The sequence below is a fragment of the Trifolium pratense genome, linkage group LG2, assembly GCF_020283565.1.
Source record: "Trifolium pratense cultivar HEN17-A07 linkage group LG2, ARS_RC_1.1, whole genome shotgun sequence".
Taxonomy (NCBI): Eukaryota; Viridiplantae; Streptophyta; class Magnoliopsida; order Fabales; family Fabaceae; genus Trifolium; species Trifolium pratense.
In genome coordinates, this window is record NC_060060.1 from 10,220,807 (window position 1) to 10,282,566 (window position 61,760).

The following is a 61,760-nucleotide window of genomic DNA, read 5'->3' on the forward strand; positions in this document are numbered from 1 at the left end:
GGTTGGGACCTTCATTTTATCCTCAACTTCAACCCACCAAAGTATCTTCATTTTTCACTTTTTACATTATATAGGTCCTACACTCCCACCCTTCCACTCATTTGTTATTTTTACAACACAGCCACCATATTCTCAACCCATCAACAATAGGAATCGATATAAATATCTACGTAGCATTGCACATACACCCGCCACAACACTGATAATAATCTAAGAAAGTGGAAGTAAATAGTAATCGAATGTAACCACTTATGTCAGTGTCTGACATTGGCATGTGTCGGACACCAGACATGTTTTCAATCTGAAGTGTCGGTAGCTACATAGTTTATTATTTAATGTAATTGAAAATTTTATGGTTACATTTAAAGGTTTATTCTCTATCTTTGCTCCTATGATAACTCAGTGAATTCACTAGTAGTTCTTTGTTATTGCTAATTGCATATATATGTAAACCTTAGATGTTTTTGGAACTCTTAAAGTATATCGTGTTTTGATGATGATATCTTTAATGCATAATAACTAAATAGAGAATTAGTTGAACAAAACATGGCATGTTTGTCACTTTCCATTGAAGCAAATTGGAATATTGCAGCAATTTAATAGAGAACGAACCCAATCTTTTTGTTGGTTTAAATCTACATTAGTTCTTTGTGACTAAAGCGGTATGTTTTTTAGTGACTTAGATTAAATGCAAACCACCACACTGAATTAGCATTAGATTAATTACTGGTTAAGAAAAGTAATCTAAATCTTCATTGCAATAGAAGAAAATTTTTGGTCAAACTTTACTTACCTTGCGGCCGAACTCTGAATTATCGGGGGGGTCCCCTTCCTCTGAGAACCAGAGGTTTAATACAAAAAAATAAGTTTCATAATAATCTTGTTCATAAGAATCTGATTTTCTTAACTCACTTAGATATCTGTGAAATCAAAATTTATGTTTATTGAAATATACTTTGACAATTTGCGTTGTTAGATAGAATTCACCCTTGAAGGTAGCAGGGGCGGCTTGCACACATGTGCAAGGTGTGCGACGGCATCGGGCCTCAAAATTTTGAGGGCCTCAGCTCAAAATTTTGAGGTCCTATAATATTACTTATATATTATTTATACCTATAAAATATCAGATATTTATTAATAGATTAATTTTTAGGCCCTAAACTAATAGTTATATATTGTTAATGTTCATATAATATCATATGAGTATCAATAGATTAATTATCTATACTCGTAAATATAGTTTTAGTCCATTTTAATCTTTCCATAAAATTTAAACTTAGATTATGAGGTTCATTTTTGACGTTATATACAAAGATAATTATTTTGTATTTCTTATCCCATTTGATTTGATGCAATTGGTTTAATATTGATAATCTATATGTTTACAAGAATAAAAATGATTTTTTTATATTATACGCAATTTAAATCGATAGTTTTTTTTTAAAAAAAAAAATTATATTAAGGTATCACTTTTATACTTTGCACAGGGCCTCCTAAAACCTGGAGACGCCCCTGGAAGGTAGCTTAGTATTGAACTTTATGACTTCATGGTGATATTTCAGATGCTGTCATTGAGAAATGGATTGAGTTTGCATCCCATGTGCTTTCCCGAAGGCTTGCATTCTCTTCCATTTTCTAGGATGAGTACGGAGTTGAGTGAAGGAAACAGGTCTGCCCCTTTAAACATGGCATCTACTCTGCCTCATCCCCAAGACAATCCCTTGCTCTATGCATCCAATCTACCTAACAAAAACACATTGCTGAGTCAGCCATCAATGTCCTCCTATCCTTCATATATTAACAACGCAGAAACTTCTTTCGGTCTAGAATCCCGTATTCCAGCACAGAAAAAACGTCTTCAACGATCTTCAGAGGTAAGTCAATCATGTGAACAAAGTCATATTTAGTTAACTTTTTGAGAGTACAATGTTAGTCTTTGTTACATATTTTCTCTTGATTTGTGAAGGCAATAGATGGTGAAGACATGTTGCAGCACCAGCAATTGAATCCAATCTATTCTGCTACCAATCTAGGTGGTTCTCAAGGTGCGTGCACGTTTCTTGTTTTACAAGTGAATGTAACTATTCCATTCTTATACAACAATCTCATGCTCCTTGTACATAACTTCAGTTGCCAAAGAATTCGAGTCAGGCACAGCGGCTACACCTACTACTAACAATTCTCTGCAAACGTGCATCACCGGAAGAGATCAGGCAGGAGCAATCATGAGAAATACCGAGGCCAACATTATATTTTCATCGCAGTTAAGTAGGTAAATGGTATTAGTAACTAGGAAACGGAAAGGAAAAAATATAAAATCAGATTTTTGAAGTTTTTGATGCTTCCAAAACTTTTTTGATTTTACTTTCCTCATACAAATAGGAATCCCTTAAGCATTTTGTGGTGTTAGTAAGTGAAAAACAAGACTCTTGCCTATCTAACTTTGGAGATTAATTTATGCTCAGCTACTTAAGTTGGTAAATTATCTATAATGTATGTATCCTATTAACTACTAATTGTTGTACCAGGTATATAAGGATTAATGTAAAACCTTCTATGATGATTTCAGTTTAAGATAATGTTTATTGCCCATGAGTTGGTTCATATAAAATTCATTAGTTCATATAAAATTGAAAACTCGCAAAAGAATTCGTTAAGAGTCCCGCATTAGAAGAGATAAGGTTTGAATATGAGTTTATCCGTAGAAACAGTCTTTACTCTTTACCATATATACGCCGGTTTTGTAAAGTTGAACTAAGTTCAACTCAAATTTTAATTCTAAGATGGTATCGGAGTCTATATAAGATTTGTTGGCCCACTATCTAATCATGGGTGTGAGCCTGTGAGGGGAAACTTATTGTTTTTTATTGTATGTGCATCGACCAGGTTCTTGGGTTCATGCATGTAAGAAAACCAGAAATTTGTCACCTTGTTTGAATTTTGAAACACAAGATAGTGTATTTGTTTGTGATAATCATCACACGCCACAACCCACACGCAATGTCTAGATTGTGGTGATTGTTGTGTTTATGTCCATGATGGGTGTGTTTATGACAAAAACTTATTGTTTTTTTTATTGTTTGTGCATCGACCAGCTTCTTGGGTTCATGCATGTAAGAATACCAGAGATTGTCACCTTGTTTGAAACACAAGATAGTGTATCGTTTGTGACAATCATCACACGCCAGTGTCTAAATTGTGGTGATAGTTGGTCTAATATATACAAGTAAATGTTTTTTTTTTTTTTTTCAGGTTTATTGAATATCTGATGAATCTGATTCTGATTCATATGGATTGTAACAGCCCCCGGGCCCCATCATGGCGATCCCGGAGTTTTTGCCTTTCGTGGGAATCGAATCACGTACCCTGGGGTTCAAATACGTGTTCAATCCATTCCCACTACTACTTGAACCCCAGGGTACGTGGTTCGATTCCCACGGAAGGCAAAAACTCCACTAGAGAGGGGTGAAGAAGATCGTGAGGTGACAGTCGGGTTTGCCTACTAAATACGTAGAAAATGGGCCCGGGCTGTTACATGGATGACATTAATCAAATAAAATGAACTAGAAAAAAAAATGAATATTTTGTTTATATGAAGTACACGTTCATGTCATGTGTGAATAAAAGTACACGTTCATGTGTTTTTTTATAAAATAAATAGAGATTAAAAATGAAAACAGAAAATTTATACGACAATTTGAAAAAAATTGTAGAGAGACTAAAATTGAAAGTTGGAATATTTAAAATTTTAGATGCAGTTTTTCTTGTTCCTCTCATAAAAAGATAGTTATTTATATTTTTTAATTAAAAAAGAAAAAGAAAATTGTTTTTAAATAAAAATAACTTCCCCATATATCTAGCACAGTACATTGTTGGAACAAAATTGATTTAAAAATGTTTGCCCCTAAATCTATTAAGGTTTTGATGATAACAAAGTATTAATAAACAATTGGAAGGACTAAAAATTTAATTTAAGTGTGCAGGACTTAGATTCAATTAAGCTCTGATTAAAGATCAGAAGATAAGGACTTCAGAAGTTTGTAAGCGATCAGAAGATTGTGAGACTCAGAAGTTGTACTCTTCAGACGATGAAGTCTTCAGAACTTCTTAAGGTCTTAGCTTCATCAAACTCTGATAATCTTCTTGAAGTTTGTAAAGATTCTCTTTTGCAAGTCAACTCTTCTACCAATGAAGAAAAGGACCTTTCAAGCCTGATCAGAACAGCTAATCTCCTTCTGTCTGTCCTCTTTTGAGAACGTGGGTCATCAGTGGTGTTAGCTGAATAAGGAAAGTCTTCTCTGCAGTAGTCAAAATACCTGAAACTCTTTCTCAGTTTTAGATACAACCAAACTGCATCAAGACAGGCTGCTTGAAGACAAAAGATTATCTACTTCAACGGTCTTCTTTGCAACGACTCTTTTCTAGTCATATATATACTAAAGGAATCAGTTGTATTTTTAATTAAGAATTAAGAATCAAGAATCAAGGATCAAGGATCAAGGATTATTAACACGCTCGAACAAACTCTGAATTCCTCATACAAAGCTCTGAACCTTTGAACTGTGTTGTTGCACTTTTAGTTCAAATATTTAGTATTTGTTCTTCTAGGTTCTGACTAAGAGCTGTTGTATACATTCTATTTTTCATTTCATTTGTACTTGAGAAGTCTCTTGCTTGTGTGCCTGAGCATTGTGGTGAAGTCTCTTGCTTGTGTGCTTGAGCATTGTGGTGAAGTCTCTTGCTTGTGTGCTTGAGCAGTTGTAATCTTGTGTGATTATAGTGAAATCCCTTGGAAGTGCAAGGGGACTGGACTACTCTCGTTTTGTGAGAGGAACCAGTATAAATTGTTTGTGTGATCTCTCTCTCTCTCTTAACTTGTTTTATTGAGTTATTTATCCGCTGCTGTTGAGGTTAAGTTAAGAACTTGAAAAAGTTTTAAACTTGACTAAAACACAATTCAACCCTCCCTTTTTGTGTTTTCACACCTTCAATTGGTATCAGAGCACTGGTCTGTTACTTTCACTTAACAGTGAGACAGTAAAGATCTTGTGAGAACACTATGTCTGGAGGAGACGATAGTAGCACTAGAACAACCGGTGAAGCCGGTGATGCCAGTGGTGCTGGTGGTGGTCCTAGAAATGCTTTTGGTTTTGACTACTTAAGTAATGAATCACATGAACATAGTGGCAATAGGAAAGCCCCTATATTCAATGGTGATGCATCATTATTTGAGTGGTGGAAGGAAAGACTGTATAGCAATATTACTGCTATTGATCATGAGTTGTGGGATTTGGTTGAGCTGGGAGTAACTTTTGAAAACTTAAATGAACATGGAAGATTGTCCATTGAGCATAGAAAGTTACTCACACCAGCTAACTTAAAAACCTACACTAAGCATCATAGAGTAAAGGACATTGTTGTTGGTGCTATTAGACATGAAGATTATGTCAGAATAGAAAACAAGTCTACTGCTAAATCTATCTTTGATTCTATGTGTGCTACCTATGATGGTAATGAAAAGGTTCAAGAGGCTAAGGCTAGTCTCTTGATAAGGCAATATGAACTATTCACTATGCAACAAGATGAAAACATTGAGACTATGTTTACAAGGTTTCAAATCCTTGTATCTGGTCTTAAAGCTCTTAAGAGAAGTTATTCCACCTATGACCATGTTCAGAAGATTTTGAGAAGTCTTCCTATTGCTTGGAGACCTAAGGTCATTGCAATAGAAGAAGCCCAAAATCTCAAGACTCTGAGTCTTGAGGCTTTGATAAGCAATCTCAGAAGCCATGAGATGGTTCTGAATGCTGATTCAGAAGCTAAGAAGAAGTCCAAGTCTGTGGCTTTACAGTCAACTAGGACTCCTTCTAAAGCTCTTAAGACTCAGCTTCTTGACTTTGAAGAGGAATCTTCTGCAGATGGTCAAGAGGAGGAAATGGGTGAAGATGAGTTTGCTTTATTCACCAAGTTTCAGCAATGGAATAGATTTAACAAAAGAAATTTCAGAGGTAACAGCTCCAGAAATTTTGTCAACAAAAAGGATGATCAGAAGAACTGCTTTAACTGTAAGAAGCCAGGACACTTTATTGCTGACTGTCCAGAAATGTCTGCTAAAGACAAAAGCAAAAGATACAGCTCAAAGAAGCAACAATTTAAGAGCAAATTGAAAAAGAGTCTGATGGCTACTTTTGAAGAGCTATCATTTGAGGAAGAAGTTGAGGAAGAAGAAGAGGCAAATCTAGCCCTGATGGCTTCAACTGACTCAGATGCAGACTCAGAGGATGAATCAGAATCAGATTTAGAAGTAACAGATGAGGTATTTTCTGACTGTTCTAAATCTCAACTTATAACTGCACTTAACAAGGTCATTGAGAAACATCTCAGAGTGTTAGGTAAACAAAAAGTTTTACAAGAAAAGCTTAACACTCTGACTGAACAAGCAGAACATTTTCAAGGTCTATATCAAGAAACTCTGAATAGAGTGAATGACTTTGAAAAGGGTTGTGCTGTTTGTCACAAACCTATTGATGAGCAGGAAATAGCTCTTCAACAGTTTGTGCATCTCAACCTTGGGAAGAGCAAAGCTGCTAATAGAATTTATAATGTTTTGAGACATAGAGGAGAAGGACTTGGCTATGAATATGGTAGAACATATTCAAAGCTGAAGACCTTTGCCAAAAAGGTTGGAAAATCTTGGGTTTATTATGTTGTTCCACCTAGTGAAGAAGGAAAGAATCCTGGTACTTTTGAAAATGAGGATGATGATCTGAGTGATTTAAAAGCTGACAGCTCAGAGGAACCAAGTTCCTCAGGATCTGGAAAGAAAAGTTCAGAAGATAGAAGTTGTTCAGAACCTGAGAACATTAGTTCAGAAGTTCTGAAAACTTCAACATCTGAGACTTCAAATTCTGGAACCAAAGGAACTTCAGTACCTGAAGCTAGTCAATCTAAAAGATCAGAAGCTTTTAAAAGAAAAAATTCAAACTCCAAATCTCAGATGAAGTACAGGACTCAGATTATTTATGATTCTAGAGTCAGTAGATATAATCAATCAGAACATGGGATTGGTGATAAATACAAACCCTGGAATCATAAACAATCCAAATCCTGGAATAATAACAGATTTCAAACAAAGAAAAGGTTTCAAAAAGGTTATTATTCCAAACCAAGATCTTTCTCTAACACTAGACAACATAGTAAGCATTTGTGGACTAACAAGCGTGGACCCAGAAGATGGGTACCAAAAGCTGAAATAATGTATCATTCAGATTTACCAACTAGGAAAGGATATGTCCTACCTAGAGTATGGAAACAAGTCCTATGCAAAGGAAGAAGGGCTTATGTCCTAGACAAATGGTTAACAAGTTCTCAAGTTACCAATCAGAACTTGAGAAATGAAGAGGAAGAATACTGGGATGACTTTATCATTAACTGTGATGAAGAGTTCTACCGCAATGATTAAAGTTGTTTCTCATACAGCCTGCCACTCAAAGAAGTATCATGAATCACTCATGGTATCTGGATAGTGGATGTTCAAGGCATATGACTGGTATCAAACAACTATTTTCTAAGCTGACTATGAAAGAAGGAGGATCTGTTGGCTTTGGAGGTAATCAAAAAGGAAAGATAATAGGTACAGGTACAGTAGGTAATTCTTCCCTATCTATTAATGATGTTTGGTTAGTAGATGGACTCAAACATAACTTATTGAGCATAAGTCAATTTTGCGACAATGGTTATGTAGTTGTCTTTAATAAGGAATCATGTACTGTGTCTAAACAATCTGATAACTCCATGGTATTCAAAGGTCTGAGAAAGAACAATGTTTATAAAATTAACCTTTCTGACTTGAATGAACAAAAAGTGTTGTGTCTTTTGACCTTGAGTGAAGAAAAATGGATCTGGCATAAGAGGTTAGGCCATGCTAACTGGAGGTTAATCTCTAAGCTTAGCAAGCTTGACCTTGTCAGAGGTTTACCTAAAATCAAATATCACTCAAACACACTTTGTGGTTCTTGTCAAAAAGGAAAAATTACAAAATCATCTTTTAAACCTAAGAACATTGTTTCTACCTCAAGACCATTGGAACTTCTTCACATTGATCTGTTTGGGCCAGTTAACACTGCCTCTATCAATGGAAAGAAGTATGGATTAGTGATTGTTGATGACTACAGTAGATGGACTTGGGTAAAATTTCTAAGAACCAAAGATGAAGCTTATGATGAGTTTAGCATCTTCTGCAAACAAATTCAAAATGAAAAAGGCTACACTATTTTAAAAGTTAGAAGTGATCATGGTGGAGAATTTGAAAATGAACCTTTTGAAAACTTTTGTGAAAAATATGGCATCTTGCATGAATTCTCCTCTCCTAGAACTCCTCAACAAAATGGGGTTGTAGAAAGGAAGAATAGAACTCTGCAAGAAATGGCCAGAACCATGATGCATGAAACTAATGTAGCAAAATTTTATGGGCAGAAGCTGTAAACACAGCATGTTATGTTCAAAATAGAATCTATATCAGATCTAAATTGAACAAAACTGCTTATGAATTGTTCAAAGGAAGAAAGCCTGACATTTCTTATTTTCATCAGTTTGGATGTACTTGTTACATCTTAAACAACAAAGTCCATCTAAAGAAATTTGATGCTAGAGGTTATAAGGGTATCTTTATAGGATATTCTGAACGCTCAAAAGCATACAGACTGTATATTTCTGAAACACACACTGTGGAAGAAACTATGCATGTCAAATTTGATGACAAAGAGCCTGACCAAGTGTCAGAGCTTGTGGAAGGTTTGTCTAGATTTCAGGTATCAGAGGATCAGTATTCAGATATTCCAGACTACTCAGAACATCCATTCTCTGAAGAACCTCTGAATATGACAGTTCCTACAGACTCTGAACAACAAAGAACTGAAGCAACTGCTGAACCTGCTGTTGATGAGTCTGAAGATGATGAGCCCCCAAGAAACACTTTCAAATACAAATCATCACATCCAGAGGAACTGATCTTAGGCAACAAGGATAGTCCAAGGAAGACAAGATCTCAACTGAGAAATGAGGAATCTTTAGTTGGTCTTATCTCAATGATGGAACCTTCAAAGATTGATGAAGCTCTGAAAGATGATGCTTGGATTGTAGCAATGCAAGAAGAGCTGAATCAATTTCAAAGGGAATGATGTATGGACTCTAGTGCCCAAACCTTCACACAAGAACATTATTGGAACAAAATGGGTATTCAGAAACAAGCTGAATGAACAAGGTGAAGTGGTAAGAAACAAGGCTAGATTGGTCGCACAAGGTTATAGTCAGCAAGAGGGGATTGACTATACTGAAACCTTTGCACCAGTTGCTAGACTTGAAGCAATCAGGTTACTTCTATCTTATGCTGTTAATCATGGAATAACCTTGTATCAGATGGATGTTAAAAGTGCCTTCTTAAATGGTTTTATTTCTGAAGAAGTGTATGTTAAGCAACCTCCTGGTTTTGAAGATATCTCAAACCCAGAACATGTTTTCAAATTGAAGAAATCACTTTATGGTCTGAAACAAGCTCCAAGAGCTTGGTATGATAGACTCAGTAATTTCCTTCTTGAAAAGGGTTTTGAAAAAGGGAAGGTTGACTGCACACTCTTTAGAAAAACAACCAAAGTAGACATTTTAATCATTCAAATTTATGTTGATGATATTATTTTTGGTTCAACTAATGCTTCCTTGTGCAAGAATTTTTCTAAGATAATGCAGGATGAATTTGAAATGAGCATGATGGGAGAATTGAAATTCTTTCTGGGAATTCAAATCAATCAGAAGAAGGAAGGAACTTATGTTCATCAATCAAAATATACCAAGGAACTTCTGAAGAAATTCAACCTAGATGATTGCAAGATAATGAACACTCATATGCATTCAACTACCAACATGAGCAAGTCAGAAGATGAAGGAAAAGTAGATCAAAAGGTCTACAGAGGTATGATTGGTTCCTTACTCTATCTGACAGCCTCTAGACCAGATATTTTATTCAGTGTTTGCTTATGTGCAAGATTCCAGTCAGATCCTAGAGAATCTCCTCTTACTGCTGTAAAGAGAATCTTTAGGTATCTGAAAGGAACAACTAATCTTGGACTTCTCTATAAGAAATCCAATGATTATGTGTTAAATGGATTCTGTGATGCTGACTATGCTGCAGATAAAATTGAAAGAAAATCCACAAGTGGCAATTGTCAATTTGTTGGTGAAAACCTTATCTCCTGGGCTAGTAAGAGACAAACTACTATAGCTTTGTCTACAGCAGAAGCAAAATACATTTCAGCAGCTAAGTGTTGCACACAACTACTCTGGCTAAAATATCAGTTAGAAGATTATCAGGTAAGCAGTCATAATATTCCTTTATATTGTGATAATACTGCAGCCATTCATTTATCAAAAAATCCTATCCTACACTCTAGAGCCAAACATATTGAAATCAAACACCATTTTATCAGAGATTATGTTCAGAGAGGCATTATAGATATTAAGTTTGTTGATACTGAAAATCAATGGGCTGACATATTTACTAAAGCTTTACCTGTTGAAAGATTTGATTTTATAAAGAAACATCTGAACATGTTTTCAATCTCTGAATGAAAATTTTTTTTTGGCAATCAAAGTGTAAGAGGTTATGTATATCAGAACTTATGTTTCAGATCATCTGAAACACAAGCTCTGAAGTACTTAACTCTGATAGAGAATTTTAAAAAATCTCAGAGGCTCTGAACTATTTAAGTGGGAAACGTTTAGCATTCGCTGCTGAACAGTTGTCCATTAAAATAGCAGTTACCGAGTAAATTTCTGCACGTGGTCTACGTGTGTCAGATAGTGGGTGGTTAATGATGACTTTTAGTATTCAACTTTTTGTCAATTAGCGTAACTTCCCAAATTTGCCATTTTTGTGTTAACTGTGCGTATTTAAATAAAACTTACACAATACACTTGCACACTTCTCACTCTCACAACCTACACTTTCTTTTCTCTCTAAACCTTCAACAAAATTTTCTTTCTCTCTCATTAGTTCCTACCCTTACCTAAACTCTATCATGGCTGGTTCTTCGTCTTCTTCAACAACAAAGATTCCTCCGTTTATGTTCAGAAATCTTAAAATCGTTGGAAACGAAATGGAGTTTCCAGAATCTGAACTCATCTTTTTTTCTGAGAAGATGATAGATTTTGATAGCTTGAAGGCAAATGGGTTCGATGTGAAACAGTACTTCTCCACTCAAGGTTGGGATAAGTACTTCAACATGCTTAATGGTCCTATTTACCCAGATCTCTTGAAGAAATTCTGGATGAAAGCTAAGGTTTTTGATAAGGCTGAAGCTAAGCAGGAAGAACTTGCAGCAATCGAAAGAGATCCTAGTCTGAAAGGAAAAACTAGGAAAGAAATGGGTTTATTGGAGTTTAATGGAAAACAGATTAGGTCAAATATCTGTGGTATGAATCTGGCTTTCTCTCCTATTCACTTCAACGCCTTGCTTGGTTTGGATAACTCTGGGATAGAGTTAGATGCTTTTGAGAAGGACACAAGGTACAGAGATGATCTTCTGGCTCTGATGTGTACAGATTTGAAACTGAAGGGTAAAGTCAAGGGTTTGACTGATGTCTGCAGAGTGCTATTCAAGATCATACTAGCTGCTATCAGTCCAAGAGTTGGTGGTACTGATACAATCTCCTGGACTCATCGTCATCTGATCTACTTCCTTCTGAAAGGAATGAAAGTGAATCTGGGAGAATACTTCTTTGAGAGGATCTGTGAGGCAATCTTCTCAAGCAAATCTCAGAGGAAGACAGCCATCGCTTATCCAAAATTACTTTCAGACCTTCTTTATCAAGGTCATGTTGTTCAAAATCTGAAGAAGTTTCATCCAGAACTTGTGGAAAAGAAGTTCACTCCTGAGATTCTGAATGCAAGTTTTCTAACCAAGATGCGTCTCATCTCGTCCAAATTGGTTCAATCTCCACAAGAGTTTACAGCCAGTCTTGAAGATCGACTGTATGTAGATGGATATCCAGTAATTTCTGAAATGGATGCTGAGCACATCATCCAAGATTATCTGGAAGTTCTTAGAAAAGAAGGGTATACTGTTGATAGGAGTATGGTCCCTCCAGCTCCTGTAAACATGTACAATCCTAAGAGGAAACCTAAGAGGAAAGCTGAACAAGAAAAACCAGATCTTCTTGCTCAGAAGAAGGTTAAAGTAGAAGAAGCTATTGCTGAGCAAAGAACAAAAAGGAAACATGAAGCTATTTCTGGAAAAGCTGCTGCAACTTCATCAAAGAAGCCTATTGTTATTGATGAAGAGGAAAGTGAAGAAAGTGACTCCTCTGAAACTCAGTCTGAATCAGAAACTGAGTCTGATGAAGAAACTCTGAGTACTAGGATGCATCAGAAACAAGTTCCTGATCCCAAAGGTAAGTCTACTAAGTACATCTTTAACGAAGCTGAAATTGGAATAGGGTTTACCAAACCTCTTAGAACTATTCTTCCCAACATTTCAACTTCTGATAACCCCCTCTCTGAGCTAGAAAAACATCTTAGCCCTGACCCCCTCAATAATCAGCCTTTCACTCATGAAACCCACAAATCTTCATCACCTTCTAAACCAAAATCACCTCAACCTCAACCCCAACCACAAAAAGAATCACCTGACATTCCACCTTCTGAACCTCAACCAGATATTCCAACTGCTGAACAAATCTCTCCCACCAAACAACTTTCTCCACATAAATCTCCTGAACCAACCTCTGAACATAAATCTCCTAAACCCACAACTGAACACAAATCTCCTGAACCATCATCTGAACACATATATCCTGAATCAACATCTGACATCTCATCCCCTGAATCAACTCCTGAACCCAATCCTAATCCACGCATTCATACTTGTGCCCCTAAACCTTCAGAAGCAGAAGTTGTCATCATTGACAACCCTGCCAATGAATCAACAAAACACTCTACCATTCTCAATATCTCACCCTCATCCTCTGACCCTTTTGGTAACCTCTCCAATCAGCTTTATGATGACTTACTTAGGTTATCCCACATTCAGGACAGGTTTTTGGTGTGTCCCTCTGATGTGGATATGGAGGTGTCACTAATCAAGGCTAAAATCTGCAAAGCTCTGGATGCTATGGGTGATGAGATCAAGACTGTGATTGGACAACGGGATTTGGATATGGTACATCTGCTGAAGGACAGCTTAGCAAGAGCTAGTTTGAAACGACTGACTGGGTTTAATCATGAAGAGCATGAGCGTGCTAAGCTGGCTGCTATTGCTGCTACTGCAAGGCATATGTCTGCTTTTAAAGAATGCTGGGTGGATTCCAAGCTTTTCAAGAGCCTTGAGGATCAAAGAATTGAGAATGAACGTCTAGCTGAAGCTGCTGCAAGACTTGCTGAAGAAATTCCTTAGCTGAACCAAGAGGATGATCAAGATGCTGATATTCTGATGATTGATTATCCAGAGGAAGGTGAACCCTCCTCTGATAAAGGCAAGACACCTTTGGTTGAAGATCAGGCACCTTTGGTTGCAGATCAGCTGCAGATTTTTCAAGAAGCTCTGAGGGAACAACAAGAAGGTTTTGAAAGGCAAAGGACAGCTCACCTCAATTTGGAATCTAAAGTGGATGGTCTAGTTTCCAACGTGGGTTCTCTGAATGACAAATTTGACCAGCTCTTAGCCTTTCTCAAGAAACCTTAGGATTCTTTGCACCTTATGTCTTTCATGTTATTTATCTTCTGAACAATCTTATTTTAAATTTTCACCTATTTATTGGTTTGATTTTTTTTGGTTGCTGTGTGATGTTTACTTTTATTTTCTTTGATAAACAAGAACATAAGAACACAAGATGAATTTAAAAGAAAATTTTTATTGATGATCTAACGATGTTGAGTACATTGGCTAAAAGAAAAAGACGACCTAATCCTAGTCAGAAGGATAATACTCAGAAGAAATCTCAGATTTCTCCTCAGCATCCTCTGATGAAATTTCTATAGGCTCTGGGTTCTGCTCTTCTTCTTCTTCCTGTTCTTCTTCTGGAACATAGCTCGCCAAGAACTCAACGTAGTCAGCATCATCTTCATTTTCTTCAGCTTCAGAATCTGATGAAATGATTATAATCTCAGCATCTTGTGGTTTCTTGTTGTCTTCTTTATCTTTCTCATCTTTTCCGCGTTCTTCTTCTTCTTTCTTTCTCCGAAACTCTGCAATACGTGAACTAAACCTTCTCATTCTTCTTGATTCTTCTTGATATACTTGTTTATTATTGTTTTTGTGTGAAGAATGTATGTTAACTCATTTACCTTTTATAAACCCTTTCGCGCGTTGTTTTTTGTTTTTGAAATAAATTCACCTTTGTAACAACCACTCTTCTTCTTTGACTGTCTTGGTTATCTAAATATTTTTTACTTTTTGATAATGACAAAAGGGGGAGTAGTTACGCATTAATTGATAAGTGATAAGTTTCAAAGCTGAAACCACGCTCACGCTTTTATCCGTTAAGTTAAAAGTTGTTTCTTTTAAGTTGTTTTACGTATTTCAATGTGGAGACTAAGTAAGTTGAAACTGAAATAAATTTCATAAGTAAGGATAAGTTAAGAGTGCAATTTTAACTTAGCCTTATGAGACTTAGGGGGAGAGCTTGCAAACCTCTCACTCTGAAGAAAGATATGAAATTTGTTTTATTCCAAAATTATCTTAATCTTATACTAAATTAAAATATCATGGATAAGACTTAAAGCTTAGGCTTTAAGGAGTATCAATCTTAGGGGGAGCTTGCAAACCTCACAAACCTAAGAGAAACATGATAAGTTAATTTAACAACAATTGTCAATTAATACTTATGTTTGTCATCATCAAAAAGGGGGAGATTGTTGGAACAAAATTGATTTAAAAATGTTTGCCCCTAAATCTATTAAGGTTTTGATGATAACAAAGTATTAATAAACAATTGGAAAGACTAAAAATTTAATTTAAGTGTGCAGGACTTAGATTCAATTAAGCTCTGATTAAAGATCAGAAGATAAGGACTTCAGAAGTTTGTAAGCGATCAGAAGATTGTGAGACTCAGAAGTTGTACTCTTCAGACGATGAAGTCTTCAGAACTTCTTAAGGTCTTAGCTTCATCAAACTCTGATAATCTTCTTGAAGTTTGTAAAGATTCTCTTTTGCAAGTCAACTCTTCTACCAATGAAGAAAAGGACCTTTCAAGCCTGATCAGAACAGCTAATCTCCTTCTGTCTGTCCTCTTTTGAGAACGTGGGTCATCAGTGGTGTTAGCTGAATAAGGAAAGTCTTCTCTGCAGTAGTCAAAGTACCTGAAGCTCTTTCTCAGTTTTAGATACAACCAAACTGCATCAAGACAGGCTGCTTGAAGACAAAAGATTATCTACTTCAACGGTCTTCTTTGCAACGACTCTTTTCTAGTCATATATATATACTAAAGGAATCAGTTGTATTTTTAATTAAGAATTAAGAATCAAGAATCAAGGATCAAGGATCAAGGATTATTAACACGCTCGAACAAACTCTGAATTCCTCATACAAAGCTCTGAACCTTTGAACTGTGTTGTTGCACTTTTAGTTCAAATATTTAGTATTTGTTCTTCTAGGTTCTGACTAAGAGCTGTTGTATACATTCTATTTTTCATTTCATTTGTACTTGAGAAGTCTCTTGCTTGTGTGCTTGAGCATTGTGGTGAAGTCTCTTGCTTGTGTGCTTGAGCAGTTGTAATCTTGTGTGATTATAGTGAAATCCCTTGGAAGTGCAAGGGGACTGGACTACTCTCGTTTTGTGAGAGGAACCAGTATAAATTGTTTGTGTGATCTCTCTCTCTCTCTTAACTTGTTTTATTGAGTTATTTATCCGCTGTTGTTGAGGTTAAGTTAAGAACTTGAAAAAGTTTTAAACTTGACTAAAACACAATTCAATCCCCCCTTCTTGTATTTTCACACCTTCATACATGTCCTCGGACAAAAGAAAAATATTTTTGTTTTTTTTTTTTTTCAAAAGGATTTTATTTGGAAGTTGAAACCCACTAACACTGCATGCCACACAATTCGTTACTATTCCTGTGATATTGGTTCGCACGAATAATCATTTTCCTTAAACCACCATAGAAAATGCATGAATGGAAAACACACGGTATGGTTGATAATTGATGAGTTGATATAATGATATGTAAATATCAATGATCAAATTATCTATTTGCATACGTATTCTTTACTTATATCAAGTATCAAATTCTCTGTTAGTCTGCCTTCATACTACTTTCTCATCAGTGCAATCTGCATTTCTCTTCTTCTCGTGGTCTTGCTACATATCAACACACTCTTATCATCTTCCTCTATTTTTCTCTATACAAGTGTGCAATTCATCAGCATCCATAATTTTTTCTTATAAATCATATTGATATAAATATAATTATTAGCGACTTTGCATGATTGCATCATGCAAGAATTGTTTTATCTTAGTATTTGAATATTAAATAATTTTTTAATATTTTATGGGAATTCAAATTTTTTATGCTACTTATTAATTAGAACTCAAATTGTAGATTCGTCCTTAGGCCACCAAAATCATAGAAATGAGTCTGATTTAAGCTATAGAAAATGTTAAGAATGTCTAATAGGGAGTATCTATTTGTCCCTGTAAGCGTAGTTCAATTGGTATAAATATTTCATTTTATATGCAAAGCCTTCGAACTCAAAATCTATCACTTATTTGAATAAATTTTTAGTCATATTAAATTACTTGTAAAAAAAAATACCACAAAACCAAAATTTAGAAGAGACGACACATTGTGTCAAAAAAAAAAAAAAAAAGAGACGACACATGAGACGTGGACGTGGAGAATTGTCCATGTAATGTAATATAATAAGTCCACAGACAAATCAGAAACAAACACACAAACAAAAGTACCAACCAACCAACCAACAGAACAAATGAGTACTAAATGAATCCCAACCTTTTTTTGTTTTTACAGTACTAAATATCCCAACTAAAAAGAAAGAAACCCTTTTGAGTTTATTTATACTACTTTCACGAAGAATAACTAACAACAATGGATTCCAATGATTCGGGTCGGGTGATATCTGGACCCACGAATCCAATGGTAACACCTCTTCTAACAGATCACTATCAATTCACAATGGCTTACGCTTACTGGAAAGCTTCCAAACATCAAGAACGTGCTGTGTAAGTCTTCTTCATTCATTATCATGTCAGTCAAATTTGATACGTGATGATTTTTATTTTTATTTTTTTTTATTTTTTTTTTTATTTTTTTTTTTTTATACGTGATGATTTATTAGTATAAGATTCGGTTTTTCAATTTCAGGTTTGATTTGTATTTTCGTAAGAATCCATTTGGTGGAGAATATACTATCTTTGCTGGTTTAGAAGAATGTGTGAGGTTCATTTCAAATTACAAGATATCTGAGGATCAGATTCATTTTATTAAGAATAATTTGCCTCCTTCATGTGAGGTAACTAACTAACTAACTAATTATTGATTAATATATTCAATGTATAATTTGACTTTGCTAATTTTATTGATTAAATTTAAATCATAGGATGGTTTCTTTGACTATCTTAGAGGAATTGACTGTTCTGATGTTGAGGTGTATGCGATTCCCGAAGGAACTGTTGTTTTTCCTAAGGTTCCCCTGATGAGAATTGAAGGTCCAGTTGCAGTGAGTACTTGTTATATACTTATTATTACTTTTAGTTTTATTTCTCTCAAGGACTATCAACGTCTTACATTAAATCGTCGTTTCTATTGTTTAGGTTGTTCAATTGCTGGAAACACCTATTGTTAATCTAATTAATTATGCATCATTAGTTTCTACTAATGCAGCAAGGCACCGTTTTGTTGCTGGGAAATCTAAAACTTTACTTGAATTTGGACTACGAAGGGCTCAGGTTACTACCAAGTCTTACTGGAAAAAAAATGAGTTAGTTTAGGAAATCATTACTTAATTAATATTCATCGAAAGAATGTTAATTTGATGCAGGGGCCTGATGGTGGAGTAAGTGCATCAAAGTACTGTTATATTGGAGGGTTTGATGCAACAAGGTATCCTCTATTAAACAACTTCAATTCCAATTCGTTTGGCACGGTATTAGGGAGGACATGTTCATAATATTATGTGTATATATCAAATTATCAGGACATCCTTTAACATTTTGTTTTGCTTTAGGAAATTTTTAATTTCTTCTGTTTGCTTGTGTATAATAACTTTGTTTTTCATGTGGCACACCATTAGCAATGTTGCAGCGGGAAGGTTATTCGGGATCCCCCTCCGTGGCACTCATTCGCATGCCTTCGTTAGCTCATATATGGTGCGTGTGCAACCATTTCATTGAGTTTTTTTGATATATTTAGATAATGTTTATGAAGATAATTCCAATGATTTTATGCTTGTCATTTCATTTGTAATACATTAACATAACCATATATAGGTTAAAGGGAAAGGTTTCTGTTTGATGTATTCATTCCATTCAAAATGCCTAAAGAGACAAAATCTAATTAATATTTTCAAATATAATTACTATGTTTTTCAAAGGAGAGTTCAAGTTTTTTTAATGGAAGAAAATGTTTAGTAAATAGTGATGAGGCATGCTATTTAGTGGGAAAATAGGGTATAATAGTTAATTGATTCAAACAAAGAAACCTTTTTGGTGATTCAAACCCTCTTATCAAATTTCTATTATCATGTTATGCTTTATTATGATATTATAATTTGAACCATATTCTGTTACTCCGTATTTCCTTTGCTTAATTTTGTCTGTCCTGCAGAGCCTTGGTGAGATTACAGAAAAATCGCTGCGTAAAAAAGATGGTTCAAGTACATGTGTAGATTTTGTTAGTTTGGTTCAAAAATGGCTGAACAAAATTAAGGTAACATCCATACTGATTTATTCTTGTGGTTCTTAGCTGAATTATTTTGGGGGGAGTAGGGATTTGGTTTGATGTCATACTGGTATAACCACTTACGAGTGACAGCAATAATGTTCTATCGAGTTGTTAATGGTATACCTATTACGGTGTTTTTAAACAAAATAGGGTCACATTAGGTTTTTCCTTTTTGATAACTTGCAACTCAAATTGTTATCAAGTTATGATTGCTTTGTACTTAGTTTCCTACATTTGTAAAGTTGAATTTTGTCATGGATTAGGCATCACTATATTGTTTACCCCTTTTCAGATCTATTCGATATTGTTTACACTCCAATTTCTTCCACATGTGACCATTCTTATTGCATATATTTATGTTTTGCACGCTTCTATCAAAGATGTATTTGTCAACGTATGATCCATGTTGTGTTTCACTATGCAGTGGTCAGATTCGCTATGTGGCATTTTTTCTGATACCAATAAAAGTGAGCTGACGGCATTCATATCATATGCATTGGCATTTCCTGATAACTTTCTTGCCCTTGTAGACACTTACGATGTAAGTATTTATTATTATATTAGTTATAGTTACTTTATATTTCTTACAATATACATGTATAATTTGGCAGCACTATAATCTGCAATGTCCAATGGTTGTAGAAGGTCACATTTATGTCTCTGTTAACAGGTCATGAGAAGTGGAGTTCCTAACTTCTGTGCAGTTGCATTAGCTCTCAGTGATTTAGGGTATGTCAAGATGTTTTCCGTGTTTACCAATATCACTTGATTTTAGGGTTTACTTAGCTATTTGAACTCTTTTTCTTTCTTATTTTGCTTGTGTGAGTTTCTTTCTTGATTGCTAAAATTGTTTATTTTTTCGCATGTGCCTATTTTTTATGCAAATGTTGCTTGTGTTGAGAAGCTATTACCTGTGCAGATACAAAGCAGTTGGCATTAGACTGGACTCTGGTGACCTTGCATATTTGTCTTGCGAGTCTAGGAAGTTCTTTTGTTCTATTGAGAAGGAATTTGAATTGCCCGGTTTCGGAAAGATGAGTATCACAGCTAGCAATGACCTTAATGAAGAAACACTAGATGCTTTAAATAAACAGGTAAATTTTATTTGGAAACTGAAACTTGTAGCTTTTTTATTTATATCAAAATTCTAGAAAATTATTTGGTGGTTTAGACATTATAATAATTTTAAATGTAACATTGACACTTACATAGTTTCTCTTTCTCATAATATTCTACTTTTTTTTTTTGTATTGGATTGCATTTTGTTCGGTAGGGTCATGAGGTTGATGCCTATGGAATTGGGACATACCTGGTTACATGTTATGCGCAAGCAGCTTTAGGTGTTGTTTTCAAGCTGGTTGAGATAAATAATCAACCTCGTATCAAACTTTCTGAAGATGTCTCAAAGGTTTGAACACAGCTAATGCAAATGGATTCATCTATTCACATTTTATTATAAATCTATAATAATCTTTCTCTCTTTTTGTTCCTTTCTTTGTTTTTCAGGTCTCTATTCCATGTAAGAAGCGAATTTATAGATTGTATGGGAAAGAAACTTATCCCTTGGTTGACTTAATAACCGGAGAAAACGAACCCCCTCCGAAGGTAGCTTTTAACTTAATTTCAAACAACAACAATAGGTTTAATTCGCGTCAGTTTTCCATTATGTTGGCTAACACAGAAGTCACTTCCGAATAAAGTGGTAGTTATTTAACTACAACTTTTTTGTTTGAATTTTGAATTTAACCATTACTTTTTCAATCATTTTATTGTAAATTGGTCTATGTCATAGAGATTCAACTAAGTTTTACGTTGGCTGTTGACTGACTAACACAACATTATGGCGTCATTTGATCTATGTAGTCGACACCACTTTGTGGGATAAGGCTTGGCTGTTGTTTTTATTGTAAATTGGACTTTTCTTAAATCAAATCCTTATAAATGTATGCATATATTTTTTGGACTTTTTTATTACTGTAGGTAGGACAAAGAATTCTGTGTCGTCACCCCTTTCAAGAATCTAAGAGAGCATATGTAGTGCCACAGCATGTTGAGGAGCTTCAAAGATGTTACTGTGCTGGGAGTTCAGGTAAAAAAAAAACTCTTAACATATCGATAAACAGAAGCTTATTGTAACTTTACTTGCATTTATTACCAATTCTGATATAGTAATATATTCAATAAATAAATGTAGCTTATGACAGTAAATTTTTTTTTTAACATGCTATTGATTTATTGAAGATAAAAAGAGAGAAACTTTACCACCTTTAAAAGACATAAGAGAGCGATGCATCAAGCAACTCGAACAGATGCGACCTGATCACATGAGGAGACTTAATCCAACTCCATACAAGGTTTGTTGCTTTAAATTATTCTATATACTTCATTTTATACGATTTTTTTAAATATTTTTTACTTTGGCCAGGTTAGTGTCAGTGCAAAATTATACGACTACATTCATTTCTTGTGGCTCAACGAGGCACCTGTTGGGGAGCTGCAGTAACAAAGGAAATAAAATGGCACGGCTCTTTGTGATTGGGACTCAAAGGATTGAAATAGAAGTACAAGTTTCATACATACAGACAGAGGATATACATGTAGTATTTAAAATGTTCAAATTATATGAGCCTGTATATTATTATGTTGGAGTAATCATTATTCTTTCAAGAGTTCTGGGCAATAAATTTGATTGGCCCTTGTGGGACCTGCCTACTTTGCAATTAGGGTATCTAAGAGAGTTTCATAGACTAATGATACCGTACCTTAACTTTTTTATCATTGGAGTTTCATGACGTGGCACATAGGGTATCAAAATTGATGATACCAATACCTTAAATAAGGTATCGTATCATCAATTAAATGTTATTATTATTTTTGTTTTTGGTATATAAATCTAATTTAATAGCTTCTATATATGTCAAAACATTACTATTTGTTATTAATATATTATACTCAAAAGGTAGTATCACCATTGGAGTAAAATATGTATGAGTTGCATAAATATTACATGACATTATAGGGACCACTTGTTAATAATGTATGATACCCAAAGTGGTATCACCATTAGAGATGCTATTACATACATGTAATATTGATCAGATTTAATTGCATTTTTTACTCTAGTTTATTGACTGGGATTTTTATCTTCCTATTTTTAATTAGCGATTTTGACCCTCAACAGTTTCCTCTTCTTTTTTTTTTCTTTTTTCTTTCTCTATACTGTATATTGTTATCTTTTGGATTGTTTCTCCAGTTATTATTTAAGTGTGGGATAAAGATTTTTGTCAAAAAAGTGTGGGACAAATAAAAGGTTTCATCACAAAGGGCCTTTTTTTCTTACCAATTAAGAACCAACCTATTTAGTAAGTATTTGTTTTCATTACCAAGGAGTGTTTGTTTCCACTAGCAAGGAAATTTATGAATGTTTTTAGGCACACACCCAACATGAAGATTAAGGCATTGCGGGAGGAAGCTAAAACAAAGTGGGTGTGTCAGCTGATTTGGTACTTAACATATATTGCTAGAACTTGTGTTGGAGAACTACTGCAATAACTTCAACAAGATGAAAAAAAATGTGATGATACACTACGCAAACTAAATGCAAATAGAATAACTATTGATCAATGATATTTTACAGAATAAAATTGGCTCAATTACTCTTGTTCGCTAGAGAAACGACCTAAAAATGTTTTAGATAGAAAGTCAAACCATGAAAACATGTGATGCAATGTATCAACCAATATTTATAATTATAGAGATGACATAGAAATGTATTTAATGTCTCTAAAATGTCTTTATTTATAGAGAAAACTTGTCTCTTTTAGTGAAGAAAAATAACTTTTGAAAAGTTTCTATAATAGCCGTTGAGAACCAAGTGATTCAGTGTAGTATCAACTGTCAAACTAATGGTGCTAATCCAATTTAACATTGCAACCTTCCAAAAAAAAATATTTTGGAAATTATCTCCAACACATAATGTTAGTACAAATTCATGTAATGTTATTACGATGTCATAAGTTAACTTCTATTATTAAGCCTATTAACATGCACACTAACTTGTAATCAGTGATACAAACATATATTACATCAATTTGTGTTGAACAGAACCTTACATTGATACAACTGTTTTGACAGGTTTTGCTTCTTAAATTGACCAATTAGTAAAATCACGGTCTGGATAAACATGTTTACAAATATTTGTATTGTTCTATGGATAATTACATAATCAACAAACCATTTCTGCTTTAATCAACCAAGGATGGTGCCTGTAAACTTCACATTCTGAATACTAATCAAGACCATGACAGCATGACTCCACCTCTAAGTTACGACCCCCTTGCTGGTGTGGATTTACATATGAGCATCTGGACTAACAAAATTTGGCATTAAACCTGCTAATTAAATTGTAACAACCAGATCCTGCAGCTTCACCCACCCAAAGGCACAACGGTCCCTGATCTTTTGTATTGTTGATGCAGCAAGATCAACTATTGGCCTAATTTTGATCAACTCCTTCTCTATTGGTATCCTAGACTTTGCCTCCATCTGGAGTAATAAATACATTAACCATAATCAGTTGATTGTTATATGATGAACAGATTCTCTTTAAATTTTAACTGGTTTGCATAAGCTTTTTTTTTAAAAAAAATATATCCATTAAGCCTGTCCTCACATCTAGTGACATACCTTTTCTATACAACAAACAGTATCAAACACATGACAAAAATATGATAGCTGCTTGTACAAGTCGGCTTCAGTGTACTGAAAAATCAAAGAAATATTTTGTTAATTCAAAAAACCAAAGCATTAAAACTTCATTATTACATATATGTTACAGATGTTCATATTCAACAGGTTCATGGAGTAAAACCTTTCTATTAAGATGCCCGTTGCAGCGAGGATAATTTGGACAAACAGTTCCTCGCTCAGAATCACCAACCAAACGAAAGCTGACACTTCGTGTTGTATGCTTGCATGTTTCATCATCACACTGGATGCAGAATCAGATGAGCACAGAGACATCTAATTTTACAGGCTATTAATATGCACAATATTCTTTAGAGTGGTGACTTACCATTAGTAAACCTCTATAATACATTAAAACATACTTCTCTGCTTGCCGTTTGACCTGACATGAAGCAACAAGCATATGCTCAGGAACAATATTCTATGTCAAATCAAAACAATCATGTTATTAAATATCACTGTGATATCCATGATCTGAAATCAACATAAAAACCTTCCTAGCTGAAATGGCAGCTGAATAATACATTTTTGGAGAAGACTTGATCTTAAATTAATGATACCTGATTGGCTATCATTGAAGGAGAAATTCTACCAACACCATTTTCAAAGCATTTGGGACAGCACAGCTTACGCCAGAAATTGTAGTCAGATTCCTCCACGCCTAAGCTGGTTGGCTTTTCATTTCCCAACATACAAATAGATTTGAACACAGGTGGGCAGTCAAATGTACCAGAGCAGCTGGGGCATGACAAGACCAGCGACTCACATCCCCGATACCTGCATTTAATTTTATCACATCCAACCCATTAATTATTTACAGCTAGAAAAACCTGTTCAAAAGGAATCTGGAAAACAAAAATAGATAAAGAAGCTCAAAAACTTCAAAACATAATTTATAACTACTGTAACTTGTATGTCTGCAAACAAATGCTAAACAGTAAAACGAAAGCTATCCCATCTCAAAATTAACATTGTAACAATTAACTGATACTTTAGAAACAAGATGTACCTCTCCTCATCATCACCAGCAAACAAGAGTGAGCTTGTAGGATCGTCGCCTAAAGCTTCACTTGATTTATGTTGAAACTGTAAACGCCAATACAAAAGAACAGTTGATATAAAAAATAATTAAAATAAATCACCGAATGCCGAGACAAACCAAAAAGTTTTACCTTTGATGTGTCAAGCCCTAAACAATCAGCAAGTCTTTCAGGGCTTGTACCCTGAATAGATGCACAAAGACGTGATACCACAGGATGAATCTGCACAGGGAAAAGAAAATACTAAACAGATTAGTAGAGTACTCAGTAACCATTGCCACTTATAAAATTAAGTATTAAACCACAAGGCACCTGTTGTGACAAATAGTAATCAATATCAATTAGCCATGTCCCCTGTTCTTGTTTTAGTTCATCAGGATGTCTGGCACGTAGAGCAATTCCCGTTGCACTGCCTGAACTACCACCCTACTCAAAAAAGAAAATAATAATAATAAAATACAAAGAAGCAAAACTGCGTATGACAAAACTTCAAACGCCCAATGTATACATATTAAGGTTATCCCTGGTTGGCCTTTGATTGAGCAATAAAATAACAAACCTGTTCACAGCAAATTATATAAGGGATCGTATCACCAACAGAGCAACCAGAGGAGTAACCTTGTTGCTTCAATCTTTGTGCCACCTGTATGTTGATCGACAAAACTATCCTCAGAATTGAGCAGATCAAAGCATAAGAAAACACAGACCAGATCATTTAAAGTGAAGGAAAATAAAAAATAGTTTGTACTCACAAGAACATGTGGCTGGTTTTTGGCATCAGGATATGCTTCGGGTGGTTTTGTCAATGTCTTTGTGATGACATATTTTTCTAGTGCTACTTGTCCGTTCCTCATTTCTTCTTGTACCTGTATTAATAGTAACATTCAATGGTTGGCTGAAAAAATAAACCTCATACTTCAATTTTATGAAAACTTAAAAGGTAGGGAAAAATCTACTATAACAACATCTCCAATAAACTACAATGCCTTCTCCTATGATTAATTACACCAATAAAAAGAAGTGTCGTCCGCCAATGACAGACCCAATCAAATTTGGATGTGTATCAAGGCATCTGGGCGACAAACCACACTGCAATAGCATTTGACTCTTCAGCAAGGTGTATAGAGCCCAATGATCCAAGAAGCGTCTTCCTTTTAAATTCTCCAATCACATGGTTGGTTATTATAAGCAAATGTTTGATACTATAAGACATCACAATTTACCTTTATGAGAGAGTTGTGAATTGATTCGACGACATCTTCGCATGACCTGTAAGCATGGAAGCCATAATATTAAGTTGCCATTCAAATGAGTAAATATTGCATCTGAGATAGCCGGATAATGCAATAGGAACATACCCTCCCGACAAAATTTGAGTCAAGCAAAAATCTCCTAAATCTTTCGCTAATAAGCTCCAGTCACGGCGGACAATATCAAGACCTTTGCGTTCAATAACCTGCACTGTACGTTAATCCCACTGGCATGTTCTTCTAAGATGGTAGATAATGCAAAATAACAAAATAAGCATACCTCATATGGGGTGCCATCTTTAAACTGCACCTTAACAGCTGCATATTTCTTTTTCTTGAGAAGTAGCATCCTCTTATACAAACCATCAAGATCAATTTCTAAGCACCTATATTTCTTATTGACCTAATGAAAAATTAAAGGAGAAATCACAGATCAGAAGATCATTAGATCAAAAACAAAAACTACAAAGGAAAATCACCAAATAGTGCAAAACAATAAGATAAGACCTCATTGCAGCAGTTTGAAATTTACATAGCAAACTCGCCAATGGCAAGAAACAAGAAATACAAACATTTTAAACATCAAATGCTCAGTCTAGAAAAAATCACTAAATATATTCCATTTCAATTTCATGTGGGGATAAAAGGCTGAAATTTTTTGCCTCTAACATACCGTTTTGCAAAAGTTAAGCAGAAATGTAAGGTAAACATCAACCCAATTACCGTAAGTTTGTCATATAGGTTCAAAGGAACTTGACACAGCTATTAGTTAAATCTTACCTCTTGAATAACTTTCTTAGATATTGAAGTTGCTTTTGCAATATCATCTAGCCCACTGTAAACCATTATTGAATCAGTATCACCATAGATCACCTATAAGACAGTACAATAATTAAGAGCTAATACCACAACCAATCAAATCAAATGATTCATATACATAATAAAATCGTACAATACTTCAAGAAACAGTACAGTAGAACTAACCTCTAAATTCAAGTTATTTTGAACAAGATCAACAGTACTTTGTAGAATCTCCCTTCCCTGTATGACAATAAACACATAGGTGAAAATGCACATGTCTGAGACTATTGTATGGTAATCACTGGTTTTGCAGAACAAGCCAACATATTCTTCTTACTTGTAGGGTTATGAGCTCAGCCAGTGGCTTTGCATAAAATCTTGAATTGGAAAATCCCAGGCATCCATACATACTGCATCATACACCATAAAATTTTGTTATTGCGGGAGGAAGAACAAAACGTAATTTTGGGCACTCAGAACTAGATGCTAGGAAAAACCAAGATAAATACCTGTTTGCAGTAAGCTTTAGTGCTTGCTGCTGAATGTCCAGTTGCTGGCGTTTAAGACCAGATGCAGTCTTCATCCATGTCTTCACATCTCGCCTCCACTTAACAAGCTTTTTGAGCAACTAGCAAAACAAACAAATAAAAATAAACATATGCATCTAATATCTGCAGTCTTGCAAATAAATATTCAAGGACCTTGATTGTGCCATTCTTGGTCAATGTAATCAACAGAGGTGCATTCTGACAGAATTCTAAAACGGTGTTTTTTAGAGAATTTAAAATGTTTATCATAAATAGTTGTTTGAGAAGTGAAAAGAACAATTTTAAATTTTAGGGTTCGTTATCATCTCTCTTGGCCCAAAATCAAGTATTTGAAATTACAGCTCTGTTTTTGTAGGTGAAATTTCTAAAACCTGTCTCTCTCCTTTCTCCAACTCTAACTAACCAGGACAGCCATGGCTTTACCTTACTTATATGCTATGCTCTGAAGTGACTTTATTTCTATCTGGTTCAATCGCATTGCCAAATTGGAATAGCGAGGTAATAATAATCATATAAAAGACGGTCAAATCCTATTTTGATGCTAAAAAACATCCGTCGTAGCAGTTGGATACATCAAACCTGAAGTTCAAAAGAATCTAACATTTTTACCTCTGGCAAGACTCCAGTTGTTTTACTGGATGGCAGACGAGGAAAAGATTCATCTGCAGATCTTTCAACGGTTGTGAAGCAGATATTATATTCCTGCAATGCAGTTCAGTAAGTTGCAAATAGAAGAGACTGCCATTAGAGACAAAGCATAAAATAGACAAAATGCCAAAGGAGAGTGAAAGTGTCGCCAAAACCAGAAGCATATTTTGGAGAAAATTACCAACCTGAATGATAGAAGGGTACAGACTGTTGAAGTCCAGAAGTAATATATATTTGTCGTATAGACCCTTCTTTGGCTCTAAAACCAGCCCTCCAGCATAGGAAGCAGCCTTTTTGCTTTTCTTATGATCACTTTCAGAAGCATCATTATGATAGTTTGCATCGTTAATATCTGCATCATCAAAGTTGCTACCGTCGACGCCATGAGTTACTCTGCGTTTTGTCAACTTTGTTTCTTTTGTGTTATTAGAAAACTTGTCTGGAACAATATATTTCTTTTTATGGAACTCGTGCAACAAAAGATACTCCACCCTCTGTGCCCGGGCACCCTGAAATAGAAAACATTAGACATGAGCTCTGACTGCTATATCATGTACAATATCAAATTAAGCCGGCAAATAAATGCTGCAAGGGCTCACCTGAAGAGTTTTTCCCCATAGATTGCCACTTATATTAGTCAACTGGCGTGTGAGAGGAAGGACACTCAAATAAAACATGAGTTCCATGGACAACCATGCATCCGTTTCACCATATTCAATCTGACCAAATCAAGAATACTATGACAACCAGGATAGAGGCATGTAATATAATTATCATGTTTGGTCAATCAAGAATGTCAGATGGAAGTAGTAAGTTGCTCGACCCACACCACTTTCTCAAAACAACTAGTTGAGAAGATACTCTAACTTAATCAACATAGATTCTGCATTGTTTATTATAGTCTTAAGATACTCTGCAGTAAAACTACAAACTACTTCCAACACTTATCACTTTGAAGTTTCAACAACTCAAATAGTTGGTCAGAAGCATTATTATCAAGTTCAATCTAGTGCTAATATCAACAATAGTACAATGCAAAGCAAGAGAAAATAAAGTTCTAACATCAACAACCATGACAACTGCCATATTTCAATATCTATGTGTGCAGCCAATAGCATAATGTATCTAAGATTGTTTATGATGCAGAAAATCAGAAATAAAAAAGTTCAATAACTATGAAATGCTAATCAATGGAAAAAGCAACTCATGTTTAACCTGCAAAATGAATGCCTCAAATAGCTCAACGACAATTTTTTTGATAAAAAAAGGAAAGAAAAAACTGTTCGGGGACAGTGGCACATACTAGCTCCATCAGGGATTTTGCAGTTTGAAACATTTTTGGAACGTCATGTGGGGCAACTTCCTTCCGAGACTGGTTCAGCTGTGTTTTTGCAAGGTGGGTTAAAGAATAACTAACCTGGAAGAACAATGAAAGTAGTTAGTAAGAAATAAAATCAAAACCAAGATTCCTGGTTGGCAAGATTTATCGACAAATTTTTACCTCCTTTAATAGGTCTCGGGAACACAAATACGTATCACAAAGAAGCCGACCGGCAACACAAGACATTATAGCAGGATCAGCTCCAAAACCAAATGTTTTGCCCCTTCTATCGAGCTTAGGCATCGTAGAACGGTTGAGACGGCCCAGTTTAGACCACATGCTGCTTGGTACTCTGCAAGCCTGCACAAGTTTTTTTGTGTGTTTAAGGTGCAACATCTTCGTAGTGTAAAATGCAAGTTGATATACCATGAAAAGAAAACGAGCAATTGTATTGGGAATAGGAAATTCAAGATAAAGCTTGAAGTTGTGGAGCTTAAAAAGTCAGATGCAAACTCAGTCCTCCATATGAATTGTAATACTTCATTTAATTTAATAATTGTCTGAAGTTGCATCATAATCAACTCTAACAACAAAACTTTGGTCTTATGTGACTTTCATACTACTTTCTGTCTAGTCCAAACAATTTGAACCAATTGTTTATCAGTGAGATATCATACATTTGAAAGCAAAGAATAATGAAAAAGGCTATAAACTGAAAGAAACAATTCAATTAATTTCTATTCAATGTGAAAAGGTCATATGATTGGACAAGAAAAGGTTTCAGAGAAGCAGCTAAATTCTAACCTGAGATCTGTGGAGAAGAACATCCAGATCAAATCCAGAAATATTATGTCCAACAAGAACATCGCTATCCATCTTGTGTAATTGTAACATTAGACGATTTAACAAAGCTCTTTCACTGAAAAACAAGTAAATAAACATGTCAATCCTGGAAGTAAGCATATAATACTTAAGCAAAATCTTGCTATTTCTCAATAGCATAATATTTGAACTCTAAAGAAGACATATAGTCATGGATATAAGTAAAATGCTCAAACTATTAACAAGTCTTTTAAATTTTTCACCTGCTTTCAACACAAAGAACATTTGACCCAGCTTTTACGTTTCTGTCTGTGACCTCTGTATTGAATCCCATTGGAAATATATTCCCATCAAGTTTGCGAATAACAGTAAAATGGGTCAGCATTCCAGGTCTCTTCCACTCTGAAGCCAGCATAGGAGTGTCAATCTAAAAAGTCAAACACAAAAGGTTGTTGTTGATCATATTTTTCACCTTAACTACAACTTATATAGTATAGAAAACTAGTACATATCTTTAAAGCTGATAAGAATATTCAAGCTGTCAATGAGGGCATACACAGATATATTTACATACGGAACCTTTACAGGTATTAAGTTCAAGCTTCAATTTGCTTTAAGCTTCATGGAATACAAAGAAATATTCAATTATCTGACTTTGTAAGCAGAAGTATGCTACATTATTAAGAACTTGGCATATATGCAATCATCATAAGTTCCAACATATTATGCAAGGTTCAAAGGATATTACATCAGCCTGAATATTACCTTACAACAAACAATATTACATCAGCCTGAATATTTAAACACAAGAACCTGAGTGTAATTGCCTGAAGCTTAAAGCTTCATATTAGCACAAGTCCATGTTACATTAAGAGAACATGAGATTAAATTGAGTCGAAGTTACCCATTCCGAACTCCCATATATATGCATCAACAACCACATTAACTGAATAAAAGATTGTGGGTTTTAATAAAGTAAATATATTTGTAAAGGTTGTTAGTGAGCACTGGTTTGGTAGTTCATTCACCGTGTATGCATCATTACCATTCAAAATATACGAAATCTATTAAAATCAGAGTTTGAAATGTATGTATGTATGTATGTAGCTATCAATATTTCTTATCATGTGAAAAGAAATATCTAACATTTAGAAGTGGCAAAGCAATGATAATTTTGCCAGACATAACAAACTCAACAAGCATATATTGACAGTAAATCAAGCCTCCCTGAAAAATAATACATTGGCGTATAAAAATATATATTCAGAAGCGCTGGTACGCATGTGCACATATATCAATTCACTTTGAGCTCATGAAAAAAGATAACATGTGTTATATGTAACAAATTCAAAGTGATGGCAAGAAAACTAAACACTATTAAAAAAACTGTAAACAACCTTAACCATATTGCAACTGACAACAGATGCAGACACAATTTCATTTATGTTCTGTTTTTCATTTATGGTGGTCTTCAAGTTTATTGCTGTGACAACCACAGGAGGAATCACGAGAGTGATTTTTGAGGAAGATGAAGAAGAAACCCTGATGTCTTTAGGAGAATCAACAGTCACTTCAAATTTGCACCAGCTAACCTGTAAGCACAAACAAGCTGCTAAGATTTAAAAAAGAAAAAGGAGGCCTGTGTATAGGGGGAAAAAATCTCACCCTTTGGGAAGCTGAGCAGGTAGAAAAGTTTGAAACTTGTAGCCATGAAGGCCCCTTAATTTTTCTTTTAATCAGAAATAGCTCAAGTGCACTGCAGGTAGGTGGGGGGGATACAGTCAGTTCATCTGCTTTTCTGACAGAAATTATTATTTATTTTAAGGACACTTTTCGGCACAAGTTCGGGAATTTTAGCACCGATAAGTCATTTTGGAAAGCTTCGAATGACCGAACAAAAATGTTTCAGTGGAATAGATTTTTTAAGTACCATGAGTTATGACAGACAAAATAAACACATCCAAAAATAATGAGTTCCTAAGTTTCAGAAAGGCTTGTTCAATATTCTTCCTTCGAGATGCATACTTTAATTATAACCAGAACATCACAGGATGGCAATACCTGCTTCGAGCTCCAAGAAGAGCACAGAAACTTTCTCCTTTGAGGTCTACTGGAAGCGCTGTATCCTGCAATGGTTAAAATATTGTAGTAAACATTGGAACAAATTACATAAGCGTTACAAGCTCGTGGGGAAATAATGAAGACATACTTTGACACTTTTAAATTTGAATTGAGAATGTTAATAGATTTAACAGTGTACCTTGAACGGATAATTTATTTTCACCACATAATTTTCACCTGCAGGAATGTCAGATCGTTCAAATGCATATTTCCTCTGCAAAAATGAGCATGGAGTCAAAATAGAAAGACAGGCAAAAATAATGTTTACACAAAGGCATCACATAACTTATTTATGCATTTGAGACATCAGAATTTATTTATCAGCAAACCTTAACAGGTGCCATGCTAAAGGTAGAAACACCCAGATCCACCAGATGTTTTGCTATCTCATTCTTTATATCAGATACTGCATCCTACAATTTTAAAGAGAGGTGTGAGAAAATAGACTTTATCAACTCTGGCCAACAGAAATTAGGTAAGAAATCAAACAAAAATAGTTATATACAATTATGCATGATGTCAACATAGTAAAAAAAAAACTTACTTGCAGCTTTTTACGGAAATCCGTGGGAGAAACTCGAGACTCTTGGACATCTTTCTCAAGCTTTATCATCTCATCGATGGAATGCAAAGGATGACTTGGAATTGCATAGACACACCTCTGCATGTTCTTTACAACAACACAGCAACTCTGATACAAATTCCCTGTTTTGACCTAATTATCAACAAGAATACTGATAGTCAAAGTCATTTTCATTATTCAAGTTAAACTCATTGGCAGAAATGAGTAACCGACTGTTTCATGCAACCCGGCTTTCTGTTGGCCAAGTCCCAAAAACAAAGCTAAAAAACTCAACTTCACAATGTGACTCGACAACTAGCCATTTTGATAAGACCTTGACACCAGAAAACTAACATCTTATATGTGAGTAAAAATACATCCATACATCATTATGATAAAAAAGGTAATTCAATTATATTCGTTCTCGCTGAGGATGTGTACTAGGGACGCAATATGATAGATGAAAACATGTGAGTGGGAAAAATAAACTCTCTAGTACACACTTTAGAGCAAACAACTAAGAAGTAGTAATGATGGCTTCCATAGCATATTTATGGTAGTTGAGGCAGAAGAACAAGACTACAAATAGTAAGGCAAGTCATAAAATGTTGCAATCTTCTCAAAGAAATCAACGAAAACAATTATGATATAGGAACTTAAAAAGAGAAATTGCTAGTTCAAAAATTAACAGAACACTAAAATAGTAACAAGGGAAACACTTCAATTCGAATCACAAAATTACCTTCCCAAACAAATAAAGAGTACCCATATTGGCTCCATAATACTCCTCATAAGCATCAATTATGTAGAAAGGAAGTGATCCCTCTGGCTCCAAATTGAACTCAGAGTTTTGTTGATTATTCGAATTCGAATCAGCAACATTTGTTTCCCCGCATCCACCAGCACCACTCCTCGCTGCCTTCCAACCAGCAGTAGCATACGACTTCGGATCCACCACCTCTTGATTAACTTTCGCATTCAAAGTGAAACCCTCCTTTTTAATAACAGGTTTTGCTCCCATTTCATCCTCTTTCGCCTTCGCGACTTTCTCTTCAACTAAATCCCCATTACTCGGAGAAGACCAATCATTAGATTCCACTACCATTTGTCCCTCATCATTTCCCAAACTTTCATTCACTTCTACTTCACACTTTTGCTCTAACCCTAACCTAGATCCATTATCCTTATTAACCTTAACCGATTCAGTATCAACATTTGAAATTACAAAATTCTGGTGCAAAGAACCTCTTACAGATTCAGCAGAGTGCTTAATCTGCACAGCATCGTTGGAAACTGAAGACGAATTGGATTGCACTTTTCTACGGCTGAGTTTATCAGTCTCATCCGGCGCAAACTCCTTGAGAACCTCGTCAACGAGGCTCTCGCAAGCCTTATCGTCTCTACTTTTCTTGAAAACAGCGGAAGTAAACATGGAAGACACTCTCTGCCCTCCCATCATAGCAGCAGCGGCTGAGAGCTTAGCAGCAGAAGAAGAAGGACGTTTAGTATTAGTTTGAGAATTATCTTTCTTCCGTTTAGGTTTCTCCGACTCACCTTCAGATTCATCGTCAGAAAGGGAGAAACCGGCTTTGGACCAATCCTCTTCTTCGCCTTCGTCGCCGTAACCGATGCCTTCATCGTCGACGATGAATGACCGCGCTTGATCGCGGCGGCTAGCGACTAGGGCGTTGTATTCTTCTTCCGGGATTGTGTCGTAGATAGGGTTTTCTAACCTGATTTGAGGTCCGGCGGTGTCGGATCCACGATCGCCGGATCGACGTGCTTTGAGACGCTCTAATGCTTGGCTGCGGGCGGTGGAATCGGGTCCTCTGGTTGGTCTTCGCTTCCTGCTTGATGAGCCATCTTCATCCGCCATATCTCTCTCTCTCTCTCTCTCTCTAACTCGGTGACTGTGATCTCAGAAATGAAGAAGAGGACGAAAATGCGGCGCTAGGTATTTTTTACCGTTTAAGAATGATAACGCGGGAAACCGCATCGTTTTTGGCGCGCTTCTAAAACTAAAGAATTTGGATTTTTTTTTCTATCTACACAACCCATTTTATCTTTTGCACCTCTCACGCACAAATTATTTAATGGAAAAGCTAACATGTGCGGTTAAGGTACTTGTTAGTTGTTACCATAAGGAGACGTTTCATTCACGGATGATAAATTTATTCTCACCCATTTTTTTGGGAATAAAAACATGGAAAATGAGAAGTTATTTTATTCCATGAAATATTTTATACGCGGGAAATAATTTTTTAACTACGTGAAATACATTATAGTTTTTTTTATTACAAAACATTTATATCTATATCTATATAGTATATACAATACTATACTAAAGGTAACTAATGCAAACCCTAATGTCCCTTTGAAAATCCTAACTCCCTTCGTGAAACCCTAATGTCCACTAACTAATTGGCCAAGTGACACATGTAATGTTTGCAATCCACGTGGACTCCTAATCTCCTATATCCAATGATCAAGTGACATGTGTAACCCTATCATATATAATTCAATAGTCATGTGACACCACTGTGAAACCATAATGTCCCAAATTCAGTGTAACATATACATGGTGTGACTCCAAGCACTCACATGATCATGCATGGGTATCATGAGTCAACAAAAGTCGTGTGTGTATGTCTAAATATTTGTATTAAAAAAATAAATTAATATCATTTTTAATTTTTTTAAAGAAAATTAAGAATAGACTAAAATAACACTAATCGTCTATTTCATAGTTCTTGAAATCATTGAATATTGTAACAAAATACATAGAAATTTTGTAGAAATTGTAATAATTGATTAAAAAAATTATTTAACATGATAAATAACATTTAAGCAAATATGTATTTTTTATATAATTGTCCTTCAAAATTGAATGCAAAGAGATCTGAAAAATAGACTCAATTTTATGTTGCGCAAGTAAGACAAAGGTCTTGCAATGTGTACAAGTTAATTTTTATTATTAGATCAATAAATTTCAGCATTAAATCAAATGAAATATTTGTACCAAAAAAAATAAATTCAAATGAGATATAATGAGAATTATTGATCATTGATAAAAAATACTTTTATGTAGCGTGCAAGACTATTTTCCTCAAGCACAAAATAAACTAGATATTGAAATGCATACATAAAAATAGCATGAAAAAACAAGAAAGATATTTATGTTTAAACACATGAGTGAATTTATAGAGGAAGAAGTTACTCCATTTGTTATGCTAAGTAGCTACACTTTAGAGTGGTTAGTTTTTTTATTATTATTGTTAATGACCTTTTAGTTTCTAACGACTCATTTGGCTCAGCTTTTTTTAGAATTTATGCAAATAACTTATGCAATATAAACTAGGTTTTATGTTATTTTATAAGGTCATACTAGTGCAAATTTTAATTTTATAAGCTATTTTATCATAAACTACCTTGACAAACTTATAATAATATATAAAAATTGCATAAGCTGTTTGTATAAATTCTAAAAAAAGTTGGGTCAAACGAGCCCTAAAACTCCACTAAATTTCGCTTATACTTTTTCATAAATATAATATACAATCCCCTAAATAAATCATATATAATAGTATAATATAAGTAGTTTAATAGAGGTGTGAAGTTTTGGACCGACGAAATAACACATGTAGCTAGAGATACGGATTACGGGGACATTGTTATCTTTTAAGGGCGGATGCTAGCGTGGGTGTGAGGAACATATCTCTCACTGGTGAGAGAGTATTTTCACCGGCTATCATAGGTTTTTCCTGTTTTTTTTTTTTTAAGTAATTATTAATTATTAATTGAGAATTGAGAATATAATATTTTAATTATTATTATTAACAAAAACAAATACTTTCTCACGTAACAAATCCTTCCATCTTCTTCCTTCCCTGTAAATCGCAGGATCTAACAAGTTGGTGTGGACGAGGAAATTGAATTGGCTAAACAAGTTGACAAACCCTTCTTTACCTCAAATTTTCAAATCCTTCCATTGTAGCAAATCAACATTCATACTTTCATTGTAGCAAATCAAACGAGCAAAGACAACTGGTTTGGATCGATCGAGAAGCAGAGCAAAGTGAAGACAACGGAAGGTTCTTTGAGGTAAGTTTATCCGGCTTAATTATTTCCCTTAAATCCTTCATTTTTTGTCGACTATTCACGCTAGAATCCGCCTCAAATTCATAAAGATTTTCATAGATATGTTTATGAAATAGGGATGGTTAAACATTTGCTATGTCTGTTAAATATGTAGGCTTTGAGTCATGGAGGGTAGACCAAACAGTCAAAATCCATTGTTCGTGAACGTAGCTTCAGGGGAAGTAAGTGAATGTTGCTATTATGTTTTAATTTTTTAAATTTTGATAGTATTTTAAATAGTAACATTCAATCAAAATTTTAAAATTTTCTTGTCATATAACTACATATTATTTGGAGAATTGTTTATATAAAAAATTTGGATTTTATTTTTGTTAACGACTAAATTGTCCGGTAAAAAATTTGTGAGGATCAAAATGAGTCTTCACTCTAAAATTTATATGCAATGACCCTTTAAAACTTACATTGTTGGAATTCTCAAATACAATTTTATGCACAATCTGGTTTACTCAATTTTGCCCACCAAGTGTTTGCTGAAATGTGTGAGCAATGTGTTCTCTCTCGCAGTTTTTGGTAGGTTGTGTGTTTCAATTGTGCGAGTTAGGTAAATATACAGTTCATGGATTGGAAATTTTATAGTTATCTCCTAAACTGTTGATTATCTATGCAGATGTTGTTAGAGAGTTGTTGAACAAGTGGCCAGATCTTACTCAAATGATCGATGAGAATGGGAATTCTGCATTGCATCATGCTTGTAATAAAGGACACAGAGAGATTGTATGGATACTACTAACACGCGATTCAAATCTTTCTTTACAATACAACAACAATGGTTATACACCATTGCATCTTGCAGTGATGAATGGGAAAGTCTCAATCCTCAACGATTTTGTATCGGGAAGTGCTGCATCGTTTCACTATACCACAAGAGAAGAAGAGACAGTATTTCATTTAGCTGTGAGATATGGATGCTATGATGCTTTGGTTTTCTTGGTGCAGGTTGCAAATGGTACAAACTTATTGCACTGCCAAGATAGATATGGCAACACTGTCTTACATCTAGCAGTTTCAGGCGGTCGCCATAAGGTAAGAAATTGATGTGAGTTTTGAATATTGGAACCAAATTTTGGTACATATTATCCTTCAATATTATTCTATTCAATAGTTAAGGATTATTTTTCATCACAGTTTTATAATCATTGTAGATGACAGATTTCTTGATCAACAAGACAAAGCTGGATATCAATATTAGGAATAGTGAAGGGATCACAGCACTTGACATTCTTGATCAGGCTATGGACAGCATAGAAAATAGGTACCTACAAGCAACATTCATCCGAGCTGGTGCTAAGAGAAGCCTCCAATCTTCCTCCTTTTCACTTGAACTAGACAAGACCAATTTTCCCTCACCACCATCTAGGCGTTCTCCGTCGCGAAGGTATATATCTAATGAAATGGAAGTGCTAAGCGAAGTGGTTTCTTATGATTGTATTAGTCCTCCACCGGTTAGCAAAAGCACTGAATCTAGATCACCTCAGCCTCAAATAAGTGAGAGGTTTGAGAATGGAACCTATAATCCATATTACTTCTCACCGACTAATTTAGTGAAACACAAGCATCATAATAACAAAGAAAAAACGGAAAATATGAACCATACTAAGAGGAAAAACTATCATGAGATGCACAAAGAGGCAATACTAAATGCAAGAAACACTATTGTATTAGTGGCTGTTTTGATTGCAACTGTAACTTTTGCTGCTGGTATTAGTCCACCTGGTGGTGTGTACCAAGAAGGACCAATGAGAGGCAAATCAATGGTTGGTAAAACATCAGCTTTTAAGGTATTTGCAATAAGCAATAACATAGCACTTTTCACCTCATTATCTATAGTTATTGTTCTTGTTAGTGTCATTCCATTTAGAAGAAAACCACAAACAATACTATTGATCATTGCTCACAAGGTTATGTGGGTCGCTGTTGCGTTTATGGCAACTGGTTATGTTGCAGCTACATGGGTGATTTTGCCACATAATCAAGGGATGCAATGGCTAACTGTTGTGTTAATAGCACTTGGTGGTGGCTCTTTAGGTACAATTTTCATTGGTCTTAGCGTGATGCTTGTTGAACATTGGCTTAGGAAATCTAAGTGGAGAAAGAAAAGAAAGGAAAGTGGGGATGGAAATGCAGATTCAGATAAGGAAAGTGAAAATTCAGATTTTCAAAGCTCTTATCTACAAGGTTACCATTCATATTGATTCATTTGTTGGCTCCTAAGATGAAAATATTATGTACTATGTGTAGAAAATTATTTGTACATTAAATATCACTTCTTCAAGAATGTTAACTATGTATATTCCAAAATATTTTCTAAAACTGTTTCATACAGCAGAATCAGGCAGAAAAAGTTATAGCACGGTAACATCGGAAATTCTAAACCACTATCTTCATATCTTATCGCGATGTTTATCGAATCTTATCAATTTGTTTTAACTGGAAAGAGATCAGTGACAACAATATTTAGGAAGTTAGTTTTATCTTTTCCTAGTCATCAAATGCATTTGCTGTTTATGATTAAGTATAAACAATGAATACTGATTCGTGGTAGGAACGCCTAATATATGAACTAATGCAATGATTCAACCCATAAGCCAACGGTTATAAAAGAGAAAGTCAAGATTTGAACATAAATAGTAGTTCAATACAATACAAAAACCATAATGAAATCAAATGATACTAGACTAGTAGAAATGGGAAAAAATTCAAATGGTAATAATGCCTAAACAACTCAAATTTCAGAAGAATCGATGAAAGAAAAACAACTAGTTAAACACCATAACAAGACATTTTAGAGTGCTAACATCATCACAATTCCAAATGTGATCAAAGTAGACAGAAAACTTGAAGCAAGCACCATGGTGGAAGATGAAGTAGCCTGATCCACGGAATCAGAAGAATAAGGTGAATCCGAAGGAGCCATGATCGGTGATGAACCTTCAGGCGGAACTGCAATGGTGGTAGGTGGAGATGCTGGAATTGAATGCGGCGCCATAACTTCAACGAGCAATTTTTGGCCATGGTTGCAATGATCATCAGTTCCACTTATGAAATAGAAAGGTCCTGATCTGTCAAGATTAAAAGTGCTCTTTCCATTGGTGAAAGTAGTGATTGGTGCACTTGTGTCACAGTTGAAGTAATCAAATTTCTCCACACTAAGAACCTAAAAAATTGTCGTAAAAATAAAATTGGTTTTTTCTTAACCCTTACAATTACAATAATAAAGGTGCATCAAGTTTTGAAATTAATACAGTTTCTTTATATATATTTTGATTTTAAAAACTTAGAGTGTGTTTGGATGAGGGATTCTAGAAATTCAAGGGATTTTAAATACTAAGCAATTCAATTGATTCAATTGAATTCCCTTGATTTTCAAATTCCAGTGTTTGGATAAAGTGTTGAAATTCCATCAATTGTAAAATTCTTTGTTTGGGTAATGTAATTGAATTTCCTTCATTTAATTTTATTTATTTTAATAAAATCGATCCTAAACCCAAAAATTGGCCGAAAAACTGAAAAATCGGTCAAAAATCATAAATCGGCTGAAAACCTAAATTCGACTATAAATCCTAAAATCGGCCGAAAAACCTAAAATCGGCCGAAAACCATAAAATCGGCCGATAATCCGAAAAAATTGAGTTTTTTGGGTTTAGGGACGATTTTAGATTCTTCGGCCGATTTTTTGGATGTTGGCCGATTTTGGGTTTTCGGTCGATTTTTGGTTTTTCGGCCGATTTTTTGGGTTTTCGGCCGATTTTAGGATTTATAGTCGATTTTAGGTTTTTTTGCCGATTTTTCGGGTTTCCGGCCGATTTTAGGGTTTATAGTCGATTTTTTGGATTTTGGCTGATTTTAGGTTTTCAGCCGATTTTTTGGGTTTTCGGTCGATTTTTGGTTTTTCGGTCAATTTTTTGGGTTTTCGGCCGATTTTAGGGTTTATAGTCGATTTTTTAATTTTGGCCGATTTTAGGTTTTTTTTGCCGATTTTTCGGGTTTCCGGCCGATTTTAGGGTTTATAGTCAATTTTTTCGATTTTGGCCGATTTTAGGTTTTCGGCCGATTTTTTGGGTTTTCGGTCGATTTTTGGTTTTTCGGCCTATTTTTTGGATTTTCAGCCGATTTTATGGTTTATTGACGATTTTTTAAATTTTGGCAGATTTTAGGTTTTTCTGCCAATTTTTTGAGTTTTCGGCCGTTTTTAGTGTTTATAGTCGATTTTTGGGGCTTTTGGCCGATTTTAGGTTTTTTCTGCCGATTTTTGGATTTTCGGCCGATTTAGCGTTTATCGTAGATTTTAAGTTTTTCGGCTAATTTTAGGTTTTACGATCAATTAGTAATTTTTAAAAGTTTATGAAGAAGAAAGAATTTCAAATTATTTGGTTTTAGATGTCATTTTGAAATTCTCTAAATTAAACTTGAACAAAATACTTCATAAATTTCAATCATTTTGAAAATTCTTCAAATTTTCATCCAAACAATGAAATTCATCTCAAATCATTTGAATTCCCTCAAAACATTACTTTACCCCAAAAAATTCCCTCATCCAAACACACTCTTAAAATAATTCACAGGGAAAGTAATATCAAATTCCAAAAAATAATTATTAACTTCAATCAAATCATTCATAAAAGTATAAGGAGAATGTTAACTTGTGTCCTTAAGGGCACATGTTAAAGAGATAAATGTGGAAAATATTTATTGAACTTGTGGTGTATTCAATTCTATAAACATTAAATGTTTTCTATCATTAAATGTTATATTTATATTTTTAGGTAGCTTAACATGTGCCCTTAGGGCACAAGTTAACATAACCCAAAGTATAAAAGAAAAGATAAATTAAAAAAAAACCTACTAATACACTGTAGCAATAATTTCCCTGTAAATCATCCACACCATTCATTGTATTTCCAACACATCTAGTGGTGGAAAATTAGTCTTCACCAGTGGGAGACATCATCCACTTACCCACGCTAGCATCCCCCTCTTTTAAGTGGGGTCAAAAGGTCAGAGTGAGTGATTATTGGTTGTTTTTCTCCATATTTTAATCAAATTGCTTGCAATTTTTTCAAAGGAAACTATCTCATAAAGTACCCGACCAAAAGAGGATATAAATTGTTGTCCTGGGTGCTTGAATTGTTGTTACAATTTTTATGCCGTGTTATAAAGATTGGGTGGCTAGATGATCAAATGTTCCAAGTTAACGAATGAAACTCGAGTTGACTGAGTTTGAGTTCGGGTGACACCCGATAATATTGGTGTGGGTTTAATATCAGTCAAACTCACACCCGAAATTCATACACTCATCCGAAATATGTTAAATTACCTAATTACCCCCATATATGTGTGTTAAAGTAAAATTAGATTTTTCACAATTTCCTCTCATAGAAATAGAATGTCTCCTCACTCACTCCATTTTTCCGCTGCACACTCACTCCACTACTTGGTTTGATTCTCGTTCATTTTATTTATGTCAAGTTGTAAGATGGATGTCTGATACCTCCGACGTGTAGTTAGTGAAAGAAGCATTGTTCTGCAAAAGCTGCTACATGGGAGTCATATTTTTTGGATCGGCAGACCAGGTTTGATGAACTCATGAAAGATTAAATAGGAGACAAAATGAATATCAGAGTTGGATCTAAGTTTGATGATCCGATTGAGCTTTAATTTATTATGGTTATGTATTTTATTTTAGTCATTTTGATGTTTTTTTGCATATGGTTATGTACCTAATTTTAGCAAATTTGCACATGATTATATACTTAATTTTTGTTTAGCAAATTTGCATATGATTATGTACTTTATTAGTTTGAAGAAATTTTCCATATGCGCTATTCAGAAACCACCAAATAATACAAAACTTGAAAAAAACAATAAATTTCATAAATTAGACACAAAAGTTACATCGATTAATACACTTCGTCAAGTGTTTCCACTTCAAAGTGAATGAAATCTTTCTCATAGTCAAACTAAATATTACACGTTAGACACAAAAATTACATTAAAATTGTGCTAACCAAACCCAGAAGGAGCGACTTTGACATGGAAGAACCGTTGTTGATAATACCAACAAAAAGTCTCGTTGTCGACCTCTTGTTCACCATCGGATGAATGCACAGAGCAAGGTGGTGTGAACTAAACATTTTTGCAGGGTTATATGTTTCGGCTAATGATACCATACCCAGTGTCATACGACACAATAAGTCCCTGTCGATTAATATACTGAACTCAACCATAGTGATCAAACAACATCGGTGGGTTCGGTGTGACTAGCCGACGAAGTACTATGCACACATTTACACACGAAATGACAAAAATTAAACACTAAACCGAAAAAAAAAATATATAGAGAATATATAAGAGAATTTGAGGTGCGAGGCCTCAAAATTCCGATAACCTCAATTTATAGAAATTTTGACCGCACCAATGGCCAATTAAAGTTGGCCACTTGACAAGTCTTTTACTGATGCTGGAGCATCTGACCACCGACTGATCCGCTACTTAAGTAGCGGAAAAAAATGGTGAAATTACTCACAAATTTCTCATTTTACAACATCCACTACTTAAATAGCGGTAGGATAAAATAGGAAATGTGTAGGACGCGTGAATAATCGATAAGGCGACAAAAATAAATCTCCTATATTTAATGCTCTAAAGACACTAGTTGGCATTTTTCAATACACAATTTCTAACTAAACAAAAAACTAACAGTCGTAAAAAGAAAAAAAAAATAACATTATATAAATGAGATTTGCTTTCAAAAGTAACATAATTTCAACTCAAACCATGAATTAGAATTTTTTTTTTGTTTTTTTATAAAGGGAGTTAGATTTTTATAGGTATAAAGAAGTTAACCGCTTGTATACAAAAAAAAAAAAAAAAGTTAACCGCTTAATACTTCGAAGTTACGATACGATATCCACACACACCACATATCAACTAGTATTTAAGCTAGGCTAGATTCCGGTAGTTAATCGAATTTAAAATCACATTCAAAGACAACTTAATGATATACTAGGTCGAGAATTTTATGTTCGAATTCAACTCATGCATATTACAATGTTTCTAGCAACTCAGGTTATTAATTATGTCGTTAGAATTCATGTTTTATATAAATATATTATTCACAAATTAAATATTTATATATTAAATTCAATCTTTTTAAAATATCTGTTTTTTTATTTATTTTATTTTTAAAAAATTATAAGTGCTTTTTTTCAATTTATTTTACTTTTCTTTTTAAAACTATAAGTACTTTTGATTTTTTTTTACCTCGTTTTTGGTTATATTATATATATTTTGATTAATTTATATATGAAAAAAGTAAAATAAAAAAGTGTTGTATTTATAGTCTATAGATAGAAGGATGATAATGATTGGTCAAAGGTCAGTAGTCAACAATTAAAGATACATTGTAAGTCAATAGTCAATAGTCAACAGTCAATAGTCAACAATTAAAGTTTAAATCAACTTTATTACCATAAAATTTAATAATTTCTATAAAATTGAATATTAATTATTTTTTAATTATCTTATATAAATTATATACGCTTTTTGTGCAGTTAGACACACTCGAACATAACCAACGAGATTGTCTACTGTTGTTAGGGTTTCAACAAAACAGACTCTATTTCTACTTTCAAACAATAACACCAACCATGAGCAATAAGTTGAAAGTTTCTCACAAGAGTGATAACACTGAGGAAATCCACGGAGAATCTGACGTCTCCATCGAAAAGTTGGAGGAAATCCAAGACGAGCTCAAAAAGATCAATGAGGAGGCGATTGACGAAGTTCTTGAAATCAAGCAGAAGTACAGTGAGGTAAGCAAACCATTGTATGATAAGCGCAACAATCTTATCAATTTTATTCCTAATTTTTGGATAACTGTATTTTCGATTCATCCTGCTCTTAACTCTCTTTTGAACGAAGAAGATCATAAAATATTCAAGTATATAAACTCTCTTGAGGTTGAAGACCATGAATATGTCAAATCAGGCTATTCAATCACTTTTAACTTCAATCCCAATCCTTATTTTGAGGATACAAAGATTGTGAAGTCTTTTGCCTTCCTCGGAGAAGGAACAACAAAAGTTACTAATACACCTATAAAGTGGAAAGAGGAAAAAGAAATTCCCAATGGAATTAGTCATGAGAAGAAAGGGAACAAGATGCCTCATTATGATATCAGTTTCTTTAGTTGGGTTAGTGAACCTGAGCAGAAAGGTGGTTCGGATGAGATTTATCATAATATTGCAAATATGATCAAGGATGATTTATGGCTAAATCCTCTTAAGTATTTCAACAATGAGGATTATGATGAGGATGAAGATGAGTCTTGTGATGTGGAAAAGGATGATAATAATGATGACCAAGACTATGACGATAAGGAGGAAAAATAGTATAAAATGCATGTTCTTGACATTACCTGGTTTTATTTATCTATTTATTTAAGGTTATAGAAGTATGTTAATGAAAAACCAATGTCAATTGGTGGTTTTCCTCTAATTGTAATTTATTTATTGCCTTATGAAGTTATTTATGTTTTTTTTTTTGTTTACAATGAAGCTGAAGATCGAACCTACGATCACTAGTATAATACAAAACATCTCGCCACTAAACAAAACACAGTGGCTTTATTTATGGTTATGAAGTTTTATTTATAGTGCACTTTTTTTAAAATACAAATAATCCATCATTTTTTTTTTGTACTTTTTGAATCATGTATAATTAAAATTCAGCATATTAGTTGCGTAAATCAATGCCATTTTTTTTTAAAAAAAAGTATATAAGTTTTTTTAAAATAAAAATTATTGTTTTTATAAATTTGTTTCATGCGTATAGTTTTGATACTCTTCAATCTTGTCGTTTACCTAGTGAAAATATATATTTTTTTTTACTAAAATAAAAGATATTTATTCGTTTAAATATGGATAGTACATCGGATTAAAGTACAAATTCAACGGTAAATTACATCGGATTAATGTACAAATTTAATACCGCTAAAAACGAAAATGATCAATCTGCGAACAAGCTCACACATTCAAGTTAATAACATAAAACAACATACTCAGGCATGTAAATACCTATGCCTCTGAATTTGCATCGTTGACGAGCTTAATCACTGTGTGAATCATTAGTTGACTGAAGTTGATCTCCTGATTCAATCAAACGAACACCGCAACAAGACAGAAAAACAAAATAAACACCGCACCAAGACGAGATATCAAACAACGTCGCACTGAAATGACGAAATCATAAACAAAAAACACAAAAGAAAGATTTAATTTATGTGAACATCACTTATTTAGAGTAAAACAAATGAAAAGATATGCACATTGGTGATTTCGGGCAAAAAAAGATCCAAAACCACCCCCTTTTTTCGATGAAAGAGGATGAAAAAACTTAGAGAGAAGGAGGAACTTATCTCTCTAAAAAAATTAGGGTCACTTATTTCTTCATTGCGATAATAATTAAGAAGATTGAAATAAATTCAAACGTTATTTGAAATAACATGTGAAAAAAACTACAAACATCTCTAATTTTATAAAATAAATTTATAAGTTAATATAATAAACTAATTTATTTGTGTTACAAAGCAGACACTTAAAATCTTAAAATGTTGAATTCAATGATTACTTCCACATGTTCAATACTTTATAAATTGTTCATTTACCAAAATTTAGGTTCCGTTTGACCCTACTTATTTTTCATTTTTTTATTCTCCTTAAAAGTAGTAAATAAGTAATAGATTGTGTTTGACCCAACATTTTCTTATTTTCTACTTCTTTACTTTATTGCTCTAATTATTTTAAGGAGAAATAAAGTCAAATACAATTTTCTATTTCTCTATTTCTTTTAAGGAGAAGTAGAAAAATAGAAAATTAGTAGATTTTTAAATATAGATTGAGTTATATACATATAGTCATAACTCATAAGTGTAATAATAAATTTATTTTCTCAAATCTAATATGCCTAATTATATTCAAGATAATTGCACATAGATAAACGACAGACGAAAAACAAGCTGCGTCTACCTTTTATCCAATATAATTAAATATGAAATTTTTAAAAAATCAAAAGCTCAAGATACAAACATAAATATGGACTTAGAAATCAAATTGTTGAACCCATTTTTTGCAAAAATACTTTTTATAATGTTTGAAATATAATTGCAAAAAAATTATTCAAAAATATTTGTTGAGTCAACAACAGAAACTAAAAATGAACGAGTAAAATTTTATAAGAACTAAAAATACTACAAAAATTAAACTTAAAAAAATATTCCTAAATAAAGACGAAAATTATATTTAATCCAAATCTAAATCTAAATTTAGAACATGAAGATGGACACCTTTGGACAAATATATGAACACAAAAACTTTATATCACAAAGTGTGAAACTAACATGTGAGAAAGAGAAACATTTTGAGTGAGACTATTTATTTATAACAAAGTGTGAAACTAACAGAAAAGTTTAAGCAAAAGAGAGAATAATCTCAACCTTAAAAAACTAATTATATTCTTAATGTGGTATCTTTGGCCATTAAATTTTAACCTTTGTGAGATTGAATGCTCTACTTAGACAGTGACTTATCACCAAATTTTGTATTTGCATTGTGAACTACTTATAGCAACCACATCACCTTCGTCATCGTCCCTTCTTAATTTAAGGATTAAATTACTAATATTTTTACATTGCATATGCATTACAATATTGGATGTGTTTGTCTCCTATACCTTGCAAATTGCTCGAGTAGTTTGTTTCGGAAGATGCATTTTATTAAATATTTTTGTTCACTGTACATAGAAAAACATCAGAGTATTACTACTAATTAAAAGATGTAATTTTCACATTAAAATAAGCATTTATATATATATATATATATATATTTTTTTTTTGACGCAAGCATTTATATATTTTTAGAAAATAGAATACACGAATTTCATGAATTAGACTTTCTTTTAAAAGTAACATGATTTCTACTCAAACCAAAAATTAAATTTTCTTTTTAGGTATAAGAATTTAACTACTCATTACTCCCAAGTTCACAATATCCACATATCAACCATGTACGCTAGATTCCAATAGTTAATCACAGATTAGAATTTAAAATCACATTCAAAGACAATTTAATACTATAATGGTTTAGTGTAAAATCATTTTAAACGATTGCAACCAATAAATTATGATGCACAAATACTCATAAGATTAGGCGTACTCCGGTGTTGGACACCTATATTTATAATTATCTTGAATTGTGTCATTTTCATAAATTATTATCAGCGTCAACCTGTCAATGTCAATATCGTGTCCGATGTCTTGTGTCCATGCATCATAGCCAATAAGAAACCACAAGTTTATCATGTCATACAAATAAGTTTGACAGAGTACACGATTCCTATTAAATATTCCATTTGATTACAATTATAAGCAAAAATCATTTTGTTCATTGAAAAAACAATGTATCTGGTCAATAATATAGACTAGATACATTACTTTTTCAATAATCTAAAAAATGTTTTTTTCTTATAATTCTAGCGTGAGGTCAGTAAAATGGCCTCTTTAGTGAGGTCAATTGAATTGCCCAATAGAATTTTAAGTGATGCCACATCAGCTTTACATTGTAATGAAGGTACATGATAAGACTTTTTAATGAAAAGTTTAATTATTGCACACAAGTCCCTCATAAACTTAACAATTATTTAGAATAATTTACAAATTTACAAATAAAAACAAGTTTTAATTGTCATTTAAAATTAGTTAGATAAAAATTTACAATGTGTTTTATTTGACAAAATTTATTTTGTAATTGAAAACCCTAAAGCCGACCCATTCTTCATCCTCCATCGTATTGTTCTTTCTTCTTCATCCCTGAATTCCACCTGTTCTTCATCCTCCATCTTCTCCATCTTCTCCATCTTCTCCGTCGTGTTATCTTTGTACTTCATCTTCTCCATCGTATTCTTTTTTGTCCTCATAGACCGTTCGATCTTATTGTAACTCTTCCATTGTCGTTCTACTGGTTTGAAGCATTACTGCAACGTCCTCGTGTCCTGTCACAGATATGTTGTTCGCAAAATTATCTTTATTTTAATTTTCATTGAATTGGGGTATTTATTGTTAGCCAGAAAACGATCGATTTGGAATTAGGTTTGTATTTAAAATCGAAATTGATTTGTTACCCAGAAACGATCAATTTGGGGATTAGGGTTGTATTTAAAATTGACTATGATTGTAGTTGTTACCCAGAAAATTATGGAATTGGGGATTAGGGTTGTATTTAAAATTGACTATGATTGTAGTTGTTACCCAGAAAATTATGGAATTGGGGATTAGGGTTTGTATGTTTCAAATGATTAAATTCTGAATTTGAAGATATTATATTGAAAAGTTTAATCAAAAGTGAATGTGTAGTGTTTGATTTGAATTGGAAATTTACATGTTGATACTGTGTTAACACTTTGTATGTGTTTCAATTGAATAGCTGCTGTTGTGAAGTCAACTATGATTTCTCTACTGAGAAAACGCATGGTCTGATATTCTCAGTATAGAAAGGAAACAACGGAGAAAACAATTGACAAGTTTGAAGTTGAAGGGCTTAGCATAGGAAATTGTTGCATAGGAAATAGTTGCCTGTAAAATTGAGATAAGCTCAACTAGTTTATACAACAATGATCTATATTTAAGCTGAGTAATAATGTAAAGCATTGTGTTACAATTCAAGGTTATACAATGTACCTTAAAGCTTTGTAATTTGAGTTATACAATGATATCGTAGATAATGCCTTGTAATAGAGTTCAATTTTACATGCACGATCTTAACAAATGTATACATTCATATTTATATACAATGATAAATTTGTGATTGATTGCTTTATATTGACTTGTTTTGTTAGATAGTAACATATGTTTCATTTTAATTTCAAACAGTTTGGATGAATATGCACCATAGAAGAGTTAGAGATGAAGGAGAGCAGGTGAAAGCTAACGTTAGGTTTCATTAGCCAGACAAAAGAGGTATGTTTAATATTTAAAGTCCAAAAATGTTATGTGTGTGTGTATGTGTTCATGTAACTTTTTCGTAGTGAGTTTTGAATTATGCTGGAGTACTCGTAATGTGTCAAAAAAATTAGTAGTTCCAAATTAGTAATGTACTAGTAATTTGCAAAATAATGTTATGTGTATAGCACAAACCCAAGTACTGGACAAAGTACTGTTTATATCCAAGATAATATCCAAATTCCAAACATAACATTGAAAATCAAACATAGTACGCAACCAACGTAACAGCCAAAACACTTGAAAAAACTGAAAATACAACCAATGTCGACACAAAAATATCGAAAACCACGACAGACATATCAAATTATCCAAATTACAACCCAAAATTCAAATTAAAAATCAAATCAAGCATAATGCCCCAAAGTTTCACGCCTTAACCACCGTAGAACACAATTTCAAACTTTAACCAACGCCTTCCTTTTCTTCCACTGAACATCCCAATGTTTTGCAGCCCTCGACACGAGTTCATTCACCATCACATTATTAGCTGATTGACAGATAAAAAGAGCTAGTTTCATCCTTGTGGCTGTAACAACCTGAGATTACAGTAATAAAAACAGTTAGTTAAATTAGAAATATAATTAGAGGGACAATGTATAAGAAATAATATATAATGACCATTAGTTTAACTTACAGTTACGTTTTGATACTCATTCATGAATGCACACTCAATCATCCATTTTGCCACCCATACTCCACAGTCGTTTCTATAGGCAGTCATTACAAAGCAAGTGTTATACTCACAGGTAAAGTTCAATAAATTTAAAATATAAAAAGGGTTTTATGAGACGTACGAGCCTGGTCGCTGATGTGCGAGGCCAGTAGGCTGAATAAGGTTATAGTTTGTGATTAAATATTGATGCAACTTAGGATCCAGTACACCAATTGAATCATGAAGCAGTATTTTCTCCAGAAATATAGCCTGAGAATATTGGAAAACCAATTTTGAAAAAAAAAGCATATATTTGAATGTAAAACTTAGTAGGTAACAATAAAGTATAGATAAGAATATATACCACTGTCATTATGGAATGACGTCTGTTATGATATCTTTCTTCAGTAGGCATAGAGTCCAACCATAAAAGTTTTCTATCCAACAAATCAACAACCAGTAGATACCAGTGTGATCCTTCGTCGTTTATAGGGATAAAAATCTGTAAACAATCTAATATTTAGTCATGCGAACATAATTATCAAAAGCTACTTAACAAATATTGTTGTAAAGTAAAATGTTAACCTTGGAAACATGACTTTTTGGTTTCAGGAAGTTATGTTGATATTTTACCCTAACTTGATCAGCTGAGTGTTTGGATTCCAGAGCATATTGCTTAAAAAAAGATGTAATTTAAGTCAATAATTAATACTTAACAGATGTAAATTTAATAGTTGGGTTAGTGGCAATCACCGCAAAATCCGTAGGCATATACCAAACCCTCCTTGTTTTGCCCATTTTATCCTGAAGCCAATTTGATCTGGCAACTACTAGATTAAGAATCTGTACAGATAAATATAAATGATATTAGATATAAATTATATTAAACTTCTGTATGGAACATTGTAATTAAAAAAAAATATAACCTCTTGGTCAACAGGGCATCTAGGCATAAGAGACTTAAGTGTTTTCCTATCTCCAAAGACACCTGATGTAGTTCTAACCAGAACCTCATCACTACAAACAATAGTTGGTGTGCAATGTTAGTTATTATGAAATGCAATGTCATAAACAACTATAAATGCAGAATTATATGGTACAAAAAGACTGACCCCAGTAGCTGATGATCATCTTTCATAAAGATGTATGCAGCTGTGTAAGTACATATGTCGTTCAATTGCATTTTTTGAGTCGGTCGAAACGTCATTGGCATCCACTGTTATTAAATAGGTATAAAATTAAAACTATGGTAAGTAAATAAAATTCATATAAAGGTTTGCTTTGTTGTAGTTAAAAAAAATGAAATTAGTTAAGTCTTACTTCAGGAATATAAAAAGGAACGTCGGCACCCTCGTATCCAAACGCACTTGTTGGATGGAAGTTTAAGTTAAAATCATGGTCATCATCTTGTTCTGGTTGACAGAATAGATTCCTCCTAATCCTGTCTAACTGATATGCATCAATAAAAACCTCTCCGTCATCGTTAGGCTTCATTTTTGGTGGGGCAGATGTTGTTCCCTTGGTCATATTAAAAATTGGCTTGGTTATTTTTCTAGTTGTTTCTGCCCGTTTTTTAACCGGACGTTTACGGTCCATCTCAGGAGTCGAGGCGGTGGACTCGTAATCTGTTTCGTTGTCGCTTTCATCGATCCTTCGGCTACTATTGTATTTACTGCACAAACAAATAAAGTCAGATGAACATACAAACCTAAAAAAACTACAACTAACCAGATGAACCCCTTATGAACCATTTGAACAAACCATTAGTGGTACATACAAACCCAAAAAAACTACAACTAACCATATGAACCCCTTATGGACCAGATGAACAAACCATTAGTGGTACATACAAACCTAAAAAACTACAACTAACCATATGAACCCGTTATAAACCCTAAAAATGTAGTATGATACAAACTAATTAAAAATACGATACCAAAGAACCTAAAAATTCAGTAAACATACTATCACAGGGTGTTGCTCTTAGTATGTGGTGTGTGACAGCTTTTGGGTTGTAGTCAAAACTTAAGTATTGTCTAAGTATTTGCAGAGTTTTTAACTAAAAAATTTGTCCATATTTGTAGAGTTTAAAATGGTTCTGATTTAAAAAAATAAAGTATAGTTAAAAATGGTTCTGATTTATAAAAAGAAAGTAAAATTAGGGTTCATTAGCAAAATACATTGCCAAAGTCCCTAAGTTGAAGAATATAAGACGGAAGAGGAATGACAACAACCATAGGTAAAATATATCTGCAAACATTACCTGGATGATAGGTCAATAACCTTTTTTTCGAAGCTATCTTTGCGAGTTTCAGTCTCAGAGTAATGCTTACTAATTTCAATAGAGTGAGTGGTAGTCTTTGTTGTCATCTTAACTGTATTGTTTGTTGCATCTGTTTCAGGTATTTTTTGTTTGGTGCGTCTACTTGGCCTGGGAGGAGAAGGTCTTCTCATTTTGAAGAATATGAAGTTGAGAAGAGGAGCAGGTGTTTAGGATTGCAACTGAAGCTAGGAAGTAAAATTAAGTTGCTTTCTTCCTTTGTGTTGTAATCGAAATTAATGGTAACTGAACGGTTGGAGTTAATAGTAGGAGTTAATAGGTTGTAGGTTATTTTGGAAGTTGAAACATTTTGCTTGTGGCTTGTAAAACATGATTAGGGTAGGTTTTTGTGTGCTCAATGTAAATTGTAACATGGATTAGCGTGACTCAAAAATAATGAACTATTCAATTTTCATTAGGTAAATGGAGAAATCACGTTTTGTTGTCAAGCTTTAAAAAAAAAAATATATATATTTTTTTATTTTTTTACTATTATGTTATGGTATCTCGTTGGTTTATTTTTGTATAAATTGTGAATTTATAATAAATTGTCGAATATAAAAACAAAGTTTATTTTAGTGTTACGTAATTAGTATCAAACCTATAAAAAAAAATTAATATAATTTTGTCCAATTTCGTATGTCATATAAAATATTTAGTAGTTTTATTGTAAATTAAAAAAATAACCGGCTTAAATTTCGCCGACAACTGAAATTACATAAAAAATTGGAAACATTCGATAGTTTTCAAATATAAGGACAATGAAACTACGTTGGCATATATAACGTTCGATATGATATATAAAGGCAATAAAATATAAAATGTCATTACACAAACTTTGTCATCCTGAATAGTACAGGGACACACAAATTACAGTAAACACAAATTAAAGTAAACAAACAATAAAACTACAATTAAACTAATAACTTCACATTCAAATCAACTTATGCTCCTCACTGTCATAGCATGGTCCTCATAGATATTGTATGTATTGAATTGTATACGATCTCCAACTTTAAATCCATTGATTCCCACAACCTCCGGCCAACCCCTCCAAATCGTAACGACGAACGGGTTCCTCTGATAGCGCAACGAACACTTATATTTTTCTCCATTTGCTCCAATCATGGTAACCTCATCCAACATTGTGTACCACAAGTATTCCCCCATTTCCCTCGGTAACGTCTGCATCAACAACATAAGTTATAATCATAATTTTGCAAATCGTAATTAAGTGAAACAAAAAATTATAATAACTGGACTGATTACCAACCAATTCTGGATCAATTTCAGCATCCTCTGTAATGGTCATTGTGAATGAAACAGCTTTTCGGAGAGATCGTGATTTGCTGTGCCAAGTAGGGAATTGATCCGGAGTTATTCGGTTAAATGATGGAATGATCTGGAATTGATTTGTTCCCAAGTATTTGAAAAAAATCTGATGATGAGAATCGAATTCGTAGTAGGTTCTTAAAGTCATCCAACCATTGGTGATTTTGGGTACATCATCATAGTTGCTGAACTCAACCTCAAAGATCACACATTTGGAATTGTAGTTGAAGTCATACAGGCGCCAAACATTCCCCAGTTCATTTTTGTATTCTCTATAGAACTCTCGTTCGACCTCGGCCTCGACCTACATAATTGATAGACAATAGAAACTGATTTAAATCTGGTAGTAATTATCGTCTAACAAAACAAATCAATATAAGACCAACATAATTTTGCAGTAATGATTTTTGCTTAACAGATAACAACATTTTGGTAAATTTTGCAGTCCTAGAGACACTTTACGATTGGTTCATCAATTTTCCAGTCGTATAGACAACAATACAGGGTAAAATGTTCATGCGATTGTCTAAAACGGAAAAAAAAATAAAAACTCTGTTTCGAACTCTCCCTCAACTTTTAAAATTGCTCTGTTTTTAGTCTATTGTGTGAGACACAAAAAGCTCTGTTTTTTACTCATGAAAACATAACATAATGTCAAAAAAACATAAAATCAATGGATGAAGGGATAAGGAAAAAATACCTCTCCTTTCACGTGAACCGTCATAAAATAACTTAGTGCTGGTCTCTGCATAACTTCAACAACATTTTCGGCCATTTTTTTCACAGATTTTTTGTAAGATCGATGAGAAACGGAGGGGATGAACTGAAAAACAGAAATGGCCTTTGTTGGTAAGGTTGGTGGTTCGGCAGATGAAAAGAGAAGGTTTTTGGCTAAGTGAGTTTCGATTACCAATGTGTGTAATAATGACATTGGTTTGTAAAATTAATTGGCGTGTTGTTTCATCGAAAAGAAGAGGAACCGGTTAGTTTGTACTCCATTAACGAGTAACAGTGTCTCTGAAACGTTGAATTGGTTAGATATAACAAACATTTACCCCTGGACTTGCTAAATATTAATTATCGTTGGATCCAAATAGTCTGTGATCTAAGGGTTATGATTAAACTGTTGACTTTGTGATTAAATGAGTGACTATGTGACTTGGCCACTAATAATCGTCTGATTAAATGGTTGTGTCTATGATTATTAGGTCATGCAAAAAACGTACAAAATGGTGTGTACTGGACGGTTTGTATTTACCCGGTGGAAATGAATTAAATATCTAAGTGTCGGTGTGGGTTTCGGACGAGGACACCGACACGTGTCTGAGACGGACACGCGTAATGTAAGGTGTGTCGGTGCTTCCTAATTCATAACTCAAATAACATCAAAAAAAACTTAATAATTAAAAAAAAATTATTAAATTTCGAATTCTGACCTTAATTTAGTTTTAAAATATCTGCATTACTTCGTTTTTTTTTTAAATAAGATACTAACCTATGGCCTTATGTTGGGCTATTGGTCGTATGTGATTATACACCGAGCTATATTTGTATGAGTTCATAAGTGTCGGTGTGGGTTTCGGACGAGGACACCGACACGTGTCTGACACGGACACGTGTTGATGTAAGGTGTGTCGGTGCTTCCTAATTCATAACTCAAATAACATCAAAAAAGAAAACTTAATAATTAAAAATAAATTACAATTTTTCAATTGTCATTATAATCACAAACTACCAAAATACATGCAACATCGTCGGCAAACATCAAGTTTTCTAAAACGATACCCGGCAAACATCAAGTTTCACAAAATATAATCAAAATACTAATAGTTACAAACTTTGAAATCAACTTAAATATCAATTTAAGCTCCTCACATAAAAGGTATGGTCATCATATATGTTAGATGTGTTGAATAGTAGGCGGTCTCCAACTTTAAATCCGTTAATGGCAACAACTTCCCTCCATCCCCTAATGATCGATACCACGAACGGATCCATTTGATACTGTAGCTCACACTTATGCTTTTCTCTGATTGTTCCAATAATATAGATCTCATCCAACATCGTGTCACTCAAGTACTCCCCCAAATCGTCTGGCAATATCTGCAACAGATAAAAGAAATTTGATAAGCATCAATTTGTCTCAAATTCGGATAATCAATTTAAACATTATCAAAAACAATTGGATTGAGATACCAACCAAATATGGAACAATTTCAGGATCATCCTTCATAGTAATTTCGAAGGTAACAGCTTTCCGGAGAGCTCGTGATTGGGTATGCCAAGTAGGGAATTTATCAGGTGTAATTGGGTCCTCTTTGGGAATGATCTGGAACTGATTGTTCCCCAAAAATTTGAAGAGAATTGGATGATGACCTTGAAAATTGTAATGTTCTCGTATAGTCATCCAACCGTCCGTAATTCTAAGGACATCATCATCATCGTTGAACTCTACGCAGAGTTGAAGACCTTTGGAATCAAACAGAAACCAAAATTCTCCCAACTCAGACTTACAGTTTTCATAAAAACTGCGTTCAACCTCGCCCTCGACCTAGAGAATAAATCGAAACAAATCATAGTTACCTTCATAGTCATTTACAAACCGAAACAAATCATAATTTATAGTACCTTAAAACAATAACCCAACACTAAATCAAACGAAAACAAATAAAATTAACATCACACATAACATGCTCTGTTTTTTGGCCAAAGATTTGTGACATGCTCTGTTTTTTTAATTTTTTTTAATCTAACTTGTCAAAATCATTGTAAGATCTAGACCCAGTTTCAAAACGAAATAAATCAACATATAACATGCTCTGTTTTCTAATCTATGGTTTGAACATCATGCAATTTTTAAAAAAATCATATTTATACTGGGTTTAACTTAAATATGATCCAAACGAAGAAATCAACGAAACATAGTACCAAACTTACCTCTCCTGCAACATGAACAGTCAAAAAATAATCCCTTGCTGGCTTTCGAAGAACATCGGCAAGAGTTTCCACCATTTTTTTCCCTTGATTATCGTCGCAGTGGGTTTGGTAAGAACGCCGGAAGTTGAAGGGAGAAGGAAAAAAGAAGAAAAAAATGGCGTGTGAGAAAGTGGAGAAATGAAGGGACTGGTAGTGTCTTGGTAAGAGGAAGAACAGATTTTTGGGTAATTATCTTTCTCGGGAGAAGAAAGATAATGGTTTGTAATGATGATTTTGGTTAGCAAAATTAATTGTGGTAAGGCGCCATGAAACGATTGGTACTGGAAAGTGGGAAGTAACACTGTATCAAATTACTCGTTTGAATCGTTTAATTGGTTTGGGTCTACAAACATTTACAGTGTTATGCAACACATGTTTTGGATCGTAGGATCAACATTTAATGTCATCTAATGGTTGACATTAAATAGTTTACTTTCTGACTTCCTAAAATAGTGACCGTCCGATTAAAACGAATAGACATGGAACCTTGGATGATGTAAACGCGTTAGCAGTTGTTGCATTGGATACATCACTCGTTTAATTTAAAATTGAAATTTAATACAAGAATTTTTTTAAATTTAAAATAATTAGTCGTTTGAAATTTAAAGTCAAAGAACCTAAAAAATTGAACTACTCCGATTTCGAAGTCATCCACGTGTATTTGCTCCGGTGAGTAAATATCTAAGTCATTAGCATTAGGGTCAAATGTTAAGTCAAAGAACCTAAAAAATTGAAAAAAATTGAACTACTCCGATTTCGAAGTCATCCCCGTGTATTTACTCCGGTGAGTAAATATCTAAGTCATTAGCATTAGGGTCAAATGTTAAGTCAAAGAACCTAAAAAATTGAACTACTCCGATTTCGAAGTCATCCACGTGTATTTACTCCGGTGAGTAAATATCTAAGTCATTAGCATTAGGGTCAAATGTTAAGTCAAAGAACCTAAAAAATTGAACTACTCCGATTTCGAAGTCATCCACGTGTATTTACTCCGGTGAGTAAATATCTAAGTCATTAGCATTAGGGTCAAATGTTAAGTCAAAGAACCTAAAAAATTGAACTACTCCGATTTCGAAGTCATCCCCGTGTATTTACTCCGGTGAGTAAATATCTAAGTCATTAGCATTAGGGTCAAATGTTAAGTCAAAGAACCTAACAAATTGAACTACTCCGATTTCGAAGTCATCCACGTGTATTTACTCCGGTGAGTAAATATCTAAGTCATTAGCATTAGGGTCAAATGTTAAGTCAAAGAACCTAAAAAATTGAACTACTCCGATTTCGAAGTCATCCCCGTGTATTTACTCCGGTGAGTAAATATCTAAGTCATTAGCATTAGGGTCAAATGTTAAGTCAAAGAACCTAAAAAATTGAACTACTCCGATTTCGAAGTCATCCCCGTGTATTTACTCCGGTGAGTAAATATCTAAGTCATTAGCATTAGGGTCAAATGTTAAGTCAAAGAACCTAACAAATTGAACTACTCCGATTTCGAAGTCATCCACGTGTATTTACTCCGGTGAGTAAATATCTAAGTCATTAGCATTAGGGTCAAATGTTAAGTCAAAGAACCTAAAAAATTGAACTACTCCGATTTCGAAGTCATCCACGTGTATTTACTCCGGTGAGTAAATATCTAAGTCATTAGCATTAGGGTCAAATGTTAAGTCAAAGAACCTAAAAAATTGAACTACTCCGATTTCGAAGTCATCCCCGTGTATTTACTCCGGTGAGTAAATATCTAAGTCATTAGCATTAGGGTCAAATGTTAAGTCAAAGAACCTAACAAATTGAACTACTCCGATTTCGAAGTCATCCACGTGTATTTACTCCGGTGAGTAAATATCTAAGTCATTAGCATTAGGGTCAAATGTTAAGTCAAAGAACCTAAAAAATTGAACTACTCCGATTTCGAAGTCATCCCCGTGTATTTGCTCCGGTGAGTAAATATCTAAGTCATTAGCATTAGGGTCAAATGTTAAGTCAAAGAACCTAACAAATTGAACTACTCCGATTTCGAAGTCATCCACGTGTATTTACTCCGGTGAGTAAATATCTAAGTCATTAGCATTAGGGTCAAATGTTAAGTCAAAGAACCTAAAAAATTGAACTACTCCGATTTCGAAGTCATCCACGTGTATTTGCTCCGGTGAGTAAATATCTAAGTCATTAGCATTAGGGTCAAATGTTAAGTCAAAGAACCTAAAAAATTGAACTACTCCGATTTCGAAGTCATCCCCGTGTATTTACTCCGGTGAGTAAATATCTAAGTCATTAGCATTAGGGTCAAATGTTAAGTCAAAGAACCTAACAAATTGAACTACTCCGATTTCGAAGTCATCCACGTGTATTTACTCCGGTGAGTAAATATCTAAGTCATTAGCATTAGGGTCAAATGTTAAGTCAAATAACCTAAAAAATTGAACTACTCCGATTTCGAAGTCATCCCCGTGTATTTACTCCGGTGAGTAAATATCTAAGTCATTAGCATTAGGGTCAAATGTTAAGTCAAAGAACCTAACAAATTGAACTACTCCGATTTCGAAGTCATCCACGTGTATTTACTCCGGTGAGTAAATATCTAAGTCATTAGCATTAGGGTCAAATGTTAAGTCAAAGAACCTAAAAAATTGAACTACTCCGATTTCGAAGTCATCCCCGTGTATTTACTCCGGTGAGTAAATATCTAAGTCATTAGCATTAGGGTCAAATGTTAAGTCAAAGAACCTAACAAATTGAACTACTCCGATTTCGAAGTCATCCACGTGTATTTACTCCGGTGAGTAAATATCTAAGTCATTAGCATTAGGGTCAAATGTTAAGTCAAAGAACCTAAAAAATTGAACTACTCCGATTTCGAAGTCATCCACGTGTATTTGCTCCGGTGAGTAAATATCTAAGTCATTAGCATTAGGGTCAAATGTTAAGTCAAAGAACCTAAATTCCCATGTTGAATTTTTTTTTAAATTTTTACTATTCACGTTAAAAATTTAAAAAATTAAGTACAAACAAACACACACCTGCGTGGAAACCAAAAAGTTTTCTTCCAAACAGGTACTATTACCACACCACATATGCGTGGAAACCAAAAAGGCTTCCTTTTGTTGGAATAGATATCATTCATCATTGCAACCTAAAAAAACTTTTTCATTCTCCAACAAAGGGAACCACTTCATCGTGTGAAACCCTTACCATTCTTGTTAAGCGTCCGAGGCGGAAAAACGGAGCAACCGGCGCAACGACAACGAATGGCGTCCTCGTCCAGACAAAGGTTTGTCCTTCTTACTTTTTGTCATCGTTTTTGTTATCGATTTACATCCTATTTGTGTTCTTTGTTGTCGTTGGTTTCATTGATACTGTTCGTATCTACTAAGTTCATTAAGTTCATTCATGAGTAAATTCCTAAGTAGGAGAATTGCTTCGTTATTGTTTATAAAGACTTAGTTACATGATAAAGTGATTTGAGAGTAAATGCATTCAACAAGATCTGCATGTTGATAAAGTGATTTGATAGTAGATTTTTTTTTTTTTTTTTTAAACGATGTTTATTTACCTTCAATTACCAAGATCTGAAACGTTGATGCTATGTTATACTTCCAATGTGTTGTCTTATTTGTAAACGATGTTATCATTATCAGACGTTGTTGGTGATTATTGGTTATGTTCTGTGTTCATGCACTGGTACTATATGATGATGTTGTTTATTTATGTTGATTTAGGAATGTAAGTATGAACCCAGTCAAACCAGAGCCTGTTGACGTAATATGGTTAAGTTCAGATGACGAAGGTGATAATGTTTATCAGAGGTCTCAGAGGTTTGAGAGGAGGGTTGCTAATAGGGATGCTAATAGGGTTGCTAATAGTGTTGCTAACAATGTTGCTCAAAGGACTGCTAACAATGTTGCTAACAATGCTGGTAAGAGGAGGGTGGATAACAATGTTGCTCAAAGAGTGATTAAGGACAGGAATGAAATCTGTGAATGGATAACACAAGTTACACCAGCTATGCAGAATTTGAAGAGGAAACAAACACTGGTATTAGTTCACATTTGGTGCATTCTCAATTATGTATCACTTGTTATTTACTTTGTCTTACTGACTAATAATGTTGATTATCTTATATTTGGTACAGCACATTCCTGCGTGGGTTGTGAAGCGTGCTCTAAAAGACAAGTGCGACATTTACTTGCGATCTGCAGAGACGAAACGTACATATGACTGTGCTATTTTGGATCCGGGACGCTCGTCGCAGAGATACATTGGAGATGGTTGGTATGACTTTGTTGAAGTGCACAGGCCTAAAGTTGGTGACGTCCTCCACTTTTCTCTGAAACCACCTTATAACTTAATGGTTGTTTCATTGATGCGCCAGAAGCCTCGCACCCGCTGAATTGATGCCCAGATGGATCAATGTTTGATATCCTCGTCCAAACTGTTTGCTACTGTTTAATTAGCTCTTG

The 61,760-nt window shown here is 34.0% G+C and overlaps 6 protein-coding genes and 1 long non-coding RNA gene across 11 annotated transcripts in view; 5 read left to right on the plus strand and 2 right to left on the minus strand.

Moving 5' to 3' along the window:
* Positions 1 to 2,592, plus strand: part of LOC123905854 (transcription factor SPATULA-like) — a 4,260-nt gene extending 1,668 nt beyond the window's left edge. Inside the window, exons 5-7 of the mRNA XM_045955620.1 lie at positions 1,563 to 1,874; positions 1,967 to 2,045; positions 2,131 to 2,592. Of these exons, the coding sequence (XP_045811576.1) occupies positions 1,563 to 1,874; positions 1,967 to 2,045; positions 2,131 to 2,276 (537 nt within the window). The 3' untranslated portion in view covers positions 2,277 to 2,592. The remainder of the gene's footprint in view (positions 1 to 1,562; positions 1,875 to 1,966; positions 2,046 to 2,130) is intronic.
* A 14,341-nt stretch (positions 2,593 to 16,933) lies between these two features.
* On the plus strand, positions 16,934 to 21,888 carry LOC123905855 (nicotinate phosphoribosyltransferase 2-like). Of its 2 annotated transcripts, none has more exons than XM_045955622.1 (15): positions 16,934 to 17,229; positions 17,372 to 17,519; positions 17,607 to 17,726; positions 17,821 to 17,955; positions 18,048 to 18,109; positions 18,300 to 18,375; positions 18,833 to 18,934; positions 19,374 to 19,490; positions 19,620 to 19,678; positions 19,869 to 20,043; positions 20,223 to 20,357; positions 20,456 to 20,554; positions 20,930 to 21,038; positions 21,191 to 21,303; positions 21,375 to 21,888. In XM_045955622.1, the coding sequence occupies exons 1-15, from the start codon at positions 17,096 to 17,098 to the stop codon at positions 21,450 to 21,452; spliced, it is 1,662 nt and encodes a 553-aa protein (XP_045811578.1). In that variant the 5' UTR covers positions 16,934 to 17,095; the 3' UTR covers positions 21,453 to 21,888. The 2 variants fall into 2 exon arrangements, with proteins under 2 accessions (XP_045811578.1, XP_045811577.1); XM_045955621.1 differs by having other exon boundaries at positions 16,938 to 17,229; positions 21,380 to 21,779.
* Positions 21,889 to 23,001: 1,113 nt separating this feature from the next.
* Positions 23,002 to 34,792, minus strand: LOC123905856 (DNA polymerase alpha catalytic subunit-like). Its single transcript, XM_045955623.1, has 31 exons — positions 33,551 to 34,792; positions 32,791 to 32,961; positions 32,576 to 32,659; positions 32,386 to 32,460; positions 32,187 to 32,251; positions 31,791 to 31,881; positions 31,523 to 31,717; positions 30,389 to 30,552; positions 30,108 to 30,222; positions 29,484 to 29,663; positions 29,286 to 29,399; positions 28,582 to 28,701; positions 28,168 to 28,491; positions 27,944 to 28,036; positions 27,296 to 27,414; positions 27,124 to 27,196; positions 26,970 to 27,026; positions 26,766 to 26,858; positions 26,266 to 26,388; positions 26,094 to 26,191; positions 25,959 to 26,004; positions 25,488 to 25,601; positions 25,295 to 25,378; positions 25,048 to 25,161; positions 24,868 to 24,957; positions 24,705 to 24,781; positions 24,256 to 24,472; positions 24,024 to 24,077; positions 23,820 to 23,939; positions 23,636 to 23,710; positions 23,002 to 23,494 (listed from the first exon to the last, which is right to left on the minus strand). Exons 1-31 carry the CDS (start codon positions 34,682 to 34,684, stop codon positions 23,348 to 23,350), a joined length of 4,626 nt encoding a protein of 1,541 aa, XP_045811579.1. The 5' UTR covers positions 34,685 to 34,792; the 3' UTR covers positions 23,002 to 23,347.
* Positions 34,793 to 36,481: 1,689 nt separating this feature from the next.
* Positions 36,482 to 39,338, plus strand: LOC123905857 (ankyrin repeat-containing protein ITN1-like). Of its 4 annotated transcripts, none has more exons than XM_045955626.1 (5): positions 36,482 to 36,562; positions 36,709 to 36,909; positions 37,061 to 37,127; positions 37,574 to 37,989; positions 38,109 to 39,338. In XM_045955626.1, the coding sequence occupies exons 4-5, from the start codon at positions 37,618 to 37,620 to the stop codon at positions 39,156 to 39,158; spliced, it is 1,422 nt and encodes a 473-aa protein (XP_045811582.1). In that variant the 5' UTR covers positions 36,482 to 36,562; positions 36,709 to 36,909; positions 37,061 to 37,127; positions 37,574 to 37,617; the 3' UTR covers positions 39,159 to 39,338. The 4 variants fall into 4 exon arrangements, with proteins under 4 accessions (XP_045811582.1, XP_045811580.1, XP_045811581.1 ...); XM_045955624.1 differs by having other exon boundaries at positions 36,517 to 36,532; XM_045955625.1 differs by lacking the exon at positions 36,482 to 36,562 and having other exon boundaries at positions 36,626 to 36,909.
* Positions 39,339 to 39,748: 410 nt separating this feature from the next.
* LOC123904137 (early nodulin-like protein 1) lies at positions 39,749 to 41,857 on the minus strand. The gene is made up of 2 exons (XM_045953832.1): positions 41,810 to 41,857; positions 39,749 to 40,120 (listed from the first exon to the last, which is right to left on the minus strand). Exons 1-2 carry the CDS (start codon positions 41,855 to 41,857, stop codon positions 39,749 to 39,751), a joined length of 420 nt encoding a protein of 139 aa, XP_045809788.1.
* Positions 41,858 to 44,534: 2,677 nt separating this feature from the next.
* LOC123905859 (NAP1-related protein 2-like) lies at positions 44,535 to 45,590 on the plus strand. Its single transcript, XM_045955628.1, has one exon. The coding sequence runs from the start codon at positions 44,613 to 44,615 to the stop codon at positions 45,354 to 45,356; it is 744 nt and encodes a 247-aa protein (XP_045811584.1). The 5' UTR covers positions 44,535 to 44,612; the 3' UTR covers positions 45,357 to 45,590.
* Positions 45,591 to 49,436: 3,846 nt separating this feature from the next.
* LOC123905860 lies at positions 49,437 to 53,369 on the plus strand. The gene is made up of 3 exons (XR_006808552.1): positions 49,437 to 49,682; positions 49,889 to 49,975; positions 53,075 to 53,369. It is a non-coding gene; the product is annotated as an uncharacterized LOC123905860 (long non-coding RNA).
* The last annotated feature ends 8,391 nt before the right edge of the window (positions 53,370 to 61,760 follow it).

Bases quoted from the DNA above. Each gene is read 5' to 3' on its own strand.
- LOC123904137 (XM_045953832.1), bottom strand. From the start codon at position 41,857: ATGAATGGTGTGGATGATTTACAGGGAAATTATTGCTACAGTGTATTA. The intron at 40,121-41,809 runs GTAGGTTTTTTT...ACAATTTTTTAG, and splicing joins ATTATTGCTACAGTGTATTA to GTTCTTAGTGTGGAGAAATT.
- LOC123905856 (XM_045955623.1), bottom strand. From the start codon at position 34,684: ATGGCGGATGAAGATGGCTCATCAAGCAGGAAGCGAAGACCAACCAGA. The intron at 32,252-32,385 runs GTACACTGTTAA...TAACCATTGCAG, and splicing joins AAATAAATTATCCGTTCAAG to GATACAGCGCTTCCAGTAGA. The intron at 25,162-25,294 runs GTTTGTTATTTT...TTTTTTGAGTAG, and splicing joins ATATAATTTGCTGTGAACAG to GGTGGTAGTTCAGGCAGTGC.
- LOC123905855 (XM_045955621.1), top strand. From the start codon at position 17,096: ATGGATTCCAATGATTCGGGTCGGGTGATATCTGGACCCACGAATCCA. The intron at 17,230-17,371 runs GTAAGTCTTCTT...TTTCAATTTCAG, and splicing joins AAACATCAAGAACGTGCTGT to GTTTGATTTGTATTTTCGTA. The intron at 18,935-19,373 runs GTAACATCCATA...TTCACTATGCAG, and splicing joins AATGGCTGAACAAAATTAAG to TGGTCAGATTCGCTATGTGG.
- LOC123905857 (XM_045955626.1), top strand. From the start codon at position 37,618: ATGATCGATGAGAATGGGAATTCTGCATTGCATCATGCTTGTAATAAA. The intron at 37,990-38,108 runs GTAAGAAATTGA...TAATCATTGTAG, and splicing joins TTTCAGGCGGTCGCCATAAG to ATGACAGATTTCTTGATCAA.
- LOC123905859 (XM_045955628.1), top strand. From the start codon at position 44,613: ATGAGCAATAAGTTGAAAGTTTCTCACAAGAGTGATAACACTGAGGAA.